General features: G+C 39.0%; 1 protein-coding gene and 1 long non-coding RNA gene across 2 annotated transcripts in view; both read left to right on the top strand.

Moving 5' to 3' along the window:
- LOC124992117 (uncharacterized) overlaps positions 1-4,043 on the top strand; it is a 6,074-nt gene extending 2,031 nt beyond the window's left edge. Inside the window, exon 3 of the long non-coding RNA XR_007110092.1 lies at positions 1-4,043. This exon is cut by the window's left edge and continues 35 nt beyond it. This is a non-coding gene — a long non-coding RNA (uncharacterized LOC124992117).
- Positions 4,044-40,915: 36,872 nt separating this feature from the next.
- On the top strand, positions 40,916-62,727 carry Hao2 (hydroxyacid oxidase 2). The gene is made up of 8 exons (XM_047562490.1): positions 40,916-41,028; positions 49,785-49,923; positions 51,790-51,941; positions 53,628-53,911; positions 55,140-55,349; positions 60,597-60,755; positions 61,102-61,171; positions 62,401-62,727. The coding sequence occupies exons 2-8, from the start codon at positions 49,793-49,795 to the stop codon at positions 62,454-62,456; spliced, it is 1,062 nt and encodes a 353-aa protein (XP_047418446.1). The 5' UTR covers positions 40,916-41,028; positions 49,785-49,792; the 3' UTR covers positions 62,457-62,727.
- The last annotated feature ends 9,362 nt before the right edge of the window (positions 62,728-72,089 follow it).

The raw sequence follows: 72,089 nt of genomic DNA, 5'->3' as shown, positions 1-72,089 counted from the left end.
CCCCAGGCTGGAGCACTTGCCTCCCTCAACCCCAGTCCGGAGCCACGAAACTTCAAAGCGAAAGGAAGCCCGTGCATGAGGGGGAGGAAGTGTAAATTTTTCCTGCAGCCCCTCGGAGTTGTGAACATTTGCAGATCCCCCGCCCCAGCGCCCTGCAGGTGTCCGCGTTCCGGTCGCGCCCCGCCCCCGCCGCGCCCCGCCCCTCCTGCTCCCGCTTTCAAGTGGATCAAGGCAGAGAAGATGACAAGCCTTCTGACTGATAGATACGCGGAGACTTCGCTGGTGATTTATTGGCTTTCTGCACCTGACGAGAACCACTAGGCCTATCTGAGGAGGGAAATATATGGCCTTTCCTGACTCCAAGTGGCAGCCCCGGGGCGAGCATGTGATGTCAAGCTGGGCAGGGGAAAGCAGCACTGTGCACCGGCCTGTGTTCTGTAAGCGGGTCCAGGTCATAAAAGTGTCAGCAAGCGATATATTTCTTGTGGGGGATCTTCTCTGGGCTCTCGCCAGCGCCTTCTCTCCTGTAACTGGCAGCCGAGCTGGCTGAGGGTGTCCCAGACGCCTAAGACCAGGCTGATGTAGGCGGTGTTCCGCAGTCGCCATCCTTTTTGCAGCGTCCAAGGCTGAAGGCTGGTACTGGGTGGGGGCTGGCGGCACCCACTGGGCATTCTGATTCGTAGGCGGGCCTGGAATCCCTCACTTGAAGTCTGGTCCGGAGCACAGTGCAGGGCAAGGGTTGATTTCTCACAGCGCAGGGCAGAGCCTGAATGAACTAATTCCCATCAGAAAACTGGATGGAAATTCCAGACCTATTACTTATTAGACAGAGGATTGTGGGTGAGCTACTTCATCCTTCTGCATCTGCTTTCTCCTCTATAAAATAGGGACGATTATATGTGTGTGTGTGTGTGTGTGTGTGTGTGTGTGTGTGTGTGTATACACATACATATATACACACACACTGAATGAGATTGTGCGATGATTAGTTTATGAAGTAAAGTTCTACCCCTGCTCTGAAGGATGAAATTATTAGGAAGTTGCTGGAAAGGGGATGGGGCGAACCAATGTGATGGACCACAGAAAATAGGCAGAGGAGAGTTGGAGATGATGCTAAGAACTCATAGTCCACATTCACTTTTTATGCTATGCAGTAGCAAGACACTTACAGATGTCCTGTAGAAGATGGTTGTGCTTGTCCAAGAATAAAGCAATGGTTGATCCAACTTCCCTATAAAATCTTTCTTGCCAGTGTCTATATTTCTGGGCCACCCCATCATTGCCTAACCATGTACTGTGTATTGTCCTATTCTCTAATTGCCCCCATCACCCAGTTTGCCACACTACATGACAAAGATGAACTTTGCTTTCTCTTATGTCTAGAAATAGAGACTCCAGATCATCTAGAAGGATTTTTTCCCCCTAGGGAACAAAAAGTAATTTAACTGTTTTTCTGGGTTATGCAAATATGGAGGCCTACCATATCCTGATAGAGAGAGAGAGAGAGATGAGAACGTTCTGTTACCAGGGGAAGGTCACAAGTCCCTAAGGTCTCTGGCATGCCAAGCCAATCCCTGAGCAAGAGCTGCATCTGTTTGCAGAAGGAGGCCAGGAATTTCTGAGAGAGAAGATGTGAAGGCCACCAACTTCTGTTTCTAAAGATTTGAAAATAGACCTGAGAGGGTCCACTTGGGTACCCCCAGTCAAGATCCAGGGACAGAGGAAAAATTTGGCCATAGAAATAAAATTAAGAAGAAGCTTATGGAAAACTTGGGTTCATAATCCTTGCTCAGTACAAAAGCCAAAAGAATTGAGAGGGTGACTTGTGTTAATGTGGCATGGTGTGACTGTTGCTATTTGATTCTCCAAAACCACCTACTTTGACACAGTGATTGCATTTTGGGGAAAGATGCTAAACATGAGAATCTGACCTAAAATCCTTACCTGGGACAGGCTCATGAAACAGCATGCCAGGGTGTTCCTCCAGCCAAACCCAAGTATTAGTTTCTAAACTGCACAGAATCAGTGTCCAAAAACATCATCAAGGGATAAGAAGATGAAAGGTAATAGTCACCCAATCAAACCCTGGGTCTTATATTTTTAAACTTGGAGGTCCCAATGTTCTCAGGCAATTCAGTGTGAGGATAAAGGTAAAAAAGAGGGCAGAGGATAGGTGGAGAGGATTTTGAAAAATAAAAGAGATTAAACTGCATTTGTTCCCGAAACTTGTGAAAAAGATTTAGATTCTGATGACTTCCACTGCTTTTTTTTTCTTATCAAGAACTGATTTTTGTCTTCAGTTAAAGCATAGACTTAGTGCTGAACCCACAATACTGAAGAAGTATTTGTTGATGATTCTTTCCTAGAACTCAATTCCACCAAGATATTTGTAAATGGATGAGCTTAATATTTTGTTTGCAATAATTTTTAAAGGTCTAACTTGAGACTATACTATAGTATGAAGTGAGTATTCATAAGATTAGCTCATAGCTCTGCATCGCCCAGGGAGGACATGGATCTGCTATTCTTCTCCATACTCAACCTCATTATACGCACACCTTAAGCAGAGCAGCACCAGCCTCCTGCTCCTCTATGACAAGAGGGGACCTTCTCCAGAGAGTCCAGTCCTGTGTCTGGGCTCATGAGTTGGAGAGAAGAACACAGGGTGAATTTCAGCCTCTGGTTCCCTCTGCTGGGCTTCCTTGTGTAGAGATTAGCTGAACAGTCTTCTGGGAGGACCAACCCTCATGCTGCAGTCCTCTCCCTAGCCTCCCAAGAGGCTCATTGTAGACAGCTGGCCTGCAGAGCTGTGGAAATCCCAGCTCTGCCATTTACAGTCTGTGTGATTGGGGGTTCAACAGTTAATTTTGCTGAGCTACTTTCCCTTTTTGTAAAACAGGCATTGGCCTACTTCTCTCATAGGATTTTTATGAGGGATGAAGTGTTGCCCACTGAGTACCAGTGTAGATGCTCTAGGCCTATGCCCTCACATATCCAATGACAGAATTAGGAGAGAATTTTGATTCTTTGAGTTGGAAGGGTTTGGGGGGATACCTGTGTCCATCCTTGTCTTTAAGTGGGTAAGGGATAATTGCATAGCAGGTAGTCAGGCTGTGACAACAGCAGAATTTTTCTGTAGGTGCCCAATAGGAGCCCTGGAGTCTACTGCTTCAGATTCTCCTGTCTCAGCCCTCATCACCACTTCTACCACCTTTCAAGCAGCAGTGACAAACCTCATGTTAGTTCCCAATGCTGCATGCAGGTTGTCACTAGATTGGCCCTGGGTAAAGACTATGGTGCTGCACTAAGCTGCAGAGCATTGCAGATTGCCACTGTTCCTTCATTTCATTGCAGATCCCGCTGTCAGTTTAAAAATTTCCCCAGAAGATGTAGACTTTCATGAGTGTGTAAACACAGTGATCCTCATCTTTGTCCATCCCAACCCTCATGGAACACAGCATGTGCACTCCAAGATCACGATCCAGGAAAAGTATTAAGGCGCACTGAGACTCTCACTTAGCAACATCCCAACAAGAATGGAAAAAAGACCTAGGACTTGGAGAGGAGTAAGAGGAGCATCTCATTGTACGGTTTGAGAACACAGGTATCTCGGGAGACCAGCCTAGGCGTATCTTTATGAGCCCGGTGACACTGAGCATCCCAGGGCCAGCTAACCATCCCAATTTTCCAGAGGCATAAAGCTTCTCCTAGCCCCAACAGCAAGGTCAAAGAATAGGATGTATATGGGCTCTGCAGTGTGGCTGACTTGAGGTAGTCCTAGATGATGCAATCTTATGCAAGGAACTCAATGTCTCTGAGCTATGTTCTTCATCTATATACTACCCCAAAGTCCTGAAAAATCCATGTTTTTACCCAGATGATTATAAAACTGAGTATGTATTGCTTCACTTTAATATTGTTGCCAATGTAATTAATCCTAAAATTTGTTTCATTTGTGCATGCTTTATGGGTATGCATCTGTGGTAAAAATAAAATAAATAAATAAATGTTCTTTTAAATTTTATAATAATGCATGTAAATGACCTATTTTTAGGTGTTGTGCAGATGGCTATTTAGAGTCAACACAAACCTACCCCAATTCTGACCAAGGGCTTACGTCAGTAACTGAGGAAGAGTCCCAGCTCTGAACTCAGATCAGACCCCATAAAGATGAAGAACCTGCAGTCATCTCCAGGTTTCTTAAGTAATTGTGTAACTCTTTCGGGACTTTTTTCTTCTTTGCTTTCTGTCAAAACTTATCTGATATTTTAAATAATTTCCATAGGAGGCAGGGATCAAAAAGATTAAAACACAAAGCAATGAGAAGGTCGATCTGTAATTTGGATCTTGGGAAAGAAATTAGGAAATCTGATTGTGTATCTTACTTGACCATTGATTCACTACTTGGGAAATGGGGAAATCATTTATCGTAGGTGGAATTTTTTCCATAATTGACCAAACAATAAACCTTTTAGGATTTATAGGCCACTTGGTCCCTGTCTCAACTACGTAGTTCTGTTCATGTCGTATACAATCAGCTACAAATGATTCTGTAAAGAATAGGTGAAGCTGTGTTCCAATAAAATTTTATTTACAAAAATAGGCAAGAGATCAAATTTGCCCACAGGCTGTAAATGGTTTGCTGATCTCCATTTCATACCATCTGTGCCTCTGATATTAAAACTTTCCTTAGGACAGGAACTACCTACAGCTAAACATCCTAGTCCATGGCCAATCCCAAATAAGAGACCTGGGAGGTCGAGGGACAAAAAGTGAGACCAAGTCTGGCCAAGCCTCATAGTAAGGCCTGGAAGTAAATGAGACCAGTGTAATATATGTCTAGCATGATGCCTGAATTTATTTTCTGAATAAATAACAAATTAATTGATTGATTTCTGGGAATATGACTCCACTGTTTAGTTGTCCTAGAGTATTCTGGGTCTCCAGGTCAACCATCAGCTTCAGTATCTCACCCATAATAATTTTTTTGGTCAAAGTCAAGGAATAATGTTAGCAAGAAGTCAAAGGGACTGTGTTCTGATCAAATCAAGCATGCCTCAGCTAACCTAAACTACTTTGGAATCAAAGTGACCTGAATAGATCCTGAAATCCCTTGTTTCCCCCTATGACCCCTGCCAGTGACACTTTCCTAAACAATCCCTCCTGCTCCTTGGACCAGTATCTTTGGAGAATCAGTGTGTGGTATGCTGATGGTGTCTCATGTGGAGGGAAGGTCGGCTTACATCTGAGTATCTTAGGACATCTTGTTCTTGCTGTCTCTCTGGACATTCCTATCAGTCCTGCACACCTGGTAACTGAACTATGCTTGGAACTGAGCAGAAATGTTCTCTGCACAGAAGGAAGAGTTACCTCAGTGTCTTCTATGACTCTTCCATCACCTTTGTCTGAAAGAGGGGTCTAACTTGAGGAATGGCAAGGCAGACAAATTTCCGGCTCTGCCACATATTTCCAACATTATTTATCTGCCATGACTTACCATCTGTGATTGGACATGTTCTACACACATGGGCATGTTGTACACATTAAGACATGCTTCCTGCATTAGGAGATTTTCCCAGATCGAGAGTATTTTCCTGGAGCAGAACAGAAGAATTGAATTGAGGAACTCAGGTTGACCTCAAAATCTATGGATCTAAGAAGGTTCAGGATGTTTTCTTCCCTTTAAGGGTCTACCCTTATCCTAAAGGGCAGCAGCATTTATAAAGAGGGCCTGGGGCATTCTACAGGAAGTGTCTGCTGTCTTCCAGTAGGTAACTTTTGTCTCCCAGATCAAGGATGGATGAAACTGTAGCCTAAGGCTGCCTTTCTCCTTCCCCTTCCACATGGGGAGAGGCTGTGGGTTGTAGCTCACAGCTCACCTGGAAGGCCTCTGGTTACTGAAGAGCAGGATGGAGACTCTGAGACAACCTGATGGATCATCTCATAAACAGAGACCGCAGGAAGGAAAGGAAAATTATGCCAGCAGAATGCACTTATGAGAAATAGATACGTGTGGTGCAGGGAGAAATGCTTTGATATTAAAATTTTTTGTAACTTAAAAAGGCATGAAAAATGATACCGACCACTAACTAATCAACATTCCTTTGTGAATGCAGCTTCAGTTCCTAACCAAAAACACATCCCTGCTATTGTCTTGTCTGGATCCAGATGCAAACATGATTAATTAAGTTTTGAGGGAGGAGAGCAGGGGGATGGGTGGGATGCAGGGCTCTCTCAGGATCCTTTTTATACACAGGCCTGGCAAAAATATCCATGGCTGGGTGCACATTTTCTCCCACATGGCAAGGCTTGCCTTCTCTGCACCAGGAGACACAGGGTACAGTGAGTGGCCTGTACCCTGACCCACAGGGTGAGGCAGAGAGAGGTTCAACAGGCAATATGGACAGCTTCTTGGTACATCCTAATGTACTGCCCAGCACAGCATGCAGAGTAGGGAAAGCACTTCAGATGTCTTGTTGGGAGACCTGAGCTCTGTCTTCCACTCTGATACCGAGCAGTCTGGCAGTCTAGGCAAGCTGCCTTGGTTTCTGCACTTGTAAAAAGAAAAGGATGGAGTAAAAGTTCCTTAATAAATCTCTTATATTTCTAGCTTTTTATTTAGGTGCATGAGGTCCCTCACAGGTAGCAGGTATTGATTGATTGTCAGACATGGTGGCAATTGTCAACCTTAGGCAAAGGAGTCCAGTGATGATGGGGCAGAGAAGTATGCTAGGTGAGCATCTCTGGTGCAAGTGACTGCACTGCAGAGTCCCAAGAAGCATGGAAGGGCCACCAGACCTGCTAGCTGAGCCCTGCTCTGCCACAGTAAATTCAGAGACTGGGATTGAGACACCTGACTGCTCTGCACCTCAGTGTCAGGTTAGTGAACAGAGAAACCCGGTCCAACTTACCTTGGGCTATCAGAAAATGCAGGATTGCTCTGTTCTACTAGTTGGTCAAAGGGGACAGTGACACAGTGCACACAATGGTGTCTTCTCTAGGAGTCTGCTTCCCCGGTAGGAGTGATTGGTCCTTGAAGTACACTGTAACTGAGCGGTTAAGGTGGGTTATATAAAATATGTAAAAATATTGCTAGGAGGATTGCAAGTTTGAGGCCAGTCTGGGAAACTTACAAAAACTCTATGTCAAAAAAAAAAAAAAATACTGTGAATAAAGCTCAGTGGGAGAGTACCCCTGGGTTTAATTTCCCAGTACTGAAAAGACACACACAGACACACACACACATACACACACACAAACGCACACACACAGTGCTTACAAACATGCCTGATATGAGCTAAATGAATGTGAGTGTTGTTATTGTAGACCCCTCTCCAGGCTGGGTGCCCACCAAATGTCTCTTTAGTTTGTATAGAGTTGTGTCTTCTCCCAGGAGAGAAGCCAAACCTTCAGCTGCACAGATCAAGCACATCCTTCCTTTGACAGACATCACTGAATGCTCACAGTGCACCTAACTCTTTAGTTAGTCTTTGGGGAGATTATGTTACATGGTGCTTCTAGCTTGGCAGAGACCTGGGCTCACCAGACGAGCATGCAGTGGGATTTTCCCTCATGGTGAGGCAGGAGCAGACTCATGCATGGTGGAAGAGTTTTACAAGGCCAGATGGACTCCAGGATGGTGCTGGTGCCAGGAGCATCCCATCAGACTTTAAAACTTTAATGTGGGGATTTGAGTCAGAGCCAAGAATAGGGGTTAGCAAGCTATTTTATTGGGGATTTTTCTTTCTCTGTTCAAAGCCATCTGATTCCACTAGTAGTTAGCCTTGATGTTAACTGTGAATGGCCAATTTTTCAGAACACTAGTGACACCCTCTCAAACACTGGAACAATGAATTGCCCAGTTCAAGTTCTGTAATTCTTCTCAATTCCAGAAGGAAGACAATGAATTTTACATGTGTGTGATTTCTTCCCTGAGAGTACCTATGAAATATTCAGCATTCTCTTACTTAGCTGGGCAATCACTTTCAAAATATCATTTCTAATCCATCTTCATGCTTTCAACAGGGAGTTTGTTATTCCCATTTCCCAGATGGAGTAACTGAGAGCACAGTCAGGAGACAGCTTACTCAGGGACTCAGAACCACAGAACAATATGGTGGTGGCCAAAAGTCAGCTCTTATTTCCTGTCTTACAGTACACTGCAACCTCGGAATGACCTTTCTGGGCAATATTAGAAACATGAACATATGAAATGTAGAATTTAGATCACAATCCTCTGGACCAAGGCCAGAGCACTAAGATGAGTGTGCTGCTGTTGTGAAATGTATTCTAAGAGTTATTTACTGTTTTGAATGTAATTTAAGGTGAAGCAGATCTTCCATGAAGGCTGCAGGCTAATCCCAACCTCATGGACAATGACTTGCAATTCATGTCAGCAAAGATTTAACCCCTACAGTGTGCAGGGTACTGCTGTGATGGATGTTTCATAAGGAAACCAAGATGAGAAGGAATTTCCCTTGGAAGAACAGCATTAAAATGGATATAGAGATAAAATTTTGGCTCCCAGCCTGTGCATGAACCAGTCCTGCAGATGTGTGTCCCATGATCCCACCGACCTATCCAGATGAAGCTGCCAGGGGATATTCTCTGCTCATTCAAGGACAGTTCCCCTCACTGAGGAAGGATGCAGTCCAAAACAAGGTTGCCAAACTTTTTCTGCAAAGGTCTTGTAAAAGAAGATATTTTAGGCTTAATATTTGTTAATTGCCACATGTTGTCTTTGTGTTTTACTTTTATTCTAATCATCTTATAAAAATGTAAAAAACATGCTTAATTCAGAAACCATAACTTGTTGATCCCTCATGTAAAGGAATGAACACAAGATGTGGATTTAGAAATGAATTCAGGATGATGCAGGGACATCAGAACATTGATTGCAGGTCTTGCATCAGAGGCTATATGTCATTGACAGTTTTGTGTTGGAAAATGATATTGACTTCTGAAGTGTTGAGCCTTCTTTTCAACCTTGCAATAAGAACACAGTCAGCTTAAGTCCCTAATAAAAATTCATTTGAGAATAACTTCAGATGCACTAATGAAGGAATAATTTGTTATTATAAAATTGATCTATCTTAACACTTAGTAAACAATGATAATTCCACAAATCATACACACACGTTACCAATATCTTTTTCATATTTAGGGTTTATATCATGATGCGTTTTTAAAACACAAATATTAAAAGACATTGAAAAGTATGCTCCCAGGCCCAGCTTCCCTAGAACCAGGGCTAACTATCTACATATTTTTTATTGTATGAGTATTTTTCAGCCGAAATAGTAAGCCTTTGTCTTTATGCTTTCAAAATAAGACTTCCTTGGTCATCTGGAAGGATGGATTCTCAAGAAGTGGGGTAAAGACAGAGATTACTAATACCTTGACTTTTTTCTACACCAAAACTGATCTTAAGTTCCCACACCCTTTCCTTAAAATGTAGCACAATTTAGCAGATGCCAATCAGGTACAAGGCAGCTACACTAGGATTTACATATCCTTCAAAAACAAGAATGATGCCTTCCCTATATTCAAGGAATTTATAATTTAATTGGATGAAAGAAGCACTGATTAGGTTTTAATTTAAAAATGTAGGAAAAATATCTCTTGACAGGCATATGTGAAAACTATTAGAAGCTTGCTAAGTTCCTTCTGGAAATAACTGTTTTGGTTAAAAGTAGATGTAAAAGAGGATGAAGGTGTCTTTAGCATTGAATAAATTTTAGTTCCGTGATGGACAAAAATGAAAGTTTTTATAGTTATAGATGTTGATACATTTGCTTGCCTTTTCAATGTAAAAGAGAAAAAGCTTTATAAACAGGGTTTTCCCAGGGCTGAGGGGAAAGAGCCAACCATGAAGAAATACAGGATTTATACAGAATAATACATTAGTCAACTTGGATGTCATAACAAAATACCATACTAGGCAGCTTAAACAACAGAAATTGTTATGTCTCAACAGTGTAGTGCAGCTCATGGACTATATTCAAGTTTTATTGCAGTTCTAGAGGCTGGAAGTCCAAGATCAAAGTGCCAGCATGGGCACTTTCTGGCGAGGGTTCCCTTCCCACCTCATAAGTAGTGACCTTCCTGCTGTGTTCTCACATGGCAGGAAAAGAAAGAGCTGACTCTCTGACATCCCTTTTTTAAGGACCATCATCTAAGTCCTATTATTTCCCAGAGTCCCCATCTCCAAATACTATTACATTGGGGGTTACACTTTTTGGGGGGATACACTTAAGTCCATAGGAGCAATATAAAACCATTGTTTAATATCAGATCAAAGATAAGTTTCTCTAGTGTGTACTGCTTACGGATTGAGTTGATACATGTGAAGTGCTCAGAAAAGCACCAAACCCTTGAGGGCTGCATTCAAGTTTACTATTATTATTTGAATTACATTTGATAGTGCCAAAAATTCATAGGACCATTCTCCTTATAAAATACTTCTTTATTTAATCATCATTACCAACTTTTGTTTTAGCATCAACAATCACCTGATTGTTGTCTGAGAGGAGAATTAATTTTTCCCACTTTATTTGCATGAACTTCAAATAACAAGATAATTTAGTTGTGTGGAGATTTTGGTAAAACTAGACTTGAGATTTTTAATGTCCTTTACAGTAATTCAGTACTTAATCACTTTCAGAAACATTATCTGACAATTTTGGTCAGAATCTTGAGAGAAATCTGTTGATACCTCATCTCTAATATGAAGTAAGAAAGCCTTGGTTCAAAGCGATTAAGTGTTCAAGGTCAGCTAGGGATGAAGAATCACTGCCTGGATTCCACCAGATCATCTCACCTCATAGACAGTGTTCTTCTCTTTAATCCACTGATACCTTTTTAGAACAAATAAAATTCTCCTCTTGAGGAGTTCAGGACAGTGTAGTACATTACCTACTGGAACAAAGACCACCCAAATGCATAGGCAGTTATTGAAAACTGAATGAGGAATAATGTATGGTATTAATGGACATGGTTCCTACATATTTCCTCACACACATCATCTGCTTGTGCTGTGAACAGCTGCCTATAATCCACTCACTGGAGAAAAAGGGAGCAAAGGCATTAAACTCCTTAATATCAGAAGGTGTTTTCCAGTAATATGACAGAAAACATGTGAAATTAAGTTAGGAGTAAGCAGACTTTTCTTATCTTCCCTGCATCTGCATTTTCCCCCACTTCCAAGTCTACAAATGAAGCCCCCTAATCTGGGTAGATAGAAAGGAAGGTTGAAGAGGAAATAAGAGTGTCAAATGCAGAATAGAATTTTTACATCCTTCTAATACCCCCATAGTTGAATCGCAGATGTGGATGTGTCTTGTGGGAGTACATAAAGCACTCCATTTAAATCTGAAGATCTGCAAATGGAGAGAACCTGTGTTTTGCTTCCTGCATGAAATCCAGAGAGATGCAAAGCTGACTCATTGTTATGTATTGACAGTGGAGCAGAAAGGGTGGTGCGATATAATGGAGCCAGAGGCTGTCCTGTATTCTTGAAGGGGAGCAAATGGCTATCTGAAAATATTCAAATTTCCTGAGTGAGACGCAAAAACTATCTGGGAAAGGGTAAGGCCATGGGGCCTTGGGGCAAGTCTAAGGGAACACTGGATCAGGAGCAGAGAGCTCAGAGACCAGACTGCTGAAGTTCTGGGAGCACACAGCTAAATCTTGGAGGATTTCTGGTCTGTAGCAGTCTATCTTGGTTGCTTATGTGGCAAGGGTACCTCTGAAGCAGCTCATCAGCAGAGTACCAAGGCAATCCAAGGAAGAAGGAAGAAAGGTACTATTCTTGCTCACCTGTGTTTATTTTTGTGAAATGAATAGTTGTTACATTAGCTATTGTTTATCAACCGCCAACTTTATGTCAAGTACTTTGTATACATCGTCTAATTTCATCATAACTTTATGATGTGTAAGTAACTGCATCCCCTCTATAAGACCAGGGAAACATTACTTACCTAAGATCACCAGCCAATCATCAGTAAAGACATGATTTGAATATGTTTCTGTATGACTCTAAAACATATATTCTTGGGATTAGAAGGAAGAATTTAACTAGTGCACCATTTGTGTCTGATTTTAAACCATGTGGCTATTTTCTAATCTATGTAACAATAAATGTAATTAAAATAAAGTTAATGTTTTCATTAGTGTATTATTATACATAATAGTGAAGTTCATTTTGACATATTCATAAATGCAAACAAGATGATTTTCTTCATTTCAATTCCTCAAATTTCTTCTTTCCTCCCCTTATCCCTCACCCAGATCCCCTTCCTTTATTCTATTATCTTCCATTTATTTATTTAATTGGTGCATTATTGTTATATATAAAATTGGAATGAATTGTGATATATCTATATATGCACATAAGCTAATGATTTTTTATGACACAGTATCTATCTCCATATACTTCCTACACAGAAGCACATTGACATTCACAAGTCACTTAATTCCTTTTCCATCTCCTCTTTGTAAGAGCCCATAAAATGCTGACCCTGGGCAACTAGACTTCAGCTGGGCAGTAGAGCTGTCCTTTCCTTTCATGGGGATGAGCAGCCAGTGCAGACTGAGACAATCTCCTGCCCTGGGAGGCAAACAAGAATATTTGCCTTTTAAGATGAAGGCCCCTTAAAGCATCCAAAGACCTGCAGTTCTTTCTTTGCTCATTACCTACATTATTCTAGCTTTGCAAAGGGTGGGAACATAGAAGAGGAATTCAGGAAGATCCCATGCATTGGGGGAAGGAGGTACAGTACGGTAGTGGTGTATCCTTTGCTCTCTACTCTGGTTTCTTTTCTGAACACATGCTAGTCAGCACCACTAGTTTCCTATCAGATTGACTATCACTGTGTGGGACAAAGGAATGCCTTATATGAACAAGGGACAGAAAACAGGAAATCAAGTTGTGATCAAATGAAATTTGGGGAATTAGATTTTCATTTTATACCTAATTCTTGGAAGTTGGGGAGAAATAATTATTCCACAGCTGATTTTAGGGGAGGGGAAGAAATACAATGATACCTTACATTCCTGTGATTCAAAACATTGACCATGTTCAAAATAGGAATGATGACCCATTCCTCAACATCTATAACCATAAACTTTGAAAAATTAGAAAGAGAAAGAAAGGGCAATAAAAAGGAGAGTGGCAGCATTAGCAGAGGTGGATTCATTTGTGAGTGGTTTACATTTGTATATGGAGTTGTCTGTGTCACTAATTCAGGGTGCATTTATCTCAACTCATTTTCCAGTTAACGTCTGGTTCTTACATGTTGTGTTATCCAGAATTTTATTTTTTAATCTTCTTTCACAGCATCTGGACAATGTTCCCAGGTTGTCCAAATTCCAGGAGCTTAACAGTTGCAAGGAAGTTTTCAATTGAAGGAAGAGAACTGAGTATCACCATTAATCCTGTAGGACTTGTATGAGTTGACAGCTATGCTTGACTTCTGATATTATGATTGTCTTTTCCAGCTCACTATAGCATTCCATGTAAAGATCACAAGTCTTTTGAGCTCACATTTCCTTGCACAGCCATCATTCTCCAGGGCACAAACATTGATGCCTAAATGTTTGTGTCTGGAGGACCTCTGATCATGAAACTCACTGTGTCTGCCCCCCTAACCTGGACAGATTGCATCATCAGTCTGAGTTCTCCCGCCTCCCTATATCTAGGCCCTTTACCATCTAATTTTGGAGTTTCCCCACTAAAAAGAAAGTGTATTTCCCACCCCTTAACTTTGGATTTGGCCATACAACTTGCCTTGGCCAACAGAAAAAGAAGGAGGTAAGACTGTGTCAGTTCAAAGACTGAGTCTTAAGATGCTTCATGCTTGTTTTGGTTGTTGAATTGATTTGAGCCACACCAGCCAAGTCCCTCTAGATGAGTTGATCTCTAGAAGACCCACACATATTTGAAATCAATGGAGCCATGCAGCTATCTATTTGAAGCCAATGGAGCCTGCAACTGAGCCCAGCATGGATTAGCCAACCCTTAGTCAATTTGCTGAGTCCTGAGCTGAATAGATTTTATGATTTTTGCTACTGATATTTTGCTGTTGTTTGTTCCAAACCATTAATGTGGTCATTATTAACTACTCCATGGACTATTCACCTGTGGTGAGCTCAGACCATCAACTTTGATTTCCCCTTTCCTCATGATAATTTTATTTTCAGACTTTATAGAGCTCTGCTACCCCTGACAGTGGATCACTATAAATCTGCACTTTGGGTCACAGGGCTGAGGTCTCAGCTCCTGTCTTCTCAACAGGCCCCTGGGATTCATTTTCAAAAATTCCATAACTCCTCGCCAGATCTTCTATTGCTAAGGAAACAGGCAAGTTTGTGAGGTCTCAAAAATCAGAATATTCACTTATCCTGATCCAAGAAAATGATAATCTGTTCAGCCAACTCTTCTGTGAATAACAGGGACTTCTGAAGATGTGACTTTACAGCACCCGAAGTGTTTCTAGAAATGCACTACATTATGTAAGTCTTGGTCAGTTATCCTACTGTACATATAACTCTAGGGTAATTATTTCATCAACTAATTTTACATTCAAGGAAACTGAAACACAGAAAGTTAGGATGTCTGTGTTAGTCAGCATTCTGTCACTATATAATATACCTAAGATCATCAACTTATAAAGACAAAAGGCTTATTTTGGCTCATAGTTTTAGGAATTTCAGTCAATGATAAGTTGGCCCTATTACCTTGGGCCTTTGAAAGCAGGAATAATTGTGAGAGCAGAACCATTTATATCATGGGTATGAAGTGAAAAAATAAAGAGGAAGAGATCAGGGTCCCACAATCCCCTTCAAGGACATACCCCCAGCGAACTCCAGACCTTGTACTAGGCCCCACCTTTTAAAGTTTCTACCACCTGCCCACAATGTCAAGCTGGAAACCAGGACCTTTGTGGATGTCTAGCCAACGTCTTCCCTAAATTCAAAAACCTAAGGAAAGACAAATACAGGATCAGAAGTAACAGTTTTAGTTGTTAATTCAGTTTTCTTTGCACTTAAATCATGTAGGGGTGTCTAAGGAAGCCCAATAACTAGTTCCCCTCTTTGGTACAAATTGACAAATGAAACAAAAAATTGGTAGAAGGATAACAAAAACATCCTGTTATGGTTTAGATAGTATGTGTCCCCCAAAAGCTCATGTGTGAGACAATCCAAGAAAGTTTAGAGGTGAAATGATTCAGTTATGAGAGCCTTGACCTAATCCCTAATCCCTGATAGGGATTAACTGAGTGATGACTATGGGCAGGTAGGATGTGGCTGGAGGAGTTGGGTTCCTGGGGCATAACCTTGGGGTATTTATTCTTTGGTGAGAGAAGTCAGTGTCTTCCTCCTCCTCCTCCTCCTCCTCCTCCTCCTTCTTCTTCTTCTTCTAATTCTTCTTTCTCTTCCTCTCCCCCTCCTCACCTTTTACTCTCTATCTCTCTCTTTCTGCTTCCTGGTGCCATGTCCTAAGCTCTTTTCCTCTGCCACATTTTTCCACCATGAAGTCTTCTGCTTCTGGGGCCCAGAGTAATGGAACTGGTCATCTGTAGAATGAGATTTCTGAAACTGCAAGTTCCAAATAAACTTTTCCTTCTCTAAAACTGTTCTTGTCAGGTCTTTTGGTCACAGCATCAAAAAAAAAAACAAAAAAAAAAAAAACAAAACAAAACAAAAAAAAAAAAAGCAAAAAAAACTAAAACATACCTTTTATTTATTTCTGATGGAAGTTGTCTCTCAGTCAGGTAGAACTGTGATACTAGACCCCAGTGGGGGAAAAAGTCCTCCTCTAGAAGATCAAAATAAAATACTTTCTCTTTGTGAGCAACTCACTCCCAAAAGGAAGAATAATCTGAACTGAGTATGCCCAGATGTATCAGCCAGTAAGATACTCCATCCTTTCCCAGGGAATGGTGAGTAATGGGATAGAAGAAACCTGGAGTGACACTAAATTATTCCCTTTGACAAAAGGGAAGATTATGAATTGGGTAAAATATTCCTAAAATATAATGGTTCTTTATTTAATATCAATCTAAGTTAGGCTTCATCCATTCCACTTCCTTAAAAACAATATATATATGACTTCTGTCTCTCTGTTAGTGAAAATAATAGCAGTTTTTCAGTAATCATATTCTGAAATGCAGTGAGGTGGGGTGGGATGGGGTACATACTGAATCATACTGATATCATACCACATACTTAGCCTTCATCTCTGCTTCTGTATAAAATCAACCCAACTGATCCTAACACAAGAGAAAGCTCTGTCTTTCATTCATTTGTTAACTGATAAGAGACTATCTTATTTCTAATTAAGACTATCTTAATTCCAATAAAGTTGCCATTTCCCACCTTCACATGTAGTAGTGTACACTCGTATACAACTTTTTCTAAAAAACCCATCTGTTAGAAGAATTTGAATTTTAAATAGGTTGTCATTTTAGTCTATTTCCAATCCCATTGCCAAGTCTGGCTGCTTATTAGCTTCTTGCAGTCAATGCACACTACACAATAACTGTTTAAAGAATAAAAAATGATATTGGATTCCACAAACTGATTGCCAAAACCTTTTATAAAGTAGGTGGGAAACAGGAATGGTTCTCATCATATCCTGTCTCCACCATCTTGATTCATCCACAGTGAAAAAGAGAGAGTGTTTGGTTGTGGAAATGTGTATGTGTGTGTGTGTGTGTGCGTGTGTGTTTCAAATTGCATTTTTTGGCTACATCTCCAATGAGATGATTAAAGAACTTTAGTTCTTTGCAACTAGCTCAGCCAAAAGTTTGACTATGCTTCACTTTCTCAATATGGTTCTCATTTGCTTTCAACCTCATTCATTTCTTATTATTTGTCTTTCAGAGAAAAATCCAGCAAGAAAAATCAACCTTGAGCTTCGTTAATTAAGACCTGCATTCTTGTTGGTATATTTCAGTAAGACAATCGGTAACTTTTGCCCCACTCTCTGGAGAACCCTTATAATGTGGTTCTCTTCATTCATCAGAGCTCCTTATGGCTCTGGGGCCCATTGCGGTTTGGTGGTCCCTAAATCTGTTTTCCTATGGAATCGTGGACCTCACATCAGTTTGTAAAACTTACATTTCTCTCTGCAGATTTCCAGCAAGCAACCACTAGGAAAATCTCATAGATCTTCATTGGGAAGAAGAGAAGTAAGGATTTTTATGTGACTTTGTGATTTTTACAATAAAATGACAAAAGGTGAACACCAGATCTCTCCTTCCCCCCATCCCAAATATGAAGTATTCCAATTCCCTGTTTACTTGGTATGTGACATCATGACCCATCTTAAGCTCAGTCTCATTTTTCATGATAAACAACAACAACAAAAAAAGGCAGGGAACTTTAGTGTTCTTTTTTCCCAAATGTGGGATGAGACAGAGTCAGGAAAAGAAGCCATATCATATGTCTGCCTCCTGGGCTCTTTCTTCTTCACAGTTATGTCTTGAAAAGAAGACTGATGTGGGTCAGTCATTTTACCCAGCCTCTTGCGTCACTTCCACCAAAATAAAACATTCAGACTGAGGTTCCTAAGAATGGATCTTTAAAGAAAGTTCTCCATCTATTTACTCAACTCTTCTGCTCAAGGCAGTAGTATGGATATTGTAGAGATTTGAAGATTAACTCATTATTTACATAAAAGAAGTCCATATACAGGACAGGGCAAGACAGATATGGAACAGAAAAATGAGAAGTAGAGAGGAATGAAGTGTGGGGCAATTAAATATGCCCCTGCATGAGTTTGATACCACTGTGTCTTGATTTGGTTGACCTCTAAACATCATCCCAATCCTAAACTACTTCTTTTCTAGCATTGTAGCCAGGATAAACATGGTCCAGGTAAGAAGCCAAAACAAAACCCCTTGACCCTGAGGACATGTGTGGGACAGTCAGTGGTCAGTTCTTCCAATTTTGACTGGGTATAGGGATAGACCTGAAACATGGAATTCCCATCAGCTGACATGAAGCAACTTGTAAGGTTGAGTCCTGGGGCATGCCAACATTTAGAAGTCAGGAAAATAAGATGGAACAGCAGAGGAGGCAGAGAAAAAGCAGCAGTGAGGCAAGAGGAGAACCAAGGGAGAATTATGAACAAAAGGTCAACTGAGGAATGCATTTCTGACCTCCTGTTCAGATGCCCCTGAGAGCTCAGGATGGGAATGGAGAATGACACCCTTGCTTTAGAGCTGACTTTGAACTTCAAGAGTAGAAACAAAAACCTCATTGAATAGACAGAAGTGGAGACAATGATTATAGACATCTCTTTTCTAAAAATATCTTGAAAAAATATTTGAAAATAAAATTAAGGATGGCAGTCAATGGTTGAAAGTCTAAGCTCTCATTTAAGTGATCCTTTTGGTGCTACAAAATGATCACCTCCTCTGGTTCTATTGGTTTTCATTTTTCTAAAATAATAGCTAATACTGATTGAGTACTGACTCAGCACTAGTAACCCTTACAATCTTATATACATAATTTTCTTCCATTTAATCTTCATAACAATGCTTTAAGACAATTGTTATTATTAAAACCATCCCAAAGATGAGGAAACTGAAGTGCAGAAGGTTCAGTAATTTGGTCAAGAAAGTATAGCCATTAAAAAGAGGAGGCAGAATTCAAATAACCAGATTGCCTTTCCAGTTCAAGATCTCCCTCACATGGAGCCCTGCCCATGAGTGCCAGCCCTATCCATGAGTGACAGAATCAGCTTTTGAAATTCTGAGGCTCTTTTCTCCAATGCCTACCTTGATGTGCATCACTCAATTCCAGTCACTGCCTTGGTGGACGGAATCAAACAGCTCATCGAAGCCCAGGTTTTCTCTGTTCTCAACACTTGTGAATTCTGTGTTCTGTTTGTGAATTCTCATACAGCAGGCTTCTGTTGTCTGGTCCTTCCTATTAAACTTCCCATATGCCATCACTGTCACCTGTGATTTATTTAAAATCTGGAGTGATGATGGTGTGCAAGGTAGGAGGGGCAAAGGAGTACTGAGACCTGCCAGGCTAATGGGAGAGGAAAATAACAGTGCCCCTTGTCCCTCATGTCTCTGAAACAAGGTTTGTCATTGGAACCAGGACAGGATCTGAGGCCACTACTGTTCCCACTTTTCCTGCTTTATGCTTTCTGAGATAAAAAACTGCCCACTGGGAACCAATATTCTGCTACATCCTCACTACCTTGCACACTCACAGCAAATATGTTAGGATGACTTCAACCAAAGTAACAGAAAACCTAAATCAAACAAATTTGAGGATGTTTCATCTGAAATAACAAGATGTTTCCAAAGTACAGTGTCTCCAGGACTGGTTAATGCAGTCACTCAATGATGTCACCAAGAGCCCAGGGCATCTCCATCTTTTTCCTCTGCCATTCTCAACACATTGGCTCCTCACACTCAAGCACACTGTTAGGCCAGACACAACAATCTTTAGTGGCAGATCTTTGTGACCATGAGGAAATCTTTCTTAGGAGCTCCCCAGCAAACATTGCTTCATGTTTCTTGACTGGAACAGAGTAACATTCCCACTCCTAAACCAAGCACTGGAATAGAAAATGGACTTTCCATGGTAAGACTGATCAGCTTTCACCTTGAATAATAGGATTAACTTTGATAAGTACATGACTACGAAGAAGAGTGTGGACACCTGAAAACACTCAAGACTTCAAGGAAAAAGTTGGAGCAAGGTGGGGATTGGTGGGAGGAAGATTTGGGTGTGTGTAGTCTATGGTGTTTGATAAAATAACACCTGAAAACAATTTATTGAATTTTACATCACCCAAACTTGAATCATTTCATCAGTTGTGGAATCTGAGCTATGAGGATATTGAACCTGGGTCAGAAGAGCTTTGATGAGGACAGAAATATGAACATACGGGAAAGGTTGGGAACATGAGATCTCGCCCTGCTAGAGAGTCATGCAATCTACCTAAGGAAGAGCAGAAAGTCAACTGAAATATTTCTATATGCCATGTATTGCATTAAGCTATCCACATACCTTATACTATTAATTCTTATAAAACTATTCTTAAATAGAAAGTATTATTCTCCTATTATAGATGAAGAAATCAAGGTTCAGAGAATTTGGGTACCTTGCCAAAGCTCACATAGTAAGAGTGCAGCAGAGAGAATTATGCTGGTTGCTGACAATGGCTATAGTCCTCCTGCAACCCCCAAATCACAAAGGAATTACAGGAACAGAAACCTCAGCCAACAAACATTTGATTATCTGAGGTTTTGGGCACCACTTTTGAAGGAATTCTCCTGGAGAGGTGGACCATTTGTGAGCAGGGAGATTTTAAAGAATAAGAATATTAGGGAGTGTTAGAAATGGAGAAAAGCAAGGGAAATTCACAAAACCCAATTGACTGAAAATAAATGAGCCAAAAATCAGTTTTATAAAATCGTTAATGCTAAATGATTCATTGACCAAACTTGCTATTATAAATTCTTCCTTCTGTTAGTTACTTATAGAGCTTATAGAAATTATGTTACTTGTAAGAGTTTCAACAGATTTTATAGAGTTTTCCTAATTTGGTTTTCCAGAGGCTGTGCCACAGAGGAACTAGTTTTCATCAAAGTATTCTATATATAAAAGAATTTTGTGAGTGTGTATCTTTGATGTAAGAGTGGTCTCCTGCTTTCAGGAATGTTTGAATGCACAACTTCGGGATGGATATCTATGAAGAAATGAAGATTTGCCCTATAATCAGCCAGAAATTCCAAATCCACCAGGACATACATTCGGACACCAATATGGTAGCACTCCCCTGCTCCTGCAAGTTGGGTCTAGATACTGAAGAATCCTAAATACTGAGTTTGAAATTCCCAGGAGGTGTTGAGGAATCACAGAGTACTGGAGTGACAAGAGTATGGGTGATACCTGCAGCAGTGGATGGCACCTGTCAGATGAATAACTCACCTTAAAATATACCATGTTGCTTCAACTTGAGCAATAAGGCTGCCAGCACTCTTCTCTGTGAACTAAAAGCCAGTTATAATGATGGCAGTTCTATTCTTGTAGGTTGGGGCCGTGGTTACATCTTTATTTTGTTAATGTATAGGATTGTCACTGGTTGTTATGTTATTATTTAAATTACCATCATCATCATTTGGTAAGTAGTCATTCTACAGAATGGTCTGTGAAAGGTGCTGGGCCCATAACTCAGGAGTTGATGACTCAAAACTACCATCTGCCACTAACATTTAAAATTTAGTGTTGGGGGAACCAGGTAGCTTATAAAATTAAGATATTTGTGGAGGTTATACAAAACAGTGCATATAAAATATAAGTTTTATTTTACTCTTTCTCAATCATTTGTCTATTATACTATCAATAAGAATGTGAGAATATTCAGAATGTGTTTAATCCCACTGAAGTTGAATACTAGACACAAAGTGGTGAGATCTTTGGGTAACACTGAAATCTGCATGATCTTGAGCAAACTTCTTATCCTTTCTGAATCCTACTTTCCTAAATATAAAACTCAGAGCACCTTCTCCAAAACGTTGCTCTGGAGATCAAATAACATACTCCTACTCTGACCATACTGACTGATTCTCTCCCAGAGTAGAATACTTACTTTTTTGGAATAGATATGGCCAAACTACATTTTTTATTCTCTTAAAAATTATTCAAATAAACACAAGAGAAAGTAATTGCCTGATAGAAGCATTAAGTCAGCAGATTTCCATGATCTTTGAAGATTCCTCTGGAATATCAGCCTTCTTCATATCCTCCTCCTTCTCTTGGCCACAGGAACAGGCACCTGCCTGCTGCAGCTTCCTTGTGGCCCACTGCTGCCTGTTCAAGCAATTCTGGTCCTCAGCTGCCCCCACTGTAATTACACATCTTGACACCAGGCTGAGGACTTCCTTTCTGTTTCTTTCCAGGGGTGGTCACCACCAGCTCTTTTTGCTGTGTTCTTGCCCCCCAACTTTTTTCCCTTCCCCTTTACCCTGAAATCCAGGAACTAATGGGGATAGGTGTCTTCGGTAACCTCAATCTTCTTTCTTTTCTGAACCTCCTTTTTTCCTTCTCTAACACTTATATCTTGATTTCTTTTCTTTCTATCTGTCTTAGTAAACAAATCCCTGTCCCACTAGTTCATCTTACTCTCTTATAGCAAATTCTTCTCCCCTTACTGTCCACCAATCCACTCCCAATAATGATGGCTGACAGTTTCAGGTGTAACTTCAACTACCTCTCTGAAATTCTGTTGCCCACTTATATATACATGTAAATTGCATGTATATTATACATATACAAGTTCTATTATATAACATAACTACAGTTGTACCTAGGTATCTATAGGAATTTTGTTCCAGGTTGCTCTACAGATACCAACCTCTGAGGATGCTAAAGTGCCTCACATAAAATGGCATAGTCTGCATATAGCCTCATATTCTGTAGACCATTTCTCAATTATTTGTAATACCTCATATGATATAAACGCTACGCAGACAGGCACTATACTGTATTGTTTAGGCAATAGTGATATAAAGAAAATCTGTATCTGTTCAGTATGGAAGGTTTTTTAAAAATATATTTTCAGTTCATGGGTAGTTGAATCTGTGGATGTGGAGCCCACAGATCCAGAGGCAGATTATACATACACGTCTAGCATAAGACTTGACACTTTGTGGGCCCTTAATTAAGGACATCTGTCTCATACTCCATTGCAGTATGTTCAGTTCAGTAGCCACTAGCTACACATGGCTATCTAAATTCAAATTAAATAATGTTAAATACAATTTAAAGCTCACTTCCTCAGTCACACCAGCCCCATTTCTAGTGTTGGTAGGCACATGCAGCTAGAGGCTATTATAATCTATAGGGACAGCAATAAGTGTTTTTGGGCAGCATTGCACTGTATCATTTGTTGGTGTCTTTCTGCATCTTTTATATTATTACCAGATCCTTAGAAACCCAGGGACTATGTATTTATACTGCTAGAAAATGCTGATTCTTTTTCTATTCTGCTAGGTAAAAATTAAGATGAAGCTGGGGCTCAGCAGAGACAGAACCTTCTCCTGGGTTGGGAGTGGAGCAGAACTAGAGAATACTGTCTCCTAGGCATTGGAAGGAATCCCAGGTTCCCTGTTCCCTGTCCCTGAGCTTCTGTGCAGTGCTCTTAAGGCTCTGAGTGAATGGCAGTGATGACATGTTTAATGAAAGGTAAATATTTATGGTCAGTCTCCAGCAGATGTGCTCTGTGGGTGGGTGGGTGAGTCAGCATTGGGGCTGGGGACCCACAGCTATGCTTTGGATCTCACCTGAGAGGCTGCTTGCGCCTAAAGTTAACCTTGTAGTTCTGAAATCAGAGCAAGTGGGGAGGGGTGATCAGGCTATCTGCAACCGTCCAACTCCAGAAGGACTGCAGTGTGCTTGGAGATAGAGCAGTTTTCATTGTGCCGTCTCTGAAAACTCAGGAGGTGTCCTGGGACACTGCTGGCATCTAGTGTAAAGACAGAGAAATGGCTGACATGCAAAGGGAGGGTCCCAGCCAGACGTTGCTCAGTCCTGTAGGATGCACACTGACAGCTTCTCTCTGACAAGAATGGTAGTCAGCACAAGGAAAGTCCACAGGAATGGAAAGCTACAGATTTCCATTTCACGCAGTTCACCCATACAACACCCATAACATTGACTTCCAGCACTACCAGGTCCAACCCCCTCTTTTTATAACATATAATTAGTTATTCCATTCACTACTGTTCTAAAATTAAATTCATAGACATTTAAAACATACCTATGTACATTACTATAAAATGTGTGTACAATGAATCAAAATGCAGCCTGTGAAAATAAAAAAGAATCACAACCAATCCAAATCATAATATGTGTTTAAGATTTGGACTTTTACTAGGATGATTTCTTTAATCTTTTAAAAAATATGAAATATAAAGCTTTTTCAGAATAAAAAAATCAGATTATATCTAACCGTAATGTATAGGAGAAAACAGTATTATGTGGGAAAAAATATTTCACTGTTTATGTATTCACAAATGGAATAGAACGCATAATTGGATCACATGCTTGTGCATACACAAAGTGTTTCAGTAGGAATTTAAGAAAAGCAAGAATATTGGTAAGAAGTAAGAGTACACAAGATGTGTAGGAAAATAAAAGAGCAAAAATAAAGACCAGCCTGGTTATTGGTATGTGATGAGAAAGAAAAGGAAAAAACATTAAAGAGAAAAGGAGATGTGTTTTACATTTATGTGAATGGAGAATGGAAAAAGGAAAAGAGCTACAGGTGGCAAAAGACCATGGAGATTAAGAATTCAGCAGAAATAGGAAATTAAGAAGTATATAAGGAGCCAGACATGTCGATGCATGCCTGTAACCCCAGTGACTCAGGAGGTTGAAGTAGGAGGATCTCAAGTTCAAAGCCAACCTCTGTAATTTAGCGAGGTCCTAAGCAATTTAGTGAGACCTCGTCTCAAAATGAAAAATAAAAAGGGCTGGGGATGTAGTTCAGTGGTAAAGTGCCCCTGGGTTCAATCCCTGGTACCAAGAAAAATGTATTTAAAAGAAACAGATCTCTGAGAATCCACAGAAATGTGGAGAGGAATTGACAGGAATTTCCCACCCTCTATGAGAGGGGAGCTAGAACTGGCTTACTTTCTTCTTAGTATTGAAGAGGGCATGACCCCATATGACTAGAAAACCAGGGACACTGAGGAGTCTGACACATGAACCACAGCCCAAGGAGCACTGCTGTCATTGTGTGAGTTGTATGAACAGGCTAAAGCACCCACGCACCTGGTTCACTGTAGGTGAACCCTGAGTTGTCCACCCTGCCATTTGGTTGATGGTGCCCTGTATATCTTAGACAAGTAGCCAGTTTCATACTGAGGTTCTGGTTTATCAAGCACCCACTCTGTCAGAGCTACAGTAACAAATTTAAGTTTGTGTAACAACTCCATAAGACATGTGTTTTAAGCTTCACAAGGATGAAAACCCAGGTTTGAAAAGTCGAACTCAGGTTTGGTCAAGTTCTTGACAGGATGTGGCAGAACCAGGTTTTGAATGCAGTTTTATCACATTTGAATCTCACGCTTACCCCAGTAAGAAGGTGGTAGAAAACTACTTTGATTTTGAGTCACCTGAGGCCAGGGCAGTGACGTGACTTGCTGAATGCGGTGTTGCTGGTGTCCCATGTTCCTCTTTTTCTTTTTAAAAATTTTTAATTGACACATAACAATTGTACATATATGTGGAGTATAGCATGGTATTTTGATACTTGCATTATTAAGGTTTGGATATAAAATGCCTCCCAAAAGTTCATGTAAGATAATGCAGAAATGATCAGAGGTGAAATGATTAGCTTTTGGGAGCTGGAACATAATCAGCAATTAATTGATGGGTTATTAATATGGAAGGACTATTGTGCCAAGGGAGAGTGGCAACTGTGGGTAGGTGGGAAGTGACTAGTGGAAGTAAGTCACTGGGGCTGTGCCTTGGAAACTGCATCTTGCTCTCCTGGTTACCCCTTACTTTCCCCTTCCTCATAGCCAAAAACAGAGCAGAACTCCTCTGCCATGACCTTCTGCCATGATACTCTGTCTTACTGTGAACCCTGAACTATGGAATTGTCCCACCATGGATTGAATCTCTGAACCATGAGCCAAAAACAAGCTATTTCTCCTCTAAATTGTGCTTGTCAATATTTTGGTTACAATGATGAAAATCTGACTAACATTCATGCAATGTGTAATGATTAAATCAGGTGATGATCTTATCCATCACCTTAAACATTCATGCAATATCTCTCTACCGATTGCAAAGTCCCTATCTTCTCAGCATTTGCATCATATTTTATGATATTTACATCATATTTTGTTTTAGGGAATCTCAGGAATCTGTTCCAATCTTAAGCAAATTAAATTAAACTCTACTGGCAGGATATGAGCATGGTAATTTATCAACTGTTTTATAATAGAGACCAGAAATCTAAATGTCACTTAGGGCATTTAGTTAAGATCTGTGCTCAGTATGGGAACAATTAGCTAACAGACTGCAAATAAATTCTCTGATTACTCTCAGGGATGGGATAGTGCCTTGTTATAAAGCCTCTCTTGGACATGATGGTGATCTGGCTTGAACATCTGTTGTCAGACTGGTGTTGGGTTTGATCCTGTCTGGTGGGCTTGCTGTGCTGCCATCTGCCCACATTTCTCCTTGAACAATCTTCCTGAACTTGCATGTAGGACTTAAGGTCTCAAGAGTGGAAAACTTTATCCCATCAAGACTATCCAAGTGTGAAACATCTTGTGAGGGCAGAATATGCTGTGAAATTAGTTTTTAAAAACCAATTTTATGACTGGGTGAGCTGTTCTCTCTAATAGTGACTACAAGCTGTTAGAATGAAGTCTAAGTGAAGTTGAAGTAACCCACCTTTCCTACTCTGGGAGCAGGAATGTAAACTACTTTGGAGAATTTTTTCTTGCAAAGTTACAAATACACATACTCTCTTGCTCGGCAAGTTTCCTGGACTTTTATCTAAGAGGAATAAAAGCAAGTTTACAAAAATAATTATGTAAGGAATGTTTGTAGCCGCTTTATTCCCAAGAACCTCCAAACTGAAAACAATCTAAATGCCCAACAGCAGGTTAATGGATAAACAAATATGTATTATGTTTATGTGGTAAGGCAGATTTAACAATAAAAAATAAACTACTCATACAAAAAACATAGGGTGCATCTCAAAAGTATTTTGTGAATTGAAAGGAGAAATACATTAATCAAATAAAGAAATGTTTAATTGAATCTAGTAATTTAAATTCTTGTGTAGGCATGGTGCTAGAACTCTCCATACTGATTCCTTGTGCAAATGGGAAAGGAGGACCCCAGAATCCTGGAGTAATGAAAATAACAAAATCATGCACTCAAAATGAGTTTGTTTTATTGTGAGTAGATTATATTCCAGTTGAAAAATGAAACCTCTGAAGTTGTTTCTGCTACTAGGAGAGCTTATCTGTGTTCTCTTTCTACTCTGCCTTCTTTTACTACTTGTTTTCATGCCTCAGACCTTCAACCATCAAGAATCACACCATCAACCTTTATTGGCAGTGCAACCTTGCAGAAGGGGCCTGGGGAATTGGATGAATTGTATTTTGATGTATAAAATTATGGTCAACCCATCATTCCAGAAATGCATTAAGCAGTTTTTGCATCAAATAAATTTGAGCCACAACCAGTGATTACTGCCTTCCCCCTCTGCCTGCTGTCCCACCACCAGAGTATAATAAGAGCTCCAAGCAGCATGCTCAGGAACCCAAACATAATGAATCCTGGGCATACACAGGAGATTTTCCTGGAGGAGAATTTCTAAATTTAGTGTATTAAGGGGCATAAAGGCAGCTTTGGGCACCTTCTTTTCAAAAGTAACAAAGGCCCTATGAACCCAAGTGGCATAGCAGGCGTGATGAATGCACTTGAACCCAGGGCAGTTCACTCAGCATCCAGAGTTTTGGGATCACACTGGGAGTCAGTGGTGCTGTGTATGGGCAAGGTCTGGGGATCTCATTAAATTCTTAGGACTTAATAAAGTAAGCCCCCATAAAGCTCATTATACCAATATAATCCAATGTGTATACTTGAAGTTCACCCTTAAATCTGCTGAAGTCTTCATAGGTTCATTAATACAAACATCAGTCATCAATCCAAGAACCAAACACATCCTGACTTTCACATTACATTGACCATACTCTTCAGTGGGACCATGGTAGAAAGGCGAGAGAGGAGGGAAAAATTAGGTAAAGATGGAAATAAATAATGCTGACTTCATTCTACCCCTGCTTCTGAGTGAATATTCAGTTTGTTTGTTTGTTTGTTTATTGGTACCAGGGATTGGACCCAGGGGTGCTTAAACACTGAACTACATCCCCAGGCTTTTTTTAAATGTTTTTTTAGAAACAGGGTATTGAAAAGCTACTTAGGGCTTCACAAAGTTGCTGAGACTGGCTTTGAACTTGTGATCCTCCTGCCTCAGCCTCCCAAGTAGCTGGGATTCTAGGTGTGCACCACTGTACCCTGCAAGTATTCAGTTTTTTAATATCTATTCTTTAATCCCACAGTAAGCAATCATCATGCACGTACTAGGTACCAGGTTTGTGGGTTGAGTAGTGGGAATCAAGAATATATATATATAACATGGTTCTTGGCCTCAAGGAACTCCAAGTTTGTTGAAGCCACCACTGTGATGGACCAACTGAAGTACAGTGACAAGTTTCTCACACATAGCCAGCTCTGCCCACAGTGCTGAGGAAGGCTTAATGGATTAAAAAAATTAGACAAATTAATGGAGTCCTGGGAATGGGTAGGAGTGATAACAATATTCCAGGGAGAAGGAAAATCAAACTAGAAGGTATGGAGGCATGAAAACAATGTGTTTTGGTGCAAATAGAGGCAAGTCAGCCAGGAAGCTGCTAGACCTTTCCTGAAGACACAGGCAGCTTCTGAGGTCCTCCCAGCACCACCACAGCCCTTCCATTCACTCAGGCTTTCAGTTCAGCAGTTCACATAGAAGTAAGACCCATGGGCTCAATTCTGGACCCAAGAGCTAGTATTTGAAGCAGAGAATCTGTTTCCATTTATGTTGAAAGGATAACTGAAAAAACTACTTACTTGGGAAGTCTTCTTTAGTATCTGAAGTCAACTCTCTTTCTGCTTTGTGTCCTATGGGCAACTTTTTATGGTATTAACTAAATGCATGAACAATTAAATGTACACTCCAAGGCTAAATCGTCTGGCTTTGAATCTTAGCTTTGCCATTTATTAACTATGTGAACTTGGACGACTTACTTTCTCTCTGTGTGCCTCAGTTCTTTATGTGTAAAATGGAGGTAAGAATGGTCCCTGCCTCATGATTTAACATGTGCTAACTCTACAGCATGACCTGCCCTGCAGCAGATGTCTTATACATGTTATTAATTATTATTATTGAGGATAATACTGAACACGACAGGTTCACTTCTAGGTGAATGTGAAGCCAATAAGCACAACCAGGAGATAAAAATAGTGAAGAAAGGCTCATTACTTGCAGCAGTTAAGGAGAGCACTGAGGATAATTTCCAAAGCAGTGTCTGCAGGAGTAAAGAAAGCAAGGTTCCCCCAAAGAAAGATTTTATTTGGGAAACTCATGTGCATATGCTTATAGAAAAGTCGCATCACATGTAGAGGTGGGTACATTACTGAGCATGCTCAGTTTGAAGTTACACTTCTTTATACACTGCAAGTTCAAAAATCAGTAAACAGGAATGTCTTTGGGTAGAGAATTTAGTATTTTAAAGAACAAAGTTTTCTCAGTGTTACCTAAAAGGGGAGAGTCAGAATGACTCGGTGATTTGTGCTCATTTTTTACAAGTTTCTCTGAAAGGCCCTATCTGAAACAACAAAAAATTTGAAGGCATGTTAATAGTCATTAAAGGGAAAGCAGTTCACTCCCCTCCACAAACATAGGTGATTGCCCCTAAAAGTACTTGACTGGTAACTAGCAAATTACCCCATTAAAACATTTCACTCCTTAATCTTGAAGGGTTTAGGGACAGAGGTCATTCTTTGGAAACTAATTCCTGCTTAATGGAGGTGCTATTGTATGTATCCTCTTTAAATGAGTGAAACTCTCTTTAAAACCATATCTTGAGCTCCCTTTGCAATTATTTTACTATAACATTTTGAAACACATTTAACTATGACATAATTCGCAAGTAAAATGAACATCCCTAATTTAAGTAACCTAGGAAATACAGACAATGATCTGGGAAGTCCAAGAAAACAATTTTAAGAGCAAATCATTTATTCCAGGTGTTTCTGGTGATATCTATTAAAGCCAGGATGCCTGTTTTTTTTGTTTTTAACCCTTTCGAGGTGCATTACAATTTCAGCAGAAGTGTTTAAACACAACAGAAAGTGTTCACAATAGCACTGTCCATGTCTTGCTTGACTAGGATATAATCTAAAGCAATTCCATTATCAAGCACTACTTTAGCTAATGATTCTGTTTCTTTCTGCTGAACAAAAATGGCACAGTGTCATGTACTCTACTCTCGGGGTGAAAGAGAGTTTTCTATTCATATGTTCAAGAGCTCCTAATCTTCACCAGGGCAAGAAGGTTCTACCAAACATATTCTGAAATCCATCTTTCTGGTAGCCAGATAAATAGTTATGAGGCTCTTTTCTAATTCTTGAGAACAATTTTCATAAGCTGACCTAATGCTTAGTTTCTTGGAGCCAGTGGAAAGAATGAAGCACGGCCAGATATCCAAACAGGTAAGGTCATCGAATTCTCCAGCTGTCTAGACATGCATATGCCTATGAGATTCCCTCAAAGCCCTACACAAACAAGCAGGTATTCTGATGGAGTATATAGGACTTCTGAGAGAGTGTTTAAATTTAGCACTGAGTTGAGCAAATCTTCCTGGACTGGATCAAATCAGGGGCCTATAACCCAGTGGGGTTTGAACTTTTCATTGGTATACTAACAAGTTCAAAGTTATTGAACAGGTCTTTAAAAATTTATCAGAGGAGTGTGTACTCTGAGTAAATAATGGCAATTCACATTCTCAAAGTTCTTGATGTAACTCAAGCTCCTCCACAGGGAAGTTAATAACAAACAAGTGTTGAGGTGTGTCAGGTCCCCGGTGATCACTCTTACTCCATTATGGAGGGCTTTTTATCTTATCTCACAGTGAAGTTAGGAACCATGGAAAAGTTAGTTACTGACTAGACCACAGGATCTATATGGTCATGAACTGAAGTTTTTCAGTGACATATTCAACTCTTTGTTAAATTTCCCATCTTAGCCAGGATTTGGGAGATTCTTATTATAGATTTACCTTCCAATGTAAATGCAAGAAAACAACAATATAAACAGAAATCATACTGACTGGTCCCTAGGGAATAACAAATCACAAAAAAGTCTTGCCCTATTTGTGATTGCTTGCAAGTGCCATTAGTTATAGCACATCTGCATTGAATATGGTTTCAACCTTTGGTTAAGACACAAGAGCATAAACATTAAAGACCAGCAACTATACAGGTAAACAAACCAAGAAAGTAGGGCAAAGGAATCAATCATTGCTTAACTCTACTTACTTATTTACCTTTCTCGCTTCAATGTGAGTCCCGGTCCCAGTTCACAGGGGTAGGCATTTCTGGGCTCACCCAAGTCTTTGTGTTCCTGGTTGTTGTTTACTTTGGTGTGATGAATCCAGGGAGATATGCCTTGAAATTTAAGGGAAGATTAAGTATTAAGATCAAATAAGGCCCTGTTCAAATTGAGATAAACTGGACCTACAGGAATTCTGACTTACAGATTTTTAAATATACCAATTCCCTGATTCATAGATGTGGAATCTTGTCATTGTAGGAGAAGTAAGATTTAAGTTTGCATACCTATTAAGATGAACATTACATGCCTTAGATTGACTCTGTGTTTTATCATCAGTTCTAAATTCAATATCAGGGTGTATTCCAGAGCTAGGTCCCTCAGAAAGGACTGAGAGCAGTTGAGCTTCCCATTGGGAACAGCTCTCATAATGGTCAGAGTAACAGGTAAAAGTTTTGACCACATATCCTGAACTTCTTGGTACAATTTGGCCAAAGTGTTCCTATGCATGCAACTGACCATTTGAGGTCTGGCTTGGGTCTCCAGGCTGCATGTAATCTCCATTGCACTCCAAGATCCTGGAAAACCCCACCCACTATCTTTGAAATAAAGCAGGTCCATCCTCAGTTTGGATGGACCAGGAGGGCCTAAGCATCAGGATAATTTCCTTTATGGTCCTTTTATAACTTCTTCAGCTTTTTCTGTTCTGCAAGCGAAGACCTCCGTCCACCAAGTAAAAGTATCCAAAAACACCTAGAGATATTAAAATCCTCCTGGGATACAATGACTGTAAAACCACTCTCCAGTCCTGTCTGTCCAGTGTGTGCAGACTTGTACTTCACTTGCTAAACAAGGGAGTACAGGTGGCCTTGTTTAAAAGTTATTTTGTGGGCATTATATACACTGTTCAGGCAGTTTCACTAGGATCCCCTGTAAGTTTGGGGTCCTTATTACTCTAAGAAGCCTGTTGTATAGGGTTTCTTTTCCATAATAAGTTGAATTATAGACAAATTTAATAATTGCCCAGGCCACATTTTCTGGCAACCAGACCTTCCCTTACTTGTCTGTCATCCACCCCTCTGAGACAGGAGATGTTTGGAAACCTGTCATTTTGGCTTTCTTTATGTCTTCTTCCAAGTAGGAGGGGGCACATTTATAGAGAGGAAGGGAGGGAATTGAAGGCAGATGGAAAATCTATCCAGACAGAGGCACGTGCTTAGCTGTGACATCAGCAGCTCCTTCCTCCCACGCCCGTGTCTTTCCGCAGTCTTCTTTCGTGATTCATTCCTTCTTTGCCTCCATACCCAAGGGAAATGACCCCATGTCTTTCCTGTGGCCCATATCTCTTAGCTATTTCGCACCTGCCATTCCCACAGATGAAGTCCTCTTCTTCCCTGGAGCTCTGCTCCCTTCCTAGACCTGTCCTCACTTCCCTGATCCCTGTTCCATTTTCCATATCACTACTTATTCCTTGGCTCTCAACTTAGCATGCCACTCTGTAACCATGTGGTTTTGTTCACTGATCTCTAGATCTTGGCATACCACTTGGTTGCCATCCTTCACAAACCTTCTGCCACTTGCTCAAACCCTTAGAACCTGCTTACATCTTTAGTTTTGTCCTTTCTTCCAGCCATTCTACTTAAGGACAGAAATTTTATTTTTCCATACAAAATTTTTTCTTACCCCCAAATATTCTCATACTTACAACTTCCTTCATATGTCTCTTTATCCTCCTGACTGGTTTCTATCTACCTTATTTCCTTCCTTAAATTTAGTTTTTGAAATAATCCGTACAAAACATCCAAATTTAGATAGTTATTCTTTCCATCATAAACACAGCTTACTTTCTTTTTGTATTCTTCTCATTAGAAGTACATACATTACATCTCATAGAAAGAGATACCCATAGACTAAAGGTGAAAGGATGGGGAAAAACATACCATGCACACGGACAGAGCAAAAAAGCTGGAGTATCCATCCTCATTTCAGATAATGTGGACTTCAAACCAAAACTAGTCAGAAGGGATAAAGAAGGACATTACATGCTGCTTAAGGGAAGCATAAATCAGCAAGACATAACAATCATAAATATCTATGCCCCAAACATTGGCCCATCCACGTACGTCAAACAAATCCTTCTCAATTCCGGAAATCAAATAGACCACAACACAATAATACTAGGCGATTTTAACACACCTCTCTCACCACTGGATAGATCGTCCAAACAAAAATTGAATAAAGAAACCATAGATCTCAATAACACGATCAACAATTTAGACTTAACGGACATATATAGAATATACCATCCAACAAAGAACGAATACACTTTCTTCTCAGCAGCACATGGATCCTTCTCTAAAATAGACCATATTTTATGCCACAAAGCTACTGTTAGCAAATACAAGAAGATAGAGATACTACCTTGTACTCTATCAGATCATAATGGATTGAAATTAGAAATAAATGACAGAGTAAAAAACAGAAACTTCTCCAATACCTGGAGATTAAATAATACACTATTATATGATGAATGGATAACAGAAGACAACAGGAGGGAAATAAAAAAAATTCTTAGAAGTAAATGAGAACAAAGACACAACATATCAAAATCTCTGGGACCTATGAAAGCAGTACTTAGAGGAAGATTTATTTCATGGGGCCCATTCAAAAAAAGAAGTAGAAGTCAACAAATAAACGACTTAACACTACAGCTCAAAGCCCTAGAAAAAGAAGAGCAGAACAACACCAAAAGTAGTAGAAGACAGGAAATAGTTAAAATCAGAGCCGAAATCAACGAAATTGAAACAAAAGAAACAATTGGAAAAATTAACAAAATAAACAGTTGGTTCTTTAAAAAAATAAACAAAATTGATAAACCCTTAGCCACACTAACAAAGAGAAAGAGGGAGAAAACTCAAATTACTAAAATTCGGAATGAACAAGGAAACATCACAACAGACACGAGTGAAATACAAAACATAATTAGAAGCTATTTTGAAAATCTATACTCCAACAAAACATAAAACCTTGAAGACATCAACAAATTTCTAGAGACATATGAATTACCTAAACTGAACGAGGAGGACATACACAACTTAAATAAACCAATTTCAAGTAATGAAATAGAAGAGGTCATCAAAAGCCTACCAACAAAGAAAAGTCCGGGACCAGTGGGTTCTCAGCTGAGTTCTACAAAACCTTTATAGAAGAGCTCATTCCAATACTCCTCAAAATATTCCATGACATAGAAGAGGAGGGAACCTTCCCAAACTCGTTCTATGAAGCCAATATCACCCTGATACCTAAACCAGACAGAGACACATCGAGGAAGGAAAATTTCAGACCAATATCCTTAATGAACATCGATGCAAAAATTCTCAACAAAATTTTAACAAATCGCATACAAATATACATTAAAAAGATAGTGCACCACGATCAAGTGGGTTTTATCCCAGGGATGCAAGGTTGGTTCAACATTCGGAAATCAATAAATGTCATTCACCATTATCAACAGACTTAAAGTTAAGAATCACATGATTATTTCAATAGATGCAGAAAAAGCATTCAATAAAATACAGCATCCCTTCATGCTCAAAACACTAGAAAAAATTGGGGTAGTGGGAACATTCCTTAACATTATAAAGGCCATCTACGCTAAGCCCATGACCAATATCATTCTAAATGGTGAAAAACTGAAAGCGTTCCCCCTAAAAACTGGAACAAGGCAGGGATGCCCTCTTTCACCACTTCTATTCAACATTGTCCTTGAGACTCTACCCAGAGCAATTAGACAAACCAAAGAAATTAAAGGGATACGAATTGGAAAAGAAGAACTCAAACTATCCCTGTTCGCTGATGACATGATTATATATTTAGAGGAACCTGGAAATTCCACCAGAAAACCTTTATAACTCATAAGTGAATTCAGCAAAGTAGCAGGTTACAAGATCAATGCTCATAAATCCAACGCATTTTTATACATAAGTGATGAATCTTCAGAAAGAGAAATTAGGAAAACTACCCCATTCACAATAGCATCGAAAAAAATAAAGTACTTGGGAATCAATCTCACAAAAGAGGTGAAAGACCTCTACAATGAGAACTACAGAACACTAAAGAAAGAAATTCAAGAAAACCTTAGAAGATGGAAAGATCTCCCATGTTCTTGTATAGGCAGAATTAATATTGTCAAAATGGCCATACTACCTAAAGTGCTATACAGATTCAATGCAATTCCAATTAAAATCCCAATGATGTACCTTGCAGAAATAGAGCAAGCAATTATGAAATTCATCTGGAAGAATAAAAAACCTAGAATAGCTAAAGCAATCCTCAGTAGCAAGAACAAAGCAGGGGGTATTACAATACCAGATCTTCAACTCTACTACAAAGCAATAGTAACAAAAACGGCATGGTATTGGTACCAAAATAGACAGGTAGATCAATGGTACAGAATAGAGGACATGGACACAAACTCAAATAAATACAATTTTCTCATACTAGACAGAGGGTTCAAAAATATGCAATGGAGAAAAGATAGCCTCTTCAACAAATGGTGCTGGGAAAACTGGAAAACCATATGCAAGAGAATGAAATTAAACCCCTATCTCTCACCCTACACAAAACTCAACTCAAAATGGATCAAGGACCTCGTAATCAGATCAGAGATCCTGCATCTTATAGAAGAAAAAGTAGGTCCAAATCTTCAACTTGTTGGCTTAGGATCAGACTTCCTTAACAGAACTCCCATAGCACAAGAAATAAAAGCACGAATCAACAACTGGGATAGATTCAAACTAAAAAGCTTTCTCTCAGCAAAGGAAACTATCAGCAATGTGAAGAGAGAGCCTACAGAGTGGGAGAATATCTTTGCCAACCATACTTCAGATAGAGCGCTAATTTCCAGAATATATAAAGAACTCAAAAAACTCTACACCAAGAATACAAATAATCCAATCAACAAATGGGCTAAGGAAATGAACAGACACTTCACAGAAGAAGATGTACAAGCAATCAATAGATATATGAAAAAATGTTCAACATCCCTAGTAATAAGGGAAATGCAAATCAAAACTACCCTAAGATTTCATCTCACCCCAATTAGAATGGCGATTATCAAGAACACAAGCAACAATAGGTGTTGGCGAGGATGTGGTGAAAAAGGAACACTCATACATTGCTGGTGGGGTTGCAAATTAGTGCAGCCACTCTGGAAAGCAGTATGGAGATTCCTCAGAAAGCTTGGAATGGAAACACCATTTGACCCAGCTATCCCACTCCTTGGCCTATACCCAAAGGACTTAAAATCAGCATACTACAGAGATACAGCCACATCAATGTTCATTGCTGCTCAATTCACCATAGCCAGATTGTGGAACCAACCTAGATGCCCTTCAGTTGATGAATGGATAAAGCAACTGTGGCATATATATACAATGGAATATTACTCTGCAATGAAGAATGATAAAATTATGGCATTTGCAGGCAAATGGATGAAATTGGAGAATATCATGCTAAGTGAGATAAGCCAATCTCAAAAAACCAAAGGACGAATGATCTCGCTGATAAGCGGATGAGGACATATAATGGGGGGTTGGAGGGGTTAGCATTAGGTTGAGGGTTAGGTTTAGGGTTAGGGATAAGGAGTGTGGTAAGAATGAAGGAAAGAAGGACTGTATAGAGGGAAAAGAGGGGTGGGAGGGGTGGGGAGGAAGGGAAAAAAATAATGAATCAAACATCATTGCCCTATGTAAACGTATGATTACACAAATGGTATGCCTTGACTCCATGTACAAATAGAGAAACAACATGTATCCCATTTGTATACAATAATAATAAAAATAAAAAAAGAAGTACATACATTAGAATTTTAGCTCTTAGTAAACTTACTTGTTAATTAAGACCCAGAAAAAAAGCCATTTAAACTGTTTATCCACATGCCAACAATTTATGAAAGCACATTTATTAATAGACCCCAAATATGTTGCTTTAGATAGAATTTAGGAAGTCAAGCATACTTGAATTTATATTTAGCACTTGATATTTCAGTATTTCAATTTAATTAGAGGTGACTCAGATGTTTTCTCTATGCATAACTTTCAAACTTTAAGTTACATGAAGAGTACACTTATAAACATTTAATCCTTTTACATTTATTTATTTATTCATTTATTTTTCAGGGTACCTGGGTCTAAACTCAGGGACATTCAAAGACTGAGCCACATCACCAGCCCTGTTTTGTATTTTATTTAGAGACAGGATCTCACTGACTTGCTTAACACCTTGCCATTGCTGAGGTTGGCTTTGAACTTGCAATCCTCCTGCCTCAGCCTCTCGAGCTGCTGGGATTACAGGCAAGTGCCACAGTGACTGGCATTGCATTTGTTTTTAACAGTTATGCCTAGATTATCCATGAAACCAATCCCACCACCATAATTATTTTGAACTATTTCTTTGTCAAAGAAAAAAAATTGCTAACAGTTGCCACATTTGAAGCATAGAAAGCAATGGACACTGCATATTTTTAATCACGAGACAAGATGATTCAGTAATACAAATCTATGAGCTTATAAAAGATAATTATTGAATCAAAAATTCAATCCAAATCATATTCCTGACAAAATGGAACAAGTTAAGGTCCCCTATTCATATGACTAAACTTGAAGATTTTCATGTGTTACCTTAGGAAGGCTGTAAACCCATGTGGTCCACATCACAGGTTGGATAGATAAGAAACCAAAAACCTTAACATGTGAGTCCCATAATTGCAGTTTAAGAATTATCTAGAGGTGTTCCCAAGAAATGTTCTAAATTAGGAATATTGATCAAACAAAATATTTAATTAGGTGTACAGATCCAAAAGTGAATTCACCAGGAAAAAGCCATAAGTTGCTACCCTGAGCTCAATAATGCTTAAAAAAAAAAAAAAAAAAAAAAGGAAAGAAAGAAAACACTGCCCCAAAAAGCTGCCAGATGGGGATACTTGTTGCCCACACTAGCTACCTAAAGGCTGGAAAGAGAGATTAGTCAAAATGCAAATCCCTTAATTCTCTACCTACCTGGATCTAATTTTCTTATTTGGTCTACTGTTAAAAGATTTTAGAGCATAAAATTAAACAACTGGGTTCTGGAACAACAACAATAATGATAATGATGATAACTATAAACATTTCCCTTCAGAGTTGCTTTACTCTGATGTAGATCTGCAGGAAGCAGAGATCTTCCGTTCTCCCAAACTTCAAATTGCCAACAACCAATACAGAGATTTTTCTTAATCTGCCAGACCTCCTCAGAGGCTTTCTATGGCCAGGTATACCCAACATCATCTTTTTTTTAGGACAGAGTTGTCTTTTAATCTACTACTCATTTATCTGTTTTTCTTTTTTTTTTAATTACTGAGTTATCTACTCTCATTTATCCAAGGAAATTTCCAAATGAAAGTTACAGAGTGGCTGCAGAATTCACCCACAGGATGATGGCAGTTCATGGTGAGTATCAGGTATGAAGAGAACACTTCTCCTGCCCACTTGTGACCTGTTTCTGGCAACAAAGTAGAGTTAACCCAGGGCAAGCTGCCACTCCCCATTGCTTCTCCTGTCAGGAGTCAAGTACAAAAGGAGAGTGAGCTTTGAAGAGAGAAGTCCTAGCTGGGTCACCAATTGGTTAATGCAAAGACAATAAACTCAACCGGAAGAGAAGTGAGGGAAGAAAAATGCATTATTTACAACAAGCAAGGAGACCACTGGGGATAATTTCCAAAGCAGTATTTCCCCAAGCAAAAAAGCAAAATTTTCCCAAAGAAAATTTATCGAGAAACTCATACATATTCATATAGGAAAGGCTTATCATAGATGCAGAAATGGGCACCGACATTCTTGAGCATGCTTAGTTTGAAGTCATGCTTCTTTACACATTGCATTTTTAAAAACAGGCAGATAAAAATGCCTCTTGATAGAGAATTTAGTATTAAAATGAGCAAAGTTTACTCCAGGTTATCTAAAAGACATGAGTCAGAATGACCTGATTTTGGCTGGTACCTAGTAAGTTTCTCTGGAAGACTTTTTCTGAAACAGCAGCAACAACAAAACTTTGAAGGCAGGTTAACCATCATTGGTTGAACCACCCCCTACACACACAGGTGATTACCCAAAAAAATACCTGCCTAGAGGCTACCAACACTATTCTCATTTGTTAGCATTTGCTGGTACTAAGCATAATGCTGGGCGCATTAAAAGGGGTTACAGCTTTTTCCTAAAAGCACAGGTAAATCTCCTATGAGAACCTGTAGAGTTCTATCTACTACAGGCACTTAGATATATTAACTCATTTATTTCTTATTATAGTGACAGAAATGTGAGGAAATGAGGCACAAATAAACTAAATAATATTTGGAGGTTAGTAAGTGGCCACAGATGGGAGCTCAGGCATGCTCCTATGAACTGCCTTCTGGAAGGGAGGAATGTGGTCAAAGATTGGAAAGTGCCATGGAAAGTGTAGACCAAGGGGTTGTAGGCAGGTTCATGAGCTGACCATGAGCACAGAACATGGGCCTGATTAAAGGGGAAACCTGCTATGCATCTCCAGTTTCAGAGAGCAGCTTTGAAGGCATTTTTGAGGTAATACCGCCATCGAGTGGTCAGAGAACAGATAGCACTTAACTTCCGAGAAAATGCAAAGGAGCTTTGAGTGGGGAAGGTGTGAAAAATCAGAGGGAAGGTTTTTCTTTTTTGCTCTAACTACAGCTTCTTTAAAGCACAGGCGGATCCCTCTGCCACCGTCATCAGATCATCCCACAGTTTCCATGTGCCATGTATGTGATCAGCCCAGGTTCAATGAAATCTGCTCATTACTGCTGAAAAGTTTTGGACAAGGTAATAAACCTGCTGTGAGATTCGAGTAAAATAATGCCCACAATGTGTCTGGTTCATCATAGCACTTAATAAATGTTAGCTGCTCTTGCAAGAGCCGGGATAGAAGAAGAAAGGAAGGACCTGGACCAATTAGAAACCACTCAGCAATGTTTAGTGAACCCTGACAAGAATCAGTTGGAAAATTCATGGGAGAATCAATTCTTTGTTTGTGTACTTTTGTGTTTTCTCTGCTCAGCCTTCACATTGCGTTATTGAATTGTATCTCTTCTTGAAAACAGTGGTTGTCCCTGACTCCCACATTAATCTATCTGAAGGGTATGAAGGGAATGAAGGCATGAAGGGTACTACACCGTGTGCCCTTCAGGTACTCCCATCCTGGTTCCCCACTGCTCCTAGTCCCTCTTCCCATCGCCATCTCCAGATTAGCCCTTCCTTTTCAAACACCAGTGCTTTCGTAATTCTTGACCGAAAATCACCTACTCCCGTCCACTAACCATCTTTGATAAACAGGGGACGGCTTATGGTTTGGGAGTGAATAAATAACTAGTTTATTTAGAAGTTTAACTTTACAATGAATTCAAGAGTCTTGTGAGATTTTGTAAATAACTTCTTTTGATTCAGAAGTTTGACCAAACTTGACATTCAGGAAAACTGTGTCCTTACTCAATTCCCACATTTTTCTATCATTTATCATCTCATAAAGTAATACAGTTACAGATTAAAATTTTATTTACATGGGCAGAAAGAGAGAGAGAGAAAACTTCTTTTGGGGTTGAATTTTGTAAAATCAAACAAGTTCATTTCAACTAACCTCACTCTGACCTTGTTACTTATTACCACAAAGCTAAATTAAAAGATTAATGTTTAATTTAGAACTTGTCCTTTACTCCTGAGCTATGGGCAGTGAGTTGCTGTTTCCTAGCACATCCAGCATGGAGCCAGGCTCTGTGTGACTGCTTCTAGACACCACATTCTCCAAGTGCTTGAAGACCTTAGGATCAGGTTTGTTGTGGGTGCCTCAAGTGTGCTTGAAGCTGGGGACGGGAGATGAAGTCACAGGTAGCACCCTGCTTGTGTGAGGCATGGTGAGAGCTGACTGTGAGTCCACAAGGCAACAGCTATGAACAAAGGGGGGAGTCATATGAAGGCAGGTGGTGGGGACACTCATGACTGTGGCAGAGGAAGCCTTGACATCAAAGAGATTACAGACAGAGAAGGTCAGGTACAGTGAAGTTAGATCTAACAAACACATGGTGGAATATTTACATGTGTAATTAGGAGGAAGAATGATTCAAAATGTGTTCATTTGAAAGGGTTCTGAAAATCTAAAAGGCAAAGTTCCTGCCTAATATATTGATTACTATTTCCTGGCCACAAGTAGAAAAAAAAAACAATGGCAAGGCTACTACTTCTAAAAAGCAAAGTTAGTATTTCTCAAACAACTAGGCTGATGTTGTTTCTTTTGGAATATTCACTTGCTTGGATTTAGCTACGAATTCTTTGTGATGAAATGCCTCTGGGGTTGTGATCAGGTCAAGGCAAATCTATTCATCAATTTGCGAAGAACTGTACAAGAACAGTTAGCAAGATAGGGTGATATTGGTAGAAGGCTAGGGATGTGTTGGCATAAAGACAGCTGAGTGAAACAGGATAGAGTTTGGAAAAAGGACCAAGGGAGAAGTGGTTTTTAGGGTCAACTACCTCCCAACAGTAGGCACAGCTCCCAAAGTCTGTACTCTGAACCACTCAACTATTTCATCTTTTACAAGATACTGTGGTTCTCACAAGCTCCCTCAGGTAGATAGTAGTAGTCTACTGTAAAGGGGGTATTTCCTGCTGTGTCGCCCTTGGATGAGGGAAGGGGTTTCTGTTGGAGGATGGTGCCAGTTCTTGATTAATCACTAAGAAACTTAAATAAACAGAGGAGCCAATAATCTTTTCAATTGGAAGTAGGTGTGATGGATTGAGCCATGCCAAGATCTGGCCTCTAACAAGATGGGGAAGCCCAGCTTCCCTTTATTTATAGCCAAACAGGTAAAGCAGACTGGGAGGAGTGTCTTCTGTGAGGAAAAGGATGGGGTGGAGTTGGAGAAGTGTTTGCTTAGAGAATTAGCATTTCCTCAGGCAGTGAGTCACTTCGGTACAGAGTCGCCTACCCCAGGCTGAAACAGTTTCCCGTGTCTGCCAGTTCCTGGGAGTCAGACCTCTGTATCCCATGGCTCCGCCAAGCCTGATTCTGCTGGATATGGCTGGCTTCCCACATTCTACTATTATAAATAGATGAGAATAGGAGCTTATGCAGATGAATTTGAACATCATCTGTGGGATACCATTTGAAAATATTCTCAAATTTCCAGGTAAGTCTCCCCAGAAAAGCACTCTTATTATACTCTAAGTCACATCAACAAACACAGGATGAGTGCTGCAGTCTGACTTCTCTATGTCAGAGACTGACAAGACCTAGGGCTTTTTGTTTACTCTTTAATGTTTAGTATAATGCCTAGATATTTTAGTTAGGCCAAGTTAGGCTAGGTTGTACTAAAAAATAGACCCTGAAATCTTAGTTGGTTAATACACAAGTTCATATAATATCAGCTATTATATTGTTCGTATAATATCAGCTGATGTCCAGTGCTACTCCTTTCCAGGTGGCAATTGGGGAACCCAAGCTACCATTATCTTAAAGCTGTACCTTCTGGAAGATGTGACCTTTGATTTGTTGTAGTAGGAGAAAAGAAAGATGGAGGGTCACATACTGGCTCCTACAGCTTGGTTTAGAGCTAATACATGTCACTCCCATATCCTGCCCCTATAACCCTGTAATATAATCCTGTCTGTCTTTCAGCAACTGGGAAGCATTGGGAGCCCAGGGAGAGCAGTACGTATTTTGATTAAGAGCATGCTTTGATGAACCCTGTTGGATAAACTAACAAGCAAATCTGACACAGGGTAAAAATGATAGAATATAAGGTTTAAATCACAGTATTATTCTAATCTTGAAAGAGCTTTCAACTTCAGAGCCATGAAAATGCACCTTTCAATAGGAATGATGAAAGTAGACCTGCTATTTTTTGACAATCTACTTTATCTAAGGAACAGTTCTAGACACTTTACATGGCTATAAGATTGAGCCTCATGAGGAGCCTCATGTTAATATTCTCTTTTCAGAAACTAGTTTTTCATGGAGCCATGGTGAGTAACTAGCAAAGCTGAGATGTGAGCCATCAGCCAAGTCACAAAGTTTATGAAAGAGTCTACCTTTTCTGCACTGGTTCCCTAAGTCTATCTCAAAACTATTTGAATAATAAAACTATCTTATTATTCTTAATAGAATAAGAAAACCTCCAACTTTTCAAAACACCATGTGAACACTTGTACCAATGTCCCCCAGTATGCCTTGACTAGACGTCTCTCTCCCCCTATAGAAATCACACACTGTACAGAAGGGCTGAGTTTCAAAACTCTACTCAAAAGGCATTTGTTTGGAACTCAGAACATGTTTTGCCATATAAAGAATGTTACTAAAATAGTGATTGTATTCTCAGATGACTGCAAATACTCACTTGGTTCATGAAGTAGCAGAAAATTGGCATATTTGCAATGCAAGTGACTATAGAGTAAACTTGCTCTATTGCTAGTCATTAACCAACACTGCAAACTGAAAATTGTGTAATAAATGGTTTCTCTTATTTCTTATGATTGCTGATGGTGAGGAACAGCAGTCTTAATTAGAGAAAGAAAGAATTCCGTGGAAAAAGGACTCTTAGGTGCCTCTGAGGGTATTTCCAAAGGCTCTTGAAGTTCTTTACAAAGTCTAATATGGTTTTAGCATATATTGACTTTTTTGTTGGTTCTTGACACAAGGACTAAGTAACATGAATTTCATCAACCATAATGGAGTTATTTTTGGTTTACAAATGGACAAGGGAAGAGAATAGGAGAGATTAGGGAGAGGGAAGAAGGAATGAGAGCTATTTCCCTGAGAAAATCAGTCAATAGTTTGGAAAAACTGAGGAAGGAGGAAGAGGCATTTATATGTAAGACTGCTTTTGATTACCATGTCTGGATGCAGGGAAAACAGGTACTCTGAGAACCTAGTGCTCTCCTCAAAGGTAGATGAATTGTCAAACAGTTCCTACTGGAGCCATAAGGTGGCACAGCAGGCCAGAACAGCTTGAAAAAGAAAAAGAGAAAAAATAAGGTTGGGGAGAAGGAGTCAAGGCAGGCTGTGAGCACTGAGCTAGTCTTTGTTAGCAGATGTATCTAAATAATGTGCTAGTTCTCTCTTTTGTACTTTATAGCCATGAAGTAAATGCTGAACTAGAATGTTCATATGACCTCATCTAACCAGAGGCCTTTGTATTTATGGGAAACACAGAAGAGATTCTGAAGGACCTCACTCAGCCCAACCTTTCATTTCTGGTGCCTTTGAATTAAATATGAATTAAACTGAAATATACAAAACCCCATACCTTTTCAAATGAAGGGACTGAGGTTTAGAGAGAAGTAACTTGCCTCCACTTGTTGAACTAGTGTCAGTCACCTTCTCCTTGAAGCAGGCTCCCTGCAGCTGCCACAAACACCAGTAGGACCAAGCTAATTTACTCAATATGTCCCACTTTAAGTGCAGCCTCCTTTGCTGACATTGGTTAAGCAGAATCAGCAGGAGTGAAGAAGGAGGCAGAATGATGAAATCAAGTGTAGAAAAATGAGTTTCTAGGATTCTTAGCTCTATGCAGAGAATCTAAATCTCAAATAAGGAGGAGTGAATTCTGGTTGTCTAGCAGAATTGCTAGTTCATAAAGAGCACTGAGTGTGGAGGAAGGCCACCTGGGTTCATTTTTTAATCCTGCTATCAAGCTCAGACACAACTCTCCTCTCTGAGGTCTGTCTTGGCTCCATCAAGGGCAGCTGTTCTGTCTTCCAATACTGATGGATGGGATCTGTGGTGATTAGAACCTGAAGAGGCAGGATGGTGGGTAGGTAGTGACCTAATCCAGGTGACAAGAACTCCAGAATGAGAATCACATAAATATGTCCTCTGACCCAGAACTTCCCAAACTCTTTTGACCCATGAAAGTCAAAGTTGTTTGATTTATTCCCAAGACCCCAAACATCACGCTCCTTATGGCAAAACATGCTCACAGCTCAAGAGAGGATGTTTCATTACTGGGAAGGAAAACAGGCAGATGGGAGAGGTTCAGGGCTGGTGGACTGAAGAGGAGAAATTATTTTTATGCAGAACAGAATAAAACAAAGACATGACCATCATGATGTGGAAGGTCCTGAGACCTTGGCTCACAAAGTGTGAGGGTTCAGAAAGAGGCCAGAGTTGATCCTCGGCTGGCAGAGACTAGGAATCAATTCTTGCCCCATCTAACTGGAATGGTGCCTGTCAGACCCATACTGTGTCCCTGTACCTTTCCTGATAAACAAATATAATCCTTGGTTCCCTCAGGCCACCCCCATGTCAGAAACATTCTGCTTTCAGTTTTACTCTGAGGACTCACTTGCTGTTATTGGGAATCCAAGTCCTTCTCCTTCCCTCATCACCTCAAGTCGGGAACTTCTTAGGCACTCATCTACCTCAGTCCTAGTGGCATTTTCCACTCCTGGGATGATTGCCTTCTGCACCAGGGATCACAGTGTCCCTGCAACTCTGGGCCCCTGATCCTTCTGCCACCATCCAAGTCATTGCCAGAGGCTTCCATGGTTGTAATCTCTTTGATAATTCAGCTGACTCTGCCCTTTGAAGCCACTATCCTTGAGGCTGAGGAAGCATCATCCCACGTAGGATAATATTCCACCAGCCTTGAACAGTTTAATGTCTCAAACCTGACTCTCAAAATGCAGCCTTGATAATATCTCTGTCATTCCAAAGAAACTTGGCATGAGTTCTAGGGAGGCAGGCCAGAGGTCTTGAAGGACACATCCATTAGTGACAAAGATATGCATCTTAAAGTGGATCATCAGGGGCAGACTTTGTCCCCAAACCCCCTGCCCACCCTGTGTCTCTACAGCCTACCCTGAGATTTTTACCCTGAGATTTCCCTTCCATTCATACAGCAACTCTGAGAACCCGGAGTTCCTAAAGTGACACCAATGTGAATCACATGAATAATTTGAGATGTTAAAAAAAATAAACTTCTTATGTAGCCTAACTGCATCATGTCAGATTGCATTACTAAAGAAAGCAAGGTCTTCCTCAAAATGCTCATGAGCTCCAGTCCAAGTCTGTGGACAGGGAAAAGAGTCTGAACATCAGACTCTTTAGCAACAGGTACCAATGAATGTCTCTGCCCTTTTCACTTTCTTGTCACTGGTCAGCTAATTGTATCTAAGTGTTTGTTTGTTTCAAAGTAAAACAAAAAGCCTGAGAAGGTTAAAAGAGGAAAAATGAACCAATGTTCTTAGAATAAGATCTGGCACTTGGTCAATGTGCAAAAAAAGGACTTTAATTATTTTCCTCCTGTCTCTTCTTAGACAGTTGGAGTAGAAAACAAACAGAAGAAAAAACACTGGAATGGAAATGAACTAAAATGAGAATACAAGAAAACCAGTAGATAACTTCAATTTTCCCTTTAATTTCAGGGAGTTTCAAGTCTGGTATGGTAGCAGACTGAACTATATAAAAACATATTGTGCTAAGTTCTTCCCTCCCAAATTTAGGAAAAACTTTGAACAACCAAATTATCTTTCTCTTCAATTCTAAGTCTTATATTGTTTCTCTAATAAGAATGATAGACTAAGTACTCTACTAAGCTTCACATGGTATTGTGGGAAGCCATCCTTGTTCAGCAGAATCAGACTAGATTGAGCCACAGGATGCAGAGACCTGGCTTCTAAGAACTGCCGGGAAGCATGTGATGCTGTGTGGGAGTGGTTCCCTGTCTCCTTTTGGAATTTTCCCCCTAAGAGAATGACTTCCCTAACTCCACCCTATCCTGTCCATCACAGAAGAAGCTCCTTCCAGTCCTTGCCCCCTTTACCTGTATATTGTAAATAAAGGAGAGTTGGGTGACTGTATGTTGTTGTAAGAGACCAGAGCTAGTATGGCCAGACCGGTCATGTCCCCTCTGTCATAAAAAGAGTATTGGTTCTTGTGTGATCATTGAGTAGATAAGTTTTGGGTAATAGATAGGAAAATCGCCAACATCCTCCTCCAGCAGTTAACACTTTTCTCCTCCACGCGGGATGTGGCAGAGAGGACCCCCACATGTTATAAAAATAAAAAATGCACAATTATATTTTTGACTCTAGAAAGTGATTTTAAATTCAATATTGCAAAATTTATTTGAGACAACTATTTTGCTCTTTACTCTTGAACTGAAAATGGAGAACATCATCTTACAAACCACCAAGAGACAGGATTCCAGAACCACATCCTACAGTAATTTACTGCCTAATCTTTCATGAGATATTCATTTCCTATGCCTCATTCTCTTCAAATGCAAAACAGGGAGATTAATACCCCATTAATTCAATGCTTCACGGGGAAATTGAGAGAAACTAATGGATAGAAGGAAAACTAAAGGAAGATTATAAAAGGTATAAAATACAATATAATAGTGTTTGTTCTACATAAGGATATTAGGGTTAATGCTTTAACTCCAAGCAGGGCTCCAACCTTATTTCCAAGTGGTTTTCAAAGGACATAATTTACACTATTCCAGGCAAGTAATTTTGAGTGAATATGAGCCATTTCTCTTGGATTATACATAAACTTTGTGTAGTTTCTGTGTTAAAAATATTCAGGAGAGCATCTGTAAAGGTGTAATATACATGATTTCAGAAGTTAAAACCTGGTGTGGGGAATTCTCATCCAGTAAAGCAGAGAGACAACATACATGGGAATGTTCATTCAAGTAGTGGGCATCTATGAATGTTTACTGAGTGTCACATACCATCCTAAAGTCCAGGGATAGAGCATATTCGGGGTCCCAGGTTTGATGCTTCACTAGGAGGGTTCACAGGGCTCAGCATATAGTTGAGACTATGACTTATTATACTGAAAAGATGCAAAGCAAAATTAGCAGAGGGAAAGGCTCAGGGTACAAAATCTAAAGGAAAGCAGGTATAAGCTTCCAAGAGTTCACTCCCAGTGGAGTCCAGGCAGGATGCACTTAATTTTCCCAGCCCTGAGATGTGAGAATACCTGTACAAAGCTGTCTACCAAGGAAGCTTATTAGAGACTCAAAGCTTAGACTTTCATGTTGGGAATGTTCATTTGGTCATTCTGTACCAACACCCTAGATTCCCAGAGAGTAAGCAGATGTTCTGCATAAATAATGCTGTTTGTACAAATAGTTCGCATACAGTGAGCCGTACTTATCAGGGACCCTGCTGAAATGGAAGGTCATGAACACCACTCAAGGTCTAACATCGCAAGCAGGACTTTAAAAAATAGCATTCTTGGACCTACTATATTAATTCCTTTATGCATACAGAATTATAAACATGCAATTGCAATATAGGTGGATCAATGCAATGATTAACTCATTGGACTAAGGTTTATTGATCCTTCAGTTTGTCAGACTCAACTCAGCACCAGAATAGCTTCCTGCCTATCCAATGACAAGGCTACCTATGGAAAGATCCTCATCCTTCCCTCCATCTGGAACCTAGAGGCAATTTTTTTCTGTTATGTAACTTTCCATTAAGCTCCTTAGGTTAATGTTACAGGCTACTTCTCTGTTTGACTTCACTGGATTTTGGCTTAGTTCAGGATGCCTTCAGGACAGTTCTGCCCCATCTCTACCTCAGCTAATATATCCAGCATCCACATTACATCAGCCTCTTTGGTCCCCTCGCCCATTAAAGAAACTAAACCCATTCCTGTTTGAAGTTCTAGTTCCTGGGACCTGTCCCTTTTCTCAGTCAAACTTAAAATCCTTTCAGTTTCTACTTGCAGTCTTTAGCTAAGAAGGGAGTTGACTGGAGCTTTGAACTTCTGGTTTCTCAGCCTTTCCTTTTGGAGTTCTTTCATGTAGGAGCACTATGTACTGTAACTGACTGTAACTGCTGCAATTGCCCACAATGACTGATCCCACAGTCCTTGCTCCTATTAAAGAAATGAACTGATGACCCCAAGTGCTCCCCTTTTTCTTCTTTCTGGAATGGGTGCATCAGAAGTACCAAGCTCCAGGTTTATGGTCAGACTATACGTGAATACATGGAAGCAACATATGCTATTATCCTGGCCTCGAAATTAGCAAAAATAACAAAGAGATAGGTGATGATATTTTGATCTCCTAATGATATAAACAAACATGTTTAATGTCCCAGCCAAGAAGTGACCAAAAAATTCAGCTGCCTTCCTCCACTATGTCACCCATAGTTTCAGGTAATTCAAATACCTGAGGTTCCTGGGAGCTCCCAGTTTATTCCCTATTTTCCTCCATGGGAAAGGAGAGAGTGGATCTGGAGACAAAAAATAAAAAGTGTTGTTTGTAATAATCTCTTAAGAGGTGGTAGGATCTCAACTTGATCTGGGGCAGTGTGTACTTTGTAGGGGCTGAACATGAGGGACATTTAAAAGACAAAATAATCAGGACTTAGGAATGGAGGTGGGACATGGAGGAATAATACATGGTTCCCTGCCTCCTGGTTTGGGTATCAGGTCTTGGACAGTAACTCCATTAAGTTAAAGAAAAAAGAAGATCAATATGGCACCCAAGCAACTTCACACCTCGGTTTCCCTTTTACTCTTCTCTACATCTGAAGTGTTCTTATGAGATTTTTTATTTTGTTTTTTGAAGATCCAGAAATGCCATTGGTGTGTTTGAAAGACTTTGAAGCACATGCACGCGAGCGGCTGTCTAAGTCATCTTGGGATTTTTTCGAAGGAGTTGCTGACGAAGGCATCACTAAGGATGACAACATTGCAGCATTTAAAAAGTCTGTTCTTCCATATTCTTCCTACTGTTAAGCTAAGTTGCATTGGTTGGGAGCTCCTTAGATACTGGTAGTGCTGGTTTCAGCCTCCAAAGAAGAAAGAATACTCAAGATATAGTAATATGGATTTTTGTTGTTTTGATTTTTTTTTTTTTTGGTAGGAGAGGCAGGGAAAGGAAGAGGGCTGGAGAGAAGATGGATAGAGAAAGAATATATCTTAGAACAAACACAAGTGAGTCATCCTCCCTTTGCATTCCAGCAATTTTGCAACTTGAAAAGTTAGGACAAGAGTCCCAGGAAGACCAGCCATAGGGCAGGGAACAGAAGCATGCTACACAAGTCTAGATGCCCTCAACTCTTAAACTTCTATCTTGGAGGAGAAAATGTGAGACAGGAAAGTGGACTTGGGTTTGGAGAAAATATGAAAACCCAGCAAGTCTCCAGGATAATAGAAGATTGTTTCAAGGGAGAAGAGATGGACTTATAAAATGGGGGATAGAGCATGGATCAGCCAAGAATAGCTATAGACCAAGTCTGGTCCCCTACCTATTTTTGTTTGTGTAGGCCACAAGCTAGGAATGGTTGACATTTTTAAATGGGTTGGGGCAAAAAGTAAAGAAAGAAGATATGTAAAACTTACAGATGTGTCACTTAAGGATGGGATACATTCTGTGAATTGCATTGTTAAAGAATTTCATCATTCTGGAAACATCATAGAGTGTATTTACGCAAGCAAAGGTGGCTACAGTGTCACTAGGTGATATAATCTTATGGGACCTTGCTCATATATGGGGGTCTGTTGTTGACTGAATCATCTTTATATGGCACATGACTATATATAAACTTCAAATCTCAGTGTCCATAAATAAAGTTTTTACTGAAATACAGCCATGCTTAGTTATTTACTATAGTCTATGGCTACTTTTGTGTTACAAAAAAAGAGATGAATAATTCTGATGGAGACCCCCTGACTCTAAAATTCTAAAATATTTACTATCTGACTCTTTATAGAAAGTTTGCCAATACCTGTGATAGATAAGTCAGGAGAAAACTGCCAATGGGACACAAAATGAACATTCTATTCTGTATTTTCATACTAAGCTGGAACAACACTGGGCACTTTAAATGCTTTATCTCAGTTTGTCTTCACAAAAGTGTTAGGAAATTGAATTATTACTCCTATTTCACTGATGAAGTAACTAAGACTCACACAAGCTTGCACAATCAATTTTGAGAAAGTCCTTCTAAGTTTGTGTACAGTTTTCAATAATGAGACTCAGTCTTCATTCAACTAAAAATTATGTTTTACAGATGTGTTACATATGTATTATTTATAATTCTCTTACCTTTCTCTAAAGCAGTATTTAAATTAAATAATCAAATGAATTACCATCCTGCAACAAAGCCACGATTATTTTTTGGCATTTGTCGTCTTTCAGTGGCTCCTTCTTACTTACGAGAGAGAGTTATTTCTTTCCCAGGAGAGAATGAGCCTGGAACTTCTTCCTACCTCTTCTTTCCTTTTCTAGTCCTTGTTAGGATAGATCAATCAAGTTGTCCAAGCACTGAAGAGTCTAGTAAGGGAGGCAGACCTAACAGACACAGTCTCCAGTTACAGCATGGTGGGGCCTGGCATGGAGCACGGCGCACTAGCAGTTCAGAGAGGGCTGGGTTTGTGTGGAAGTGGATGTTGGGAGCAACTGCACAGAGATGAGCCTGGACCTACACTGCTTACTCAGGATCAGTCAAGTGAACCACCAAAGATTCATGGGACGTAGGCTGGCTTAGACCCGCCAGGAATTAGGGGGCCCCATCACCATGCTGGAGCATAATCACACCAATGGAACATTTCCTTGTTGTCTAGCACAGAATCCGCCTCCGTCCCAGGTTCCTGAGAGATGTGTCAGAGGTGGACACCAGGACCACAGTCCAGGGGGAGGAGATCAGTGCACCCATTTGCATCTCGCCCACAGCCTTCCATGGCATCGCCTGGCCTGACGGAGAAATGAGCACAGCCAGAGGTATAAACTAACCCCATCTTAAGACTTCCTTCCCAGAAGGCCAGATGTATTCAGGAGGCCTCCTCAGAACAGTAACAGGGAGCTTTAGAACTCCTGATAGAAAGGTTTTAGGGACAGCAATCTGACTGGAGTTAAGGAAGGTGATACAAAGAATGCTTAAAGCTGTTTGCATAACATTTTACCTAAAGTTGAGGAAACACCCAGTATTCGTAATAGGAAATAGAGTGGGAGAAGGACCACTGATGAAGAGGAGTGTGCTAAAATCCCACCAGGTCATTATTCAGAAGAAGGGTGCTGTCCTGCTGAATTGCAGTATCTGTGGGGAAAGGATGCTCCATGAGTAGGCCCCAAGGAGGACCCCACGGGTAGGCCTGTCTCTGGCCCTTTAGGGATCAGGGATGGGGCTGAATGATGAATCTCTGAATTTAGAGTGATGAGAAAATCATATTAGGTCCTAACACAAAGCCCTGGCAGTTTCTCTTGTGTAAACGTTCCATTTCCCTTCTCAATTGACCTTGTCATCTTCCTTGACAAAAAGCTCTTTTTTAAACTGTGTGTTTATCCTTCCTAGTAATTTTCATTTTCTCCCCCATGTCTTCTACCAATACCAATAATAATATTAATATCAATAATAAAAATGAAAAGAGATGGTACTGAAAATCCTCTTGGGATTCTGTAATCTTCATTCTAGGCTAAATCTGGTTTTGTTTTGTTTTGTTTTGCTACTCAGAGCTTCTCTGGGGTCTTTTTCTTTGACTCTGTGATGCAGGAGACAATGAGTCCAAGGATTCTAGAGCTGAAAGTGACATAACCAGATCTAGTTAGTGTGAAACATGAATTTCTTATAAAATATGACTAGTTATTAAATCTGCACAGCTGAATGTTTTGGTTTGGGGTAGTGTAAGAGAATGAGGTACCTCCCATTGACATGAGATACTGGTATTAATTTTTGGTTAGGCCAAATTCTCTGCCCATTGTTTGTAGCAAGGTGACATTATCTGTCGGAGAAGCTCCTTGAAATGATGAAAGTAGGAAGTGAGAAATGCACAGTTCTGTGGTAGTGGTGACATCAATATCATCACCATTGTCACCATCAACCACCTTATCACTAGCTTTGTGCAATACTTAGGTTTGCAACTGAAAGAATACTTCCATATCTAGTATGTTATTTAGTCTCCCAACAAAAGACAGATATTATTTTTTCCACCATTTTATGGATAAAGAAAATGAGACTCAAGGTCACACAGCAAGGAAGTGGTAGAGCCAGTATTCTTCTATCTGAGATACCATGCTGTTTCTATTCCACCTTTTAGACTTTTCCATTGGAACTGAGTTCCCCTTCCTCTGGCCTCTCTAATTCCCTTCCTTCATTAAGGAATTCTTAAGAAGTTTGCTTTCTTATCTGAAGGCTGTAATATACCCAACATGGTTCTGGGGATTAAATGATATCTCTAGCTGGAAACATTTTATTATGGAGTATAGTACTTGTAAGACAAATGGCACAGAAGAGGACATAAACGGTCTTTAGACCTCTCAGTCTGACCAAACCATCTCCAGTCCCTGCCCTACAGGGAAGCAGAATGAAGTCAAGTTCTAACTCACTCTCAGGGTAAGTTGGCTAGGGGCAACACAGACTCCTAGGGCTTCTCACGCCCTCCAACCTGAGTCATGTCCTTTCCTTTGCAGCTGCCCAAGCAGTCGGCATCTGTTATGTCACCAGTACATTTTCCAGCTGTACCCTTGAAGACATTGTAGCTTCTGCTCCCAAAGGCCTCCGATGGTTCCAGCTTTATGTGCAGTCAGACTGGCAGCTAAACAAACAGCTTATCCAAAGGGTAGAATCCCTGGGTTTCAAAGCTTTGGTAATCACTGTGGATGCACCCATAATTGGCAAAAGGCGAGAGGACATTAGAAATCAGTTCAATTTGAAGAAGAGATTACTGCTACCGGATCTTCGATCACCTACAGAGGTAGGAAAGATACCAGATTCGACATGCAGGCAGTACAGAAGGCAAAATTCCTTCCTTCTTTCCTCCTTCCCTTGCATCTTCATTTCCAAAATAATTTTTTGAGTGCCTGTCCTGTGCCAGCATTAGGGATGCAGCTGTTCAAAACAAAGATCTGATTACCGCTCCCAGACAAGCAGAACACAAGACCAATGTTCTCACTTCTGGAGCTGCCCAACTTCTGAACACCAGTAGTATTCAGGCCAGAATTGGATGTTGAAAAATAGGAAAGGCCTGGAAAGGAATTTTTCAGGATTAGGAGAGTAAACTAAAGTCATCCAACATTTTCTAGGTCATGGCATACTTAGAAGATGACACTTGTAGATGGCACATATAGTTAAACTAGTTTCCTGAAGAGGATGCTCACAGTCAAGATGATTGGCCTACTAATCCAGGCTCCGCCTTGCTGCCTTGAAAACTAAGGAGTCAGTATCTCTGCACACTTACTACTCACCCTTGGAGCATCAGAGTGCTGCAGCACATCTGTTTGGAATATTTGAATTAAGTGACTACATGGGCACTTACTTCATTAAAATCTTACATTTGAATGGGATGGAGTACTCCCATCCCAGAGGGGAAATACCACAGTAAAGCTGGAATTCCTTTGACTATCAAAGAGGTTGTAATGACAATCAATGGGCAGCTGTGGTACCCAGAGCTATTGGAGATCCTCAACAGCTCTCCTTAACCATAAATTTGTCTTCAGATGCTCTGAAAACTTTATCCCAAATTAGGTACATTAGGATTTATGGATATTTGATGCTCATGGTGAGTCAACTGTAAATATTGGGTAATATCTGATTTAGGATTCTTGAATTATTGCTTAGGACTTAGCCTGTGAATGTATCAACCACAAAATGTCAAACTGACCAGTAGATATTTCTGCTTATCCATCTCATGTGATAAACTCTGAATTCTTTTAAGAGGGACCCTATCTTATCTTCTTTTGTGTCCCCATATTTTAGCATAATTATTAAGCAAGGACATAATCAGTGGTTAATGAAAAAGGAACTGAAGTAGAAATTCCTTTTTATGAATTTCGTTAGAGAAAACAGACAGAAGCATTTTGGATTTCCTTGTTCTTCCTTTCAAGCTTATAAACGGCAACTCTCTAAATGTATCTCTTCTTTGGAATAAGTCAAGCAGTCTTATAGGAATTCAGAACTAAGACTTGCCTTTTTATTCTCCACAGAGAAATTCCACACCTTGTATCCAGTCCTCTTCCATAAATGCATCTCTCTGCTGGAATAATCTCTCCTGGTTTCAGAGCATAACTCAACTCCCCATCATCCTCAAAGGGATTTTGACAAAAGAGGATGCGGAATTAGCAGTGAAGCACAATGTCCATGGCATCATTGTTTCTAATCATGGTGGGAGGCAGCTTGATGAGGTTCCTGCTTCAGTAAGTAGCATGACTTCAGAGGGAGGGAGGTGTGATTGTGAGGCTCTGTGTGTGTGTGTGTGTGTGTGTGTGTGTGTGTGTGTGTGTATACATCAAAACACTGTGCAATCTGGTGCCATTCCCCTCTCCCTTACCCTATGATTCCCCATGATCTTAAGGACTGTTAATCATTACAATAGCCTAGTGTCTACCAGGCTATTTTTTTACAAGCTTCACAAGTATTGTCTTTATGTCTTTTGACAGTGCTGCAAGACAGGTATATCCTTATTTTACAGATGGGGATATTAGAGTTAAAAAATGTCAAGTAACTTGTCCAAATTCACATAGATAACGTGGTTGAGGTAAAATAAGAGCAATGCTTCAGACACAGCAGTTCCTGCCTGCTGGAAGAAGCCTTCAGATTGAAGTCTGTATGTCTGTGTGGATTGTAATCTTATGTTTTCCCACATGACACATCCCAGGAAGGGGCAGTGCCTCACTTAAGCTAATAACTAACTGTCTTTCACATTAAAACCAAAAATCACCCCAATGAATTAATTACTAAAACCAACAAAGACCTGTAATTTTCTTCCCTAACCCATAAACTTATGTTCATGATAGAAGAAGTTTTGCAAGAAGATAGGGAGGAGAAAGGAGGCAGGAAGAGTCTTTAAATCGGAAGTAGCTAATGATTTATTTTCATGGAGATGTATATGTTATCTCTTTTCAAAAGCCTGTTTTATTGCAGTTCGACTTGTATTAAGAAAGAGAAGTGAGGCTTTTTGTCCCAAGGTATTTTGGGCCATTTTATTATATAAACAAAATGTGCAGATAAATTATAAAATATACATAAAAAAAGATAAAATCAGCCAAATTTCATCCCTATCATTAATGTCAATATTTTTGGTGCTTCTTTTTCTTAAAAAATTTTTTGTTCTTTTTAGTGTTTTTGGTACTTTTGGTCATCAACTTTCTTAATGCAAATAATTATTCTATTAAAATACATAATATTTTGTAATTTTCTTTTTTAGTTTGATAATGTATTAGGAGCAACTTTTTGTTTCAATAAATATTCTCCTCTTAATTTTTTTCATGAACATGTATTTTATTTAACAGAGATTTATATGCTTCTTACTATTTGCCAGGCACTGAGTTAAGCACTTTACAAATGTTAATTCATTTAATCTCATAACATTAGTCTGAGTTTGGCTTCATTTTAATTTTACAGATGAGATAACCAAGGCAGGGGGAAATTTGTTCAAAAGTTGTTTAAGATTTGGCTTTGGCTTCAGTCATTTTGACTTTACCTCCTTCACTATTTTTTATTTTTATTTTTTAAATTTTGATTCATTGTACACAATGGGGTACAACTTTCGTTTCTCTGGTCATACATGAAATAGAGTCACACTATTTGTGTAATCATACATGTACATAGGGTAATGATGTTTTCCTCATTCTATTATTTTTCCACCCCCACTCCTCCCCACCCCTCATTTTCCTTTGTACTATCCAACCTTCCTCCATTCTTGCTTCCCCTCAGTCCCCATTTTGTGTATTATCAAGAAAAAAAGCAACAATATGTGTTGGCAAGGATGTGGGAAAAAGGTACACTCATACATTGCTGATGGGGTTGCAAATTGGTGGAAAGCAGTGTGGAGATTCTTCAGAAAACTTGGAATGGAACTATCATTTGACCCAGCTATCCCACTCCTTGGCCTATACCCAAATTATTTAAAATCAGCATACTAGAGTGACGCAGCTACATCCAAATTTATAGCTGCTTAATTCGCAATAGCTAGATTGTGGAACCAACCTAGATGTCCTTCAACAGATGAATGGATAAAGAAACTGTGGCATATATACACAATGGAATATTATCCAGCCATAAAGAAGAATACAATTATGGCATTTGCAGGTAAATGGATGGAGATGGAGAATATCATGTTAAATGAAATAAGCCAATCTTAAAAACCATAGGCCAAATGATTTCTCTGATAAGTGGATGATGATCTTCTACTTTTAATAGTACATCATATGACTGGACAGTTTATGTAACTATCTATTGTCCATCATCTGTATTACTTCCAATCTCATTATTTAAACTAATGCATTGATGACCACCTTTAAGGTTAAAATCTTTAGCACATTCTCAGTTACTTCTTAAAGATAAATTCCAGGAAGTAGAAACACTGCAGCAGCCCTTTGATTTGTTCCAAGATTTGTGATGCTTGGAGGGTTCAGGCGTCAACCAGTCTCCTCCTCCTCTCCCCCTCCTCTCCCTGGGAGAAAGCACAGGAATGACCAGTCCACAGGGGAAGCACAGGGTGCACTTGGCTATACCTCTTTGGTAAAAGCTGGACTGAAGGGACTGGGTCAGACCTCCCACTTTCCATTCCAACTCTTTCATTTTTTTTTAATTGGTTCTTTTTAGTTATACTTGACAGCAGAATTCATTTTGATATAATTATACAAGCAAGGCATATATCTTATTCTAGTTATGATCCCACTTTTGTGGATGCACATGGTAGGGATCACTGTGTTGTTTTCATATATTTATGTGGGAAAATTATGTCAGATTCATTCCATTGTCTTTTCTTTTCTTATTCCTCCTCCTTCCTCTCTATTCCCCATTGTCTAATCTACTGAGCTTCTATTCTTCCCCTCACCTCCTGCCCTTACTGAGGGTTAGCTTCCACATATCAGAGAAAACATTTGACCTTAGACTGTTTGGGACTGGTTTATTTCACTTAGCATGATGGTGTCCAGATGCAGCCATTTGCTGGAAAATGTCATAAAGTCATTCTTCTTTATGGCTGAGTAATACTGCCAACTCTTGACCTATAATCATAGAAGAAAGTGGGTCTGCAGTGAACACACTGAGCTCTCACCCAACCCTGGCAAGAATGCCTACAAGCCTACTTCTAACACATCCAGTCATTGACATAACAGAGAATGCAAAAACCTTGCAGGCCTCCTGGATTGCTGAAATGTGCTTACCAGATAGGAGGAGAAAGCAAGAGCCCACAAGCAGTAAGCAGGGTAGAAGGTAGGTTACTGAAACAAAACTAAAACAAACATTATACTATATGTTTCAGAATCTCATTCATCAATTTAGCTAGTCCTACTCCCTTGGGAGGACTGAGTAGTGAATAGAGAAAGAGACCAACTAATTTCCCACTGTACTTCCTTAATAGAGAACAAGTTCTGGCTTACACACTGAGCCAGAGAGAGATTTAGGAGAATTTCTTCTTCCAAATTACGGTGATCAACCATTTGTCTTAACAGTCAAATCCAAGGTCATCCAGGGACAGCATCAAGATTAGTGTGAGGCTAGTGAGATGCTCACCTGGATCCAGAACTTTAAGCAGGTGCCAAAAGACTTAGTAAGATAAATATTTCAATACACTATTTAAAAATTGAAAATTAATGCAAAAGAATCTACAATGAACAAAATATCAATATTTTAAACAAAGACAGGATGATCTGACCCCACATCTATATAAACCTGTCTCATTTACTTCACCTTCATCTTTACCCTGGATCCAGTAAAATTTTGTTTATACAAATAAACCTTCAGTTTGCAAATCAAAATTCACCATTGTTTGTTTTCTTAAACATTTATACTAGTGCATTATAATGATACATAATAGCAAGGTTCATTTTAATATAATAATGCATACATGAAATATAATTTTTTCCATTTCAGTCCCTAGTACTTCCTCTTTCCCTCTGTTCCTCCTGCTACCTATTCCCCTTCCTCTACTCTACTGGTCTTCCTTCTGTTTATTGATTGATTTTTAAATTAGTGCTTTACAGATATACATAAAAGTAAAATTCACTGTGGTGTATCATATATGTACATAGCATCATTTGGTCAATTGCTTTCTCAGATTTTCTCTTTGATTTTTTCTAATATTTCAATTCAAATCATTTTTTTTTTTTTTGGTGCTCTCCTAAGTTTTCTGCCTGTGGCCAATCCCTCACTTATTCCAGGCTAATGCCAGCCCTATAATACCTGATATATTTTGAATAAAGATCCCATTTCTATGAGGCTTCATATCTACTGTCCTTGTGTTTCCACAAGGATAAGTCGGCTGTTGTCCTCAGAAGTCTCCAATGAATATCCTGATCTGACCTATTATAAACTCTAAAACCACACTGTACCCTTAGGTGAATTCATTCCTTCTTCTTCCAAAATTATTGTCAATTCCATTGTCCAATGTGGCTAGAGGGGTTTGTCCATACAAATACTTTTTTTTTCATAACATCATTGAAATATTACAAATAATACTTGGACATGAATTTTCTCCAGTTATTACATGTGAGTCCAAAATGTATTCAATTATCCCCTCTGTAAATTAAAGCACAGTTTTCTTGTCTCACTAGTCTATTATTCTGCTCAGTTTCAACCAGGTAGCATTCTGACCGGTTCCTCTGTAGCAGAGGCCCACTGGAACCCAATTCCAAGTCCTCTCCTCTGGCATTCCTCAGTGAAGCACAAAACAAAAACCCTGAGGTAGTTCGGAATGCCTCCTGAGACCCTCTTCCTAGACTCCTGAGGGGCCTGCTATCACCCTCCTCAGAGACGTGGAGGTGCCGGAAGCCTGGAGTGGCCCTGGGCACCTCTGAGAGTCAAGGCCTGTTAGCTGAAGCTGACATGATAAGATAGAAAATTCAGGAAAGAAATGCAGCCAAAATGATAAGTTGCTTTTATTCTGTCTTTCAAAGGCTTGCACTTCACTTACACAACACTGCTGCTGCATTCCTCTTTCCTTTTATCAGATAAACTGGGAGGGAGTTAGGGACTAGTTGGCCAAACATGGTGATATAAGGAATGCTTGCAATTAAGTTTCCCAAACAGGCTGTAGTCCAGATACTAAGGCCATGACTGACCATGTTTCTTTTGATAGAAACAGTGCCTAAGCAGTGGAGAATATTTCTGATGATGCCACCCTAGCAACAGAGATAGCAGAAGAAAATCAAAAGTCTTAATGTGAAAGTGAACATCATAAATGGAAAATGTCCCTTGTTTGGAGATGAAAAAAAACAAAGCATTTCTTCTAACAGACAAGACTCAAAGTCAAAGATGGAAACAGGGATAGTCCTCGGAATCTCCCTGAGCTTCATGAATGTAGTTGTAGCTGCTGTTGATAAACTTAAGCAGCCTCAAGCATGGCCCCAGTTTGGACTTCCTGGTACCATGGGACTGTGGGAGGGCACCCACCCCACCACCCACTGAGGGTCAAATCAGAAATTCCTGCTTTTCAGATTGATGCCTTGTCAGAAGTGGTGGCTGCTGTAAAAGGGAAAATTGAAGTGTATCTGGATGGCGGGGTTCGAACTGGTACTGATGTGTTGAAAGCTCTGGCCCTTGGAGCTAAGTGCATTTTTCTTGGCAGACCAATCCTGTGGGGTCTTGCCTACAAGGTAAGAGTAGCAAAATCAGAAGCACTAGGAAGATACAGAGATCTTGCTCATTTCCACGCTTTTCTGTGGTTCACCCTCCAACCTCACCACTTTTTGAGGTGCCTGAGGATAGTCACACCTCATCCACACCTCCACATGCCTGATAGGTGCCACAAACTTTCAAGAGCTCTTATCCCTAACTTTTCCTCTTTGCTTTAATTTCTTACCCAGATAATTCTAATGTCATAGATATTCTTCAACATCCCTGCCATAGGTCTGACTATATCTACAGTTTATACCCAACAAATGGTCAGAATATTTCTTCAATCCTCTTTTTGGGCCTCTGTCCTTTTTGTCTTGGGAGCAGGGTGAAGATGGTGTTGAGGAAGTTTTGAACATTTTAAAAAATGAGTTCCATGCTTCCATGTCACTTACAGGTATGTTTTTTTTCCCCCCTGATTTGGGGCTTTAAGTGGGAGATCTGCAGAACAGGAGCAATAGCCCTTCCCTTAAATGAACCTTTTCCTAGCTGTCCAGAAGAGAGAACAGGGAAGAACTGTCTTAGACAAAGATCAAGCATTATTCTCTGCCAGTGGAAATCCAGAGTTTTCCTCAAGATCATTGCCATTTCTGGAGAGCGTCACTCCTGTCTCTGAATTCCTGACTCGGCTGAATGAGTTCAGTTTACAGGCTGTCTACAGATCCCATGCCTATTGTTTGTGTTTACTTCAATCAACCCAGAAATTCAACCTTTTCATATGTTTCTGTTTTTACAAAAAGACCCTTTCATTGGTTAATTTTTTAAAATAGATTTTGCTAATATCATATTAGGGAGACAAAGGAGCATACATCATAGATAGGGAAAAAACGTGAAGTTGAACATCACACCACCTGTTACTAAATTCCTTCAACCTTCTCATCACTAGGGATTTCCCACTGTCTACCTGAGTCCACAACTCTCAGTCCCATGCTAGCTTCTCTTTCTCCCTTCTCTTTTTACTTCTTGTCTGAAGAGACTCTCTTGAATTCCTATATGCACTCTCTTCTATAGTCCTCATTTTGCATATTAATTGAGATCTTGTGCTAAAACGATCTCCTTTGACAGAACTTTGCATGAAAAGCAGCTGGTGTAGGGGAGACTCAATCCATCTCCTACATTATCCCCAAGTCTGTCCTTCCTTGGCAGATGCTTTCAACACTCCTTCACCTTATCAGAACTTAGATAAAGTTCAAGGATATCTACTCTACACAAGGATGAGTTTTTAAAATGCTAAAGTAGAGTTTTTACCCTGACATTTTGACACAATAAAACATGACATTGGGTACAGTGTCATAAAATAATTTCCAATGCAATCAGAATTATATGATTCATGCTGTGAATATATTTTATCAGGAATTAATCTAGGAAGGCAAAAATGGACCCAACTACAATGTCACTTCTACAGAATTATGACAATCCCAGAGGGAAGACAATGACTTAGGATTGAACCAAAAAGAATGGGTCACTTTGTAAGTCAACAGACTTGAAAAACTCCTACTGTTCCTGGGCTAGACACTTTTCTGCACAAGTCCCTAAGTCAATTTTTTTTTTTTTTTTTTTCCCAATGCGTCATCCCATGCCTATGAAATGAGAGAAACAAACTTTGTTACTATCTGGTTCTTTCAGGCTGCCGGTCAGTTGCTGAGATCAATCGTGACCTGATCCAGTTCTCCAAGTTGTAAGGAACTACTGAGACTGCCTGCAGGAAGGCAAACTCACAACGTGCTGTTCAGTGATGTCCCGCCTGGGTTCCATTCTAACCAGTGACTTATGCCCTGCCCCCTCAAACTCTTCAGCCTTGTGCTTTCAAGTGCTCCAAACTCCCAATCCTCCTCAAATGTTCCCTTCTTTGCCTCACTGCCTTTTATGTGTTGTTCTCTTGGCTAAAATTCTCACCTGAAATAAAATATCTTTGATAAGCAGGTCAACAATGATTGGATACAGCTAATGTATTATATTTTTCACATATCCTATGCATCTCTATGAAGTAACTGTGGGACTCTGTACTCTAGAAAGAGGAGTTATACTTACAAAAATATCCCCCCCCCCAAAAAAAATTACACTTCTATCTACATATAGTAGGGAGTTTGTATATTTGAGGACATTGTGTTTGGAGTCATATGAATTTGATAGGCTGGAGTGCAACTGTTGATCTCTCAGTATTTCTGTCTTTGCATGAAATGGGGATTATACTACCTGTCACAATAGGTTGGGAGAAAGATTAAGTAGAATAATATGTTTCCAGTTCAGAATACAGAAAGCAACTAGATGCTTAAGAAATAGTAGCTATTATTATTATTGTTTGACAAATTTCTATTGATCTTTCAAAACCTTGTTCAAATGTCACTGAATCTTACCTTGACTACTTGCTCCCTGACACTGATGTACTTTATGCACCCAGTATTACAACTTTTATTATATTATATTTCTTTATTCTCTTATCTTTCTCCACAAGTAGGCTATCAATGGCTCCAGACCAAAAAAATTTAAAAATTGTATGCTTGATACTGGGTTTGGCAAATAGTAGCATCTTAGTGAACATTTGTGGGGTAAATGGATGATAGATGATGGATAAATGAATAAAAGAGAGATGAGAAATGAATAAATGTCATATCAGAGTAATCGGATCAGTAGTCAGCTAGAATATATTTCTAGAACAGAAGCACTCATTTGAATAAGATCTAATACTTGAAGACATCATAAAAGTAGGAAAGAAAATCTATGTCCTACATAAATAGTCTCAGAACTAGGTTCCCCATGTCTTTCTTGCCATTGGCTACTTTCTGTTCTCCATCTAGAAGCCTGAGAGATTTCCTGAGGGCTTTTTTAAAAATCTTTTAAGATTTGTTTTAATGAGTTGTATATGACAATAGAATGCATTTATACACTTGGAAAGATCCTACATAAATGGAGTACGATTTCTCATTTTTCTGATTGTACATATTATAGGATCACATCAGTCATGCAGTCATATATGTACATGAGGTAATAATGTCTGTTTCACTCTACTATCCTTCCTACCCCCATACCTCTGAGGGTTTTTTAAAAAAGTAAAATATATATCTTGACTATAAAACCTTTATGACTTCCCATTCCACTTAGTATAAACTCTAAACTGATCATCAGGTCTCTGAGGCACGGCATGATCTGCTGATCCGAGGATCTCTTTTCTTAATCATTTCCCCTTCCCTCAGTATGCACCAGCCATATTGACTCACTTTCTGTTCCTTAAACAAGCAAAACTCTTGCCTCTGGTCCTTTACATTTATTATTCCCTATACATAAAATGTCTTTTCCCATCCTCTTCCCATGGTTAACTCTTTCCTAAATGTTTGTCTGTCAGCTGAAATGTCACCTCCTGAAGGAGGTGAGATTCCATCCAATCTAGAAAAGATTGTACTCATCTAATCACCCATTTTTCCCAATTAACATTCTTTTTTACTTGCTAATTATTATCTACAACAGCATAGGAAACTTAGTCAGTATTGCTCAGTGCTAGGTTCCCAAGAGTCTAGAATCATGTCTAACACCAGAGAGGGCCTTGAATAAGTATTTATTAAATGACTTACCCTAGGAAGTCAAAGATTGATCAAACTATATTGTGGTGTCTAGACAATTATGGCAATCCCAGAGGAAATACCATAAGTTAGAATGTAACGAAGAGGAACGGGTCACTGACTAAGCCAAGAGACATTCAAAGTTCCTGTAATTCCTGGACTGGATGCTTTTCTGCATGAACCCATGCCCTTTTATAGTTCCATTTTTGTCCAGTTTATCCCACATAACTAAGGACTGGTCAAAGGAGCATTAAGGTGAATACTGAAAGAGAAAACAGACCAACAGCAGTCTCCCTGGTCATAACTGCTAATGCTATTTACCTAACCCAAAGACATGTATGTGGCACACATCACCTATATACTTAGAAAGTAAGATGTGGTGGTAAGAGACATTTTCTTGCTTACTTATGATTAGGGTATGCTCAGAACCCAGAATCCAGAAGTCAGAATAAGTGAATGACCAAACTCCAAAATCATCAATCATTTTATTTCATTTTTTTATTTGTTATTTTTAGATATATATGACAGTAGAATGTATTTTGACATATTATACATACATGCAGCATAACTTATTCTAATTAGGATCCCGTTCTTGTGGTTGTACATAATGTGGTGTAATACAAGTAGTGTATTCATAGGAAAGTTATGTCCTATTCATTCTACTGTCTTTCCTATTCCCATCCCCCACTTCCCTTCATTCCTCTTTGTCTAATCCAATGAACTCCTATTCTTCCCTCTCCTAGCCCCTTATTGTGTGTTAGCATCCACGTATCAGAGAGAACATTTGGCCTTTGGTTTATTGGGACTGTTTATTTCACTTAGCATGATAGTCTCCAGTTCCATCTATTTACTAGAAAAAACCATAACTTCATTATTCTTTATGGCTGGAGTAATAGTCCATTGTGTATATATTTATCCATTCATCTGTTGAAAGGTACCTGAGTTGGTTCCATAGCTTAGCTATTGTGATTTGAGGTACTATAAACAATGAAGTGGCTACGTCACTGTAGTATGCTGATTTTAAATCCTTTGGATATATACCGGGGACTGGGATAACTGGATCAAATGATGGTTTTATTCCAGGTTTTCTGAGGAATTCATACTGCTTTCCAGAGTGTTTGTATCAATTTTCAGTCCCACCAACAATGTGAGTGTACCTTTTTCTCCACAACCTCACCAACATTTATTGTATTTGTGATAACTGACCTTCTGATTGGAGTGATATGAATCTTAGTGTGGTTTCAATTTGCATTTCTCTAGTTGCTAGAAACACTGATCACTTTTTCATATATTTATTATCTATTCATATTTCTTCTTCTGCGAAGTGCCTATACAGTTCCTTTGCCCTTTTACTGATCAGGTTATTTGTTTTTTTTGTTGTTAGGTTCTTTGAGTTCTTCATATATCCCGGAGATTAATGCAAGTGGCAAAATTTTTCTCCCATTCTGTAAGCTCTCTTTTCATATTCTTGATAGTTTCCTTTGCTGTGAAGAAATATTTCAGTCCGATACCACTCCACTTATTGATTCTTGATTTTACTTCTTGTGCTTTCGGAGTCTTGTTTGAGAAATTTGGTTCCTAAGACAACACAATGGAAATTTGGGCCTACATTTTCTTCTAGTAGGCACAGGGTCTCTGGTCTAATGCCTAGGTCCTGAACTACTTTGAGTTTTGTGTGGTTCAAATTCATTCTACAACTTATCTATTTCCAGTTTTCCCAGCACCATTTGTTGGGGAGGCTATTTTTTCTCCAATATATGTTTATGGCACATTTTTCTAGTATGAGATAACTGTATTTATGTGGGTTTGTCTCTATGTCTTCTATTCTGTTCCATTGGTCTTCATGTTTGTTTTGGTGCCATGCCATTTTTTGTTACTACAGCTCTGTAGTATAATTTAAGATCTGGTATTGTGATGCCTCCTGCGTCACTTTTCTCACTAAGGATTGCTGTGGATATTCTGGGCCTTTTATGTTTCCAAATGAATTTCATAACTAATTTTCTATTTTTATGAAGAATGTCATTGGAATTTTAATGGGAATTTCATTAAATATGTATAGTACTTTTGGTAATTTGGCCATTTTGACAATATTAATTCTGCCTATCTAAGAGCACGGGAAATCTTTCCATCTTCTAAAGTCTTCACTTTCTTTCTTTAGTGTTCTGTAGTTTATAATAGAAATGTTTCACCTCTTTTGTTAGATTGATCCCCCCCAATTTTTTGAGGCTACTGTGAATGCAGTAGTTTTTCTAATTTCTCCATTAGTTGATTCATCATTGTTGTACAGGAAAGCATTTGATTTATGGGTGTAAGTTTTATATCCTGCTACTTTACTGAATTCATATATGAGTTCTAGAATTTTTATTGTGAAGTTTTTTGAGTCTTCTAAATATTAAATTATGTCATCATCAAATAGGGATAGTTTGAGTTCTTCTTTTCCTATTTGTTTCCCTTTAATTCTTTTCTTCTAATTGCTCTGGTTAGAGTTTCAGGGACTACGTTGAATAGAAGTGGTGAAAGAAGGCATCATTGTGGTGTTCCAGTTTCTAGAAGGAATGTTTTCAATTTTTCTCCATTTAGAATAATGTTTGTATTGGGTTTAACATTTATAGCTTTTACAATGTTGAGGTGTTTTTCTAGTGTTTTGAATGTGAATGAATGCTATATTTAGTCAAATGTTTTTTCTGCATCTATTCAGATAATCATGTGATTCTTGTCTTTAAGTCTATTGTTGTGATGAATTACATTTATTGGTTTCCAAATGTTCAACCAACTTTTCATCCCTGGAATGAACTCCATTTGGTCATGGTGCACTATCTTTTTAATATGTTTTTGTGTGTAATTTACCAGTATTTTATTAAGAATTTTTGCTGCTATATTCATCAGGGATATTGGTCTGAAATTTCCTTTTCTCAATGTGTCTTTGCCAGGTTTTACTATCAGGGTGACACTAGTTTCATAGAATGAGTTTGGAAGCTTTCCTTCATTTTATGTTTCATGGAATAATTTGAGAAGGATTGATATTAGTTCTTCTTTGAAGGACTGGTAGAGCTCAGCTGAAAATCTTTCTGGTCCTGGCTGGGCTTTTCTTTTCCAAAGTACTTCATAGACTTTTTTAAAAAATTGTTTTAAATGTTTTAATTTGTTCTAATTAGTTGCACATGACAGTAGAATGCATTTATACATTTGATAGATCCTACATAAATGGAGTGTAATTTCTCATTTTTCTGATTGTACATATGGCTTTTGAAGGTGTTTTCAATTTTATTGCTTGAAATTGATCTCTTTAAATTTTCTATGTCCTCCTGATTCAATTTTGGTAGGTCATACATCTAGAAATTTGTTGATGTTCTCAAAATTTTCTGTTTTATTAGAGTATAAATTTTCAAAATAGTTGCTGATTATTGTCTGCATTTTGGTAGAGTCCATTATGATATTTTCCTTTTTGACACAAATTTTAGTAATTTGAGTTTTCTCCTCCTCTTGTCTAAGGGTTAATCAATTTTATTTTTATGAAAGAATTAACTTTTTGTTTCATCGATTTTTTGAATTTTTTGTTTCAATTTGATTGATTTTTGGCTCTCATTTTAATTATTTTAGGTATTCTGATTTTGGTGTTGATTTGTTCTACTTTTTCTAGGGCTTTGAGATGCAATGTTAGGTTACTTATTTGGTGACTTTCTATTCTTTCAATGAAAGAGTTCTATGAAATGAACTGCCTTCAGAATGTCCCAGAGATTTTTGTTTGTTGTATAGTTATTCTCCTTTACCTCTAAGTATTTTTTTTTATTTCTTCCCTGATTTCTCCTGCTATCCATTGTTTATTCACTAGTGTATTATTTAGTCTCCAGGTGCTAGAGTAACTTAGAAATCATTGATTTCTAATTTCATTCTGTTATGATCTGAAGGAATGCACAGTATTCTCTCTCTCTCTTATTTTTTATTTGCTAAAAGTTGCTTTGTGGCCTTAGATATGGTCTATTTTAGTAAAGGATCCATGTGCTGTTGAGAAGAAAGTGTATTCTGTCATTTGTGGATAAAATATTGTGTATCTGTCTGTTATGTCTAAATTATTTATTATATTTTTTAGTTCTATCATTTACATAGTTTTTGTTTGGAGGATCTATCCAGTGGTAAGGAAGGTGTGTTAAAGTCACCCGGTATTATTGTGTTGTGGTCTATTTGATTTTTGAAATTGAGAGGGTTTATCTGATGCTCCGTTGTTTGGGGCATAAATATTTATGGTTGTTATGACTTATTGATGTATTATTCCCTTAAGCAGTATGAAATGTCCTTCTTTGATCTCTCTGATTGACTTGAAGACCACTTTATCTGATATGAGAATAGAAACCCCTGCTTGTTTATGAGATCCATGTGAATGATATGTTTTGTTCCATCCTTTTTACCTTTAGACTCTGGATGTCTTTGCCTATGAGGTGAGTCTCTTGGAGACAGCATTTTTGTTGGGTCTTCTTTTTTAATCCATTCTGCCAGTCTATGTGTTTTGATTGATGAATTTAGCCTATTTACATTCAAATTTATTATTGAGAAATGATTTTTCTCAGTAATCACCCCGTCATTTTGATTTATTTCTGGTTTTTAATTTGAATTACTTCCTCCTTGACTGACTAATCTTCTAATAATCTAATCTTTTGTAGGTTTTCATGTTTATTTTTCATTTCTTCTTCATGAAATATTTTATTGAGTATATTTTTTATTACCAGCTTTCTAGTTGTGAGTTCTTTTAGCTTTTGCTTATCATGGAAGGTTTTTATTTCATTACCAATTCTGAAGTTTAATTTTGCTGTGTATAGTATTCTTGACTGGCATCCGTTTTCTTTCAGAACTTGGTAAGTACTATTCCAAGACCTCCTACTTTTGAGTGTCTGCATTGTGAAATCAGTTGAGATCTTGGTTGGTTTCCCTCTAAATATGATCTGTCTTCTGCTTTATGACAGGCTTTTCATCATACACATATTCTGTATGATGAAAGCAAGGGAACAAATTACCCCCAGGAAAACAAGATACTTCAATAACCAAACCCATCAACACCACAGTGGAAGAAATGTCAGAGAAGGAATTTAGAAGGTACATAGTTAAACTGACCTCAAGATAAAGGACAAAGTAAGGAGTGAAATAAAAGGGAAATACGAAAGTGAAAGATCTCTTCAATAGTGATCTTGAAAGACAGAGTTTGAGGCAATGAAGACAAAATATATAATCTTAGAAATAATGTTGACCATGGAAAAAAAAAAGGCTAAGAGACTATGAACAAAAACTCCAAGAAATATGGAAAAATAGCAAAAAACCCAATATAGTATTTATTGGGATAGATGAAGACTCAGAGATCCAAACCAAAGGAATGCACAATCTTTTCAATGAAATAATATCAGAAAATTTCCCAAACCTTAAGACTGAAAAGGGAAATTAAATACAGGGGGCTTATAGGACCCCAAATATACAAAATTACAACAGACCCACACCAGTGCACATTATTATTTATTCTCTTGTTTTTTTGTGAGGTCAAATTTAAAATTATATATAATAATTTAATAATGAAAATGGAAAATCACCCACGTACTCAATAATGAGGAAATAGCTAAGTGTCTTATAGTACATTTATATGATGAAATATCACATGGGCATAATATTTTCAAAGCATATCAGTGACATGAGAAACCATCCTTTAGTATAAGTGCCAAAAGCAGAATATAAAACCATACCTGCCATTATATCAATGCAAAGTACACACAGACACATATGCACACACACAGGCAAACACACAAAACCAGAGAAGCAAAAAAGTGGGAAAGAAGATTATGAACATGTTGACAATAGTTGTCTCTGGGTATGGTTTTTTTCTTTTCTCCTTTGTATTTTTCTCTAGTTTCTAATCTATTTACAATAAAAAGGATGCAGTACTAATATGCTATAACCTGGATAAACCTTAAAAGCATTGTGGTAAGTGAAAGAAGCTATTTAAGAAAAGATCAAATATGGCATGAATGATTATACACAATGTGCTAATAGGCAGAAAGTAAATTACTAGTTGCCCAGGGCTAAGAGTAAATGCGGAGAATGAGTAATTAATGCTAATGGGTATGGGAATTCTTTGTGAGGTAAGAAATACATTGTGTAATCTAAAATTACATTGTGATGACAGTTTTTTAACTCTGTGGCTATCCTAAAAACCTTTGGATTTTATACTTTAAATATGATAATCATAGTGTATGTAATTATGTCAGGAAAGCTGTCTAAAGAAAAAACTAAGTAATATAATCTTTATGCAGAATGTTTTTAATACTTTTTTTTAAGAAGGAGGAAAGAAAGAAAAGTTGAGGATGAAGATGAGAGCCAGATGAAGAATTTAACCTATGAACTTATGTTGCACCAAATCTCCAGATACAATTCCTGTTCTGACCAAAGTCCAAAGGTAGATGGCCCTGGCTACCTATTTTGAACCACAGCCCAACTACAATATGAGGTATTCTTTGAATATGTTTTCCATGCTAGAATGTTAATTCTTCAAGTGCAAAGGCTCTGTTTTGTTCACCTTAGTTCCTTCTAGATCTTAGCACATGTGCTGCTAGAATTCAGTCATTTTCAATGGTTTTGTTTGTTTGAGTTTTTTTTTTTTTTTTTTTTTTTTTTGTGCTTAAAACAACAGGAACTTATTTTCACAGTTCTAGAATCCAAAATTCAAATGCTGGCAGAGCCATGGTTCTCTGGAGGCTCCAAGTAAGAGTCTCCCTCCTCATACCTCCTGAGGATGTCAGCCAACCTTTGCATTCTGTGGATTATAGACCCATAACTCCAATCTGTACCTCCATCATCAATCACATAATGGTCCTTGTGTTTCTGTAAAGAAGTGTGAGGTTCCTAGGTCATCCACAATCTTGAGCTTCCTTCTTTTTCTAGAGAACTTGGTATTCCTAGGGAAGGGACATCCAAAAGTGTGGACCCTGAGGTTCTTTTCCTGGGTGTTTTGGTTCCTTCTGATTAGGGTGGTCTCGAACTAGGGTGGAATCCTAGGATCCACTCATAACACAGATATAGGAAGAGAGTAGAGTTGGGTTAACTTGAATAAGAGATCAGGGAGTTCCTGTCTTGCCCCATTTCCATACTTTTTTCCAGTCATCTTTTCTCTCATTATTGCCCAACAGACAAATTTTAAATGACTGAACAGGGGTGAAAAAAATATAATGATCCTGAGGGTTGACAAAAAGCATGATTATGAGAAGATAAGGAAACATATCTTGAGGACTCTCAAGGACAGAAGGTTAGGATCAGATAATCCTAAATTCTTGGGTGCATTAGGTAATCAAAGAACATTTCTTCTTAACAGGTGAACTGAATCCTAAGGCCGTGGTCAATCAGTTAAAATGCAAAGTTTGAAGTAAACAGAAGAGTGCTTTGTTACTGTAGAGGGTTAGCATGTGGCTGCATGCACAAATACGTAAATGAATCCCACTATATGATTAGAGCACACCAATTAAATAAATAAATAAGAATAAAAGCATAACAAAGGAAAATATGTGAAAAGAATGTATATGTGAGGTTTCTGCCACAGAAGCATGATTAATTAATCATTCAATCAATCAGTTGCATCACTGATGAATAGTGAATAGTTCTGAATGCTTCATACTCTGACACTGGATAAAGCTCTTGGTCCTGCTCTAATTGAGTTCCATATAATTACAACAAGTTCTCATTACCTGCTGGCCACATATCAACTTAGTAAAAACAATGCAGCAAAGA

The sequence above is a fragment of the Sciurus carolinensis genome, chromosome 1, assembly GCF_902686445.1.
Source record: "Sciurus carolinensis chromosome 1, mSciCar1.2, whole genome shotgun sequence".
In the NCBI taxonomy this organism is placed as follows: domain Eukaryota; kingdom Metazoa; phylum Chordata; class Mammalia; order Rodentia; family Sciuridae; genus Sciurus; species Sciurus carolinensis.
The sequence above is the reverse complement of the archived record's forward strand: the minus strand, read 5'-3'. Positions and strand labels throughout refer to the sequence as shown.

Excerpts from the sequence above, each read along its gene's own strand:
- Hao2 (XM_047562490.1), top strand. The coding sequence starts at position 49,793 with ATGCCATTGGTGTGTTTGAAAGACTTTGAAGCACATGCACGCGAGCGG. Across the intron at positions 53,912-55,139 it reads ATCTTCGATCACCTACAGAG|AGAAATTCCACACCTTGTAT; the intron begins GTAGGAAAGATA and ends TATTCTCCACAG. Across the intron at positions 61,172-62,400 it reads TGCTTCCATGTCACTTACAG|GCTGCCGGTCAGTTGCTGAG; the intron begins GTATGTTTTTTT and ends TGGTTCTTTCAG.